At 36.5% G+C, this 72,089-nt stretch overlaps 2 protein-coding genes across 23 annotated transcripts; one reads left to right on the top strand and one right to left on the bottom strand.

The window, feature by feature from the left end:
- The first annotated feature begins 21,914 nt into the window (after positions 1-21,914).
- On the top strand, positions 21,915-30,189 carry LOC114256213 (azadirone synthase LFS-like). 5 transcript variants are annotated; one of them, XM_028195817.2, is made up of 11 exons: positions 21,915-22,045; positions 22,191-22,386; positions 23,394-23,492; positions 23,711-23,762; positions 24,742-24,863; positions 24,947-25,047; positions 25,130-25,188; positions 25,462-25,518; positions 25,793-25,838; positions 25,990-26,069; positions 29,873-30,189. In XM_028195817.2, exons 1-11 carry the CDS (start codon positions 21,926-21,928, stop codon positions 29,952-29,954), a joined length of 1,014 nt encoding a protein of 337 aa, XP_028051618.2. In that variant the 5' UTR covers positions 21,915-21,925; the 3' UTR covers positions 29,955-30,189. The 5 variants fall into 5 exon arrangements, with proteins under 5 accessions (XP_028051618.2, XP_028051616.2, XP_028051617.2 ...); XM_028195815.2 differs by having other exon boundaries at positions 21,917-22,045; positions 25,793-25,843; XM_028195816.2 differs by lacking the exon at positions 25,793-25,838 and having other exon boundaries at positions 21,917-22,045.
- Positions 30,190-32,569: 2,380 nt separating this feature from the next.
- LOC114256216 (NADP-dependent malic enzyme) lies at positions 32,570-42,868 on the bottom strand. 18 transcript variants are annotated; one of them, XR_014349305.1, is made up of 11 exons: positions 42,561-42,867; positions 41,515-41,605; positions 41,045-41,081; positions 40,853-40,924; positions 39,427-39,547; positions 39,075-39,274; positions 38,888-38,941; positions 37,304-37,394; positions 36,657-36,759; positions 33,155-33,283; positions 32,570-33,052 (listed from the first exon to the last, which is right to left on the bottom strand). XR_014349305.1 is itself a non-coding variant. In XM_082902990.1 (9 exons), exons 6-9 carry the CDS (start codon positions 39,223-39,225, stop codon positions 32,964-32,966), a joined length of 423 nt encoding a protein of 140 aa, XP_082759116.1. In that variant the 5' UTR covers positions 39,226-39,274; positions 39,427-39,547; positions 40,853-40,924; positions 41,045-41,081; positions 41,515-41,605; positions 42,561-42,866; the 3' UTR covers positions 32,570-32,963. The 18 variants fall into 18 exon arrangements, 8 of the variants coding, with proteins under 8 accessions (XP_082759116.1, XP_082759115.1, XP_082759113.1 ...); XR_014349306.1 differs by lacking the exon at positions 37,304-37,394 and having other exon boundaries at positions 33,155-33,280; XR_014349303.1 differs by lacking the exon at positions 37,304-37,394.
- Positions 42,869-72,089: the final 29,221 nt, after the last annotated feature.

The raw sequence follows: 72,089 nt of genomic DNA on the forward strand, positions 1-72,089 counted from the left end.
AAAACATAATTTATATATTAAAAAAAATTGAAAACAAATATAAATATCTATAATTATCCCGTGCATAGCACGGGTGATAGGCTAGTACTATATATTAAGTAAAATGAGATTTTTAACCCCAAGCCTTGTGGGAGTTCCAATCTCCTAATATAAATTTTCTAATTTTTTGATTTTTTTTAAAAAAACCCTTAGTATTTATTAACTTCTCTCAACCCCCAAGTCTTACCATCATAATAACACTTTAATGCATTAAGATCAAGCATAAAAAAAAATTCTTGAAAAGTCCAATACATATGATTATTATCAAAATATTAAACTTTAATATAATATAATGAAAAAAAAAGACATTTAATTCCTTGAAAGTCTAACACATATGATTATTATCAAAATATTAAAATTTAATATAATATAAAAAAAGAAAAAAAGAAGACATTTAAAAATAAAAAAAAGACATTTAAAAATCACAATTCACATATATAGATAATTGTAAACACAATTATCTAAGAAAAATGGGATTTTTAACCTACAAGCCTTGTGGGAGCTCCAATATCCTAATCCTAATTTTCTAATTTTTTGATTTAAAAAAAGAAAAACTCAGCATTTGTTAATTTCTCCCAATCCCCATGCCTTTTGGGAGATTTGGTCAAAACCCCTTCATAATTAAACTTTAATGCATTAAAGACCAACATAAACAAAATTCCTTGAAAATTTTAACACATCTATCTATCTATATTATATTATCTATATCTATATCTACATCTATCTATCTATATCTATATCTATCTATACTATATATTAAGCAAAAGAGGGTTTCTAACTCTCAAGGCCTGTGGGAGCTCCAATATGCCAATCATAATTTTCTAATTTTTTGTTTTTTTTAAAAAAAAAAAAATTAACCTCAGCATTTATTAACTTCTCTCAACTCACAAGACTTTTTGACTTCTCTCATAATTACTGCAGTACCTTTTCCAAAACAAATAATTTGTATATTAAATTTTTTTAAAAACAAATATAAATATAAATATCTATATCTATATCTATATCTATCTATTTATTTATATCTATCTCTAACTCACAAGGTTTGTGGGGGTTCCAATATCCCATCTAAATTTCTTGATTTAAAAAAAAAAAAAACCTTAGCATTTATTAATTTCTCACAACCCCCAAGCCTTACCCTTATAATAATACTTTAATGCATATAAAAAAATTCATTGAAAAGTCCAACATATATGAATTCCTTGAAAAGTCCCAACACATATGATTATTATCTCTCATAATAACACTTTAATGCATTAAGAACACGCATAAAAAAAATTCCTTGAAAAGTACAACACATATGATTATTATCAAAATATTAAACTTGTATATAATATAAAAAAAACAAGACATTTAATTCATTGAAAAGTTCAACACATGATTATTATCAAAATATTAAACTTTAATATAATATAAAAAAAGAAGACATTTAAAAATTACATTTCACATATATATCCCCTGATCAACATTTATTACTTTTTTTCAATCTACGTGTCTTTCCACATGCTTGTATTTATTGATTTGGTCAAAATTCTCTAATCAGCATTTAAAATCCTCTCATACAAATAATTATAGATACAACCCGTATATAGTTACTGCAGTACCCTTTTCAACTCTCTCCCATACACTATGGTTAGTGCTAAGATTGTTAAATTATTTTTATAAAAAATCTTAAAAAACATAATTTATATATTAAAATTTTTTTAACCCCCACAGCCTGTGGGAGCTTCAATGTAACAACCCACATTTTGACCTAGTCATACTTGCATACATTTATGGATAATCTTGTTTTAATATGTGCATTTGCAAATCTTGTCTCGTTTTGCTTGAATGATTGCTTGCACGCTTTGTTCTTGTCTGGTGTGTTGCCGAGGTCACCTTAAGCCTAGACATCTTCGAGGCCTTTGTCACTTAGAACTATCCTGGAACCCCGTTGGTTGACCTCCATCTTCACCCTGGCATATTGGTCGAGATGTCACCATTTAAGCCAAGGTGCGCGTCGCCTAGGCCGAGATGTGCATCATCTGGGCCGAGATGTTAATATTTAGGTGTTCTAGATCCTTGAACCTTGCATGAGTGATTTTGTTCCTGGAATGGTACGACCTAGACTGAGGTGTGGCACATCTAGGCCAAGGTGCGGCACAACTTAGTCAAGTGTTGTCCTTCCAAGCCGATGTCATTGTTACCCTACTTGCCAAAGCTTTGCCTTAGCCGAGATCCTCACTTGCCGGAATCTTGCTGTTAGCTGATGTCGTTACTTGCCGGTATGTTCTTGCCGCCTAGCTTGTTGAGTACACTTTGTCTTAGTCTTGTCTTGTCAAGTGAGTCACCTTTTTGGGTAGAGCCAATCAGCCGATGCCACGTGCCCCGGCAGAGGGATTAAGTCAGTGATTGTCATGAGAAACATATCATTTTGTATCAAATCTTGCCTTTTAGAGAGAGAAACTTAAGGAAGAAGAAGGAGAAGTTTAAGCTAGAGAGAGAGAACTTCCAAGCTTGATCGTTGGAGCTTGAACCGTTAGATTCGAGTTTTGAGGTTAGAATCGTAACCTACTCTTGTTGTTCTTATTGATCATCTAGCTGCATTGCACGATCAAACCTGTTTCGCATGCCATTCATCGATTTAAAGTTGGTTTTAGAAAGAGAAAACGGTTTTCATGTGTTTTTGAAGAAAAGCCTCATTTGATCCGAAAGTTTGCATTAAAGCTTATGTCTTTGTGTTTGTTTTGATAAGATCCTTGAGTGTGGGTACCCAGGTCCATGTTTTTGAATTCATAGCATGAAGTCTCAGCTGTTGTAATAGCAAGTTTTGATCTTTGCATTCATCTTCCTCATGTTCATGTTCTTCAAGTTCTTCATGCTCATGTTCTTTATGTTTATCAAAAGGGAAACTCAGATTTTTCCCGACTTCGCTTTTGAATGTGGCCATCGAGGCTACACCTCAGCTAGGAGGTGTGAGACCTCGGCCTAGACCTGGTAGTTGCCCAGCGTGTTTTTCCAAGGATAAGAAACTGCATTTCGATTTGATTGACTTAGTTTTTGAAGAATGCTGAGGTCATTTGCATGTAAGCTAGACATGTTTTGAGTAGTGCATTCAATAGACTTTGCCATGTGTTGTAGGACTTGGACTTGCCTTGACCCCGACGTTTGAAGAACTAGGTGAGTGGTATTTTTAATAGAGCTATGTTATATGTTTTGATAAAGACTTTGCTTTGCTTTGTTTTGAAAGTGTTTGTTGAGCATGAATAATTGTCCCTGTTTTGTATATCAAGTATGATCTTATCGTGATGGCATCTCGTTTGAAAGTCCCTCGTGCTGGAGGACTCTAAACTTTCGCAGCACATCTTGTTTTTGAAAGTCCCCCGTGCTGGAGGACTCTAAACTTTCGCAGCACTCTCGTGTTAAAAGGCTACGGGCCTTTGTAACATAGGTCCCTTGTGCTAGAGGACTCTAAACTTTTGTAGCACCCTTGCTTGAGATGCCTCTCTTGCTTTGTCCTGTTTTGCCACGGACGGTTTACCGCGTGGATACGTTTGCGAGAATGTTATTACTTGTAATATGTGATGCTAGTAAGTATCCCTTGAAGCTTGAAGATCTGTTAGATGGACGAGGCCCATTCCTTGTCATATATATAAAGTGTTGTCTTGTATTGTTTTGAAAGGACTTCGGCTATTATTCATGCAAACCCCTTTATTATTTACACCATTCACTGAGTATCCAAGCTCACCCTCTCTCTATATATGTAGGTGATGGACAAGAAGGCGGTGACGCCTAGATGTGATTCTGGAGCTTATTTTGGCTTTTGATTATGCCGGCTTAACCTGTGTTTACGTCGGCAGTCTTGAAAATTATGCTTCTCGATTTGTACTACTTGTATGTTGCATACGCCGGCTTGAGAAGCCTTTTGATCAAGATGTGTGTTTTGTATGATTGTTATGCCGACAAAAAAGATGTCGGCAACCTGGCAAACCGTGTTCTTAGACCTGTAATTTGTACATTTTGTTTATGTCAGCTTGTGGAGCCTTTTTGCTAATATGTAAAATGTAACTTGTACTTTGCTTTGTTGTAATTAAGTTATAACCCATATGTAATTAGTTGCTATTTCATTTGACTTACGCACAGCTCTTATGGACTAATCTGATTGTATGTATCCCTTCCGTACTTGTGAGCCCTCATATATTACACTCTGTTGTGTGTGAATTTTGTAAGTTGGCCTTCGGTAATCTTGGATTACTGGCCATCATGGCACCAAACTACTACGGGCGGTTTGGGGTCGTGACATTCAATATCCCAATCTGAATTTTCTAAATTTTTTATTAAAAAAAAAACTCAGCATTTATTGATTTGGTCAAAATCACTTAATTAGCATTTATTAACTTTTCTCAATCCACGTGTCTTTTTACATGCTTGCATTTATTGATACAATTCCCTGATCAGCATTTAAAATCCCATCATATAAATAATTGTAGACACAATCCGTATATAGTTATTGCAGTACCTTTTTCAACTTTTTCCATACACTATGGTTAGTGATAAGATTGTTAAATTAGTTTTATAAAAAATCTTAAAAAACATAATTTATATATTAAAAAAAATCTAAAACAAATATAAATATCTATAATTATCCCGTGCATAGCACGGGTGATAGGCTAGTAAATATATTAAGAAAAAAGGGGTTTCTAAACCCCAAGCCTTGTGGGAGCTCCAATATCTCAATCTTAATTTTCTAAATTTTTGATTTAAAAAAAAAAAACCTCAGCATTTATTGATTTGGTCAAAATTCTCTGATCAGCATTTATTAACTTTTTCCAATCCACATGCCTGCATTTATTGATTTGGTCAAAATCTCTGATTAGCATTTAAAATCCCCTCATACAAATAATTATAGATACAGCACGTGCAAAGTTACTGCAGTAGCCTTTTTAATTTCTCATGTACACTATGGTTAGTGATAAGATTGTTAAATTATTTTTATAAAAAATCTTAAAAAGCATAATTTATATATTAAAAAAAATTAAAACAAATATAAATATCTATAATTATTCCGTGCATAGCACAGGTGATAGGCTAGTATCTGTCTATACTATATATTAAGCAAAAGGGGGTTTTTAACCCCCAAAACCTGTGAGAGCTTCAATATCTTAATCTAAATTTTCTAAATTTTTATTAAAAAAAAAACTCAGCATTTATTGATTTTATAGCGATCCCGGTTGTCCCTTTACTGTTCTGTTGTATTCCGGACTCGGTTCTGTGGAGTTGGTAGTTGTATCTATCTTGTTGTCGTCCTTTAATTCCATTTGTTTGAGTTATAGGATGTGTTGGGCTTGTTTCGAACAGGTGGGTTGAACCTTGGTCTGAAATCTTGTTGCCAGGTTTTTGGTCGTTCCGCTCGAGCAGGCCTTGTTGCGCTCGAGTGGAGATTGCACACTCTCAGTTTTTTCGTGTCCTTGCAAAACTCTGCAGGTGTGATTTTTACGCTCGAGCGGGTTTCTTTACGCTCGAGCGGTAGCGCTCGAGCGGGTGCTGTGGCGCTCGAGCGGGTAGTACTTTTTGGTGTAAGTTCTGGGAGGGGGAAATCTACGCTCGAGCGGACTGGTTTTCGCGCTCGAGCGAATGTACTTTATTCTTGTGTCTTGGCGCTCAAGCGAGCCTTCTTGCGCTCGAGCGTACCCAGTTTTTTGTTCTTGACACTCGAGCGTTGTGTTCTCCGCTCGAGCGGGAATGTCGTTTATCAGTTGGCAGCTGGGCATTTTAAAATCACTTTTTACATTCTCTCTCTCTCTCTCTTACTTTCTAAAAAGCTATTTTGAGAGCTCCTCTCTCTAGAAACTTCCTTCTCTCTAGGGTTTGATCTAGTTAGAGTGTCTCTCTATCCTTCGGCCTTTGTAAAAAGTGTGTTGATCGTCAAGGGCTTCATGTTGATCCGAGAATCATAGTGTTTGGAGCATTTTCACTTTCTTCTCCTTCTCCGTTTGAGCTCTAACTTCGAGGTAGGGATAACCTACTCCTTCTCATGAGTTTTGTCTTTGAATTTTAGTATTTTGATGAGTTGGGGATTGTTGGGTAATTTTGAGAAAGTTTGGGCCTTTGTGTAAATTCTACAAAAGTTGGGGTTTTGTTTATATAAACTTACATGCATGTTTGGCATAGAGAAATGGGATCAATATTGGTTTATTGGTGAAAATGGAACCTTAGGGTTGTGATGTTAATTATGAGAAATGCTCTAATTACATTGATAAATTAATTGGTACAATTAATTTGAAGAAAAGAAGAATTAAATTGAGAACGTTAAAATGTTGATTACATATCCATTTGGTGCATTTATTTTCAGTATAGAAATAACTGCTTTGGGCTATCGGTGGAGGATAGCCTTGATTGTTGTAGACAATGCATGATGATTAGGCAAACTAAAACTAATCAATTGAGTAAGCCATTGAATATGGTAGTTGGTACAATACAGCACTCAAATGTGTATTGATTGATTTAATTTGTATATGATAATTGTTTATATATATTGTATTGTGTGGGAGGAGAAAGGGGCTGTACTCCACGGTTTATTGAAAGAAAGGGGCTGAACCTCTAAACCGAATCTTGGGACAGTGATACAGCACTACAATGTGTATCAGGCTGCGAATTTGAAGTGTTTGTTTTGATTTGATATAGCACTAAAATGTATATCGTTATCAATTGTGAAGTATAGAAGTGTTTCTATGTTATGTTGATACAGCACCAAAATGTGTATCGCTCATATAGTATGGAAGTGACTTATGTGTTATTGATACAGCATCAAAATGTGTATCCACCATGAATTTCGAAAATGTTTTAAGATGAGTCTTATTCTTACCAAGTTATTTGGCTAAGTTTTGAGCCTTGTTTTCAAACTCAAAGTTGAAAAAGAAACGAGAAATGAAATGTAACATGGACTTAGTGTCATGAAATCGAAATGTGATATATGTAGATGTATCTGTGTTGACCATCTATCAACTGCTAATCTTTTAGTCATTGTTCATGGCTGGTTTAGTGTTTTTCTACTAGGCTGTGGCTCACCCTTTATGGGACATCATTTTCAGGTACAGGTAGCATGCCACCTCCAAGGACATAGCTTGGGAGGCTAGAAGCAGACAGATTGTTTTGTTTATTTCCTTTTGGTGTATTACATGTAAATTCAAGCCAAGAGCTTAATATGTATTGAGTTAGCACTCTTCTTTTTGTAACCAAGTGTTAACTTGGAAAGCTGTAAGCCCGTAGGGCATTTGGTTTTGTTGTTAACATGTAATACTTTTGTAAGAACTGTTCTGATTTAATGGAAAGGTGGTTGGTTTCTTTGTATCAATGCATGTCTAATGAGATAAGTTTTATTTATTATTTTGAGGGCGTTACAACTTGGTATGAGAGCGTACCGGGTTCGAATACTTTGGGTACATGGGAAGTGATTAGTATCACAATGGGTTTGTCTCGCTTGTTAGAGACTTATGTGTGACATTATGTGTTTATTTGATAACATGTTTATGTGACTACTTGGGTATGGGATTTAGTTTCTAGGATGTTGATTGGATCCTTGTGTTTCTGTGAGTCTTGTTGGAAAAGCACTTGATCAATGCTGTTTCTAACCGGAACTCTAGTAACGCCTCGGGACTATCATCATCCGGAAATGAAATTCGTAAGTGCTTATGTGTTTATGTGCTTACGTGGAGTGAATTACAGTTGTCTATGTATTAGGACGCGAGTGTTTAGTTTTGGCACACTTATGAATGTGCTGACGTTCTTCGTTACCATTATTAGGATGTCAGGACAAGGACGTGGGAGACGTAGGAGACGTGGCAGACGTGGTAGGCAGGAGATGCCTTTATCGGGTGATATTCCGGCACAGCAGGAGGGGGTTGGCCAGGCCAATGTGGCCGAGCCAACAGGTCAGGAGGCTATGGGCGCTTTAGCCCGAGGGATAGCCGACGCTTTGAGGGAGTCTGTGGGTATTTTTCGAGCTGAGAATCCAGTTCAGGCCCAGGTTGTTGAGGCAGGGCCTTCCTTCTTGAAAAGGGAATTCTTCCGGTCTAACCCGGATGAGTTTATTGGGGATCCGAAGGAGCCATTGAAGGCTGATGAGTGGTTAGAGCAGATGAGTAAGACGTTCGAGATGCTTGGCATCGAGGACAGAGTGTTGAAAGTGACCTTGGCATCCTTCCAGCTTAAAGGGGTGCGGGTCAGTGGTGGAAATACATGAGGGGCCGTATTGCTGGCATGTGGGAGGCTTTTGTGGAGGCTTTTCAGGAGAAGTATTTATCTCCAACAGTTAGGGAGAAGCTGAGAGACCAGTTCTGTCAGCTTTTGCAGTTGAGTTCTTCAGTAGCCGAGTATGAGGCTGCTTTCACTAGCTTGTCCAGGTTCGCACCTGAACTTGTGGCGTCCGAGGAACGCCGCTGTATTGAGTTCGAGAAGAGGTTGAGGCGCAGCCACAAGATAAGGGTTGGAGGTTCGATGATCTGAGATTATGGGCACTTGGTTGATGCTACAGCCCATATGAAGATCATGATGTAGGAAGAGGAGGGACAAAGAGGCTCCAAGAGGAGCCAAGATGGTCAGGGTGATGGCAGGAGACAAAGGGGTGCTAACCCTCAGCAGTCTCAGGGTGGTGTTGCTAGATTGACCTTTCCGGTGCCTAGTGTAGGCTCGGGGAGAGGTAATCAGGGGGAGTTCACCTGTTACAAGTGTGGTCAGTTGGGCCACAAGGCTTCAGTTTGCCCACAGAGGGGAGGAGATCAGAGAGCTACTTCTTCTTCAGCTAGACCGCAGAGCCAGAGTCAGGGCAGGGGTCAGTCCTTGTCTTGTTATCAGTGTGGTCAGCCTGGGCACCTAAAGAGGTTTTTCCCACAGTTGAGTGCCACTTCGGGCGCGTCTGGTTCTAGGCAGACGCAGGGTTTTCAGCCAGCTCAGTCTGTGCAGGCCTCGAGGACCAATCAGGGGGCTTTATCGTCCCAGTCTGTGCAGCAGTCGTTTGCTCCGAGGGATGAGCAATTGGATCAGGGGCCTACAGGGCGCGCGTATGCTGTTACCGCGTAGGAACTAATGCCGACTCAATCAGTGGTGAGAGGTACCTTTCTGTTTTGCAACTCGGTTGCTTGTGTATTGATTGATACGGGTGCATCTCATTCTTTTGTATCTGCTGCATTTGCATTTGTTTTGGAATTGGAGTTGGCACAGTTAGCATCTCCTATATGTGTAGTATCGCCGATTGGTGGTGAGTTGATCTTGAAACAAGGTGTTAGGGGTTGTGATATAGAGGTCGTGATATAGAGGTCGCCAACCATAGGCTTCCTTTTCCTTTTGTTGTCATGCCCATGAAAGGTTTTGATGTTATTTTGGGTATGGACTGGCTATCGTCATACCGGGCTGTTATTGATTGCTACCGTCAGAGGGTCACAGTTTGTACCTTGAGCGGGGAGTGTTTCCATTTCTTGGGGAATCAGGTTGGTAGTGTGTTGCCACCGATGTATGATCCGCGAAGGCGGAATGAGCTTAGTGGTCTACTTGCTAGCGTTTTGAGTGGTGAGTGTGATGAGACCCAGGTTGTGTTGCCGAGGGTGGTTTGTGAGTATTCGGATGTTTTTCCCGAGGATCTCGTTAGTTTGCCACCTCACCGAGAGATAGAGTTCTCTATTGATTTAGTGCCCGGCACAGCGCCGATTTCTATGGCACCTTATCATTTTGCCCCAGCCGAGTTGAGTGAGTTGAAGATTCAGCTCCAGGAATTGCTAGATAAGGGTTTTGTTCGCCCTAGTGTTTCACTGTGGTGAGCATCGGCCCTCTTTGCTAAAAAGAAAGATGGTGCCTTAAGACTGTGTATAGACTACCGGAAGTTGAATCGGGCTACGGTCAAGAAAAAATACCCTATGCCCCGTATAGATGATCTGTTTGACCAGTTGAAGGGTTCCCGTTGTTTCTCTAAGATAGACTTGAGATCGGGTTACCACCAGTTGAGGGTCAGGGAGGAGGATATTCCGAAGACGGCATTCCGTACGCGGTATGGCCATTATGAGTTTCTGGTGATGCCATTCAGGCTTACCAATGCACCAGCAGTCTTTATGGGCTTGATGAACCGGATCTTCCTGGAATTCTTGGATCAGTTTGTAGTCGTTTTCGTAGACGACATTCTTATGTATTCACCTTCTGAGGAGGAGCACGAGGAACACTTGAGAGTGGTGCTTGAGTTGCTTAGAGCCCATAGACTGTATACCAAGTTTGGGAAGTGTGAGTTCTGGCTAGGAGAGGTCAAATTCTTTGGCCATGTGGTATCCGGGGAAGGGGTGTATGTTGATACATCCAAGGTAGAGACAGTGCAAGATAGGGCACAACCTAAGAGCGTTTTTGAGATCCGCAGTTTTCTGGGATTAGCTGGGTATTACAGCCGGTTTGTGAAGGATTTCTCCAGGTTAGCTTCGCCGTTGACTAGGTTGACTCGGAAGGGAGTCAAATTTGTATGGAGTGAGACTTGCGAAAAGTCATTCCAAGAGTTGAAAGTTAGATTGACCACCGCTCCGGTCTTGATTATTCCGGAGAGAGGGTTGGGTTATGCAGTTTATTGTGATGCCTCACGAGAGGGTTTGGGTTGTGTGTTGATGCAAGAGGGGAAAGTGGTAGCTTATGGCTCACGTCAGTTGAAAATACACGAGAAGAATTACCCTACACACGACCTAGAGTTAGCAGCAGTGATCTTTGCCTTGAAGATTTGGAGGCATTACCTTTATGGTGAGAGGTTCGAGGTGTTCTCGGACCATAAGAGTTTGAGATATCTGTTTACACAGAGGGACTTGAATTTGAGGCAGAGGAGATGGATGGAGTTCATGGAGGACTATGATTTTGAATTGCACTATCACCCGGGAAAGGCCAATGTTGTGGCCGATGCCCTTAGTAGGAAATCCATTAGTGAGGTAGCTTGTATAGCCATCCGGGAATGGGAGATGTTGGGTGCACTTGGCGAGTTTGATTTGCTACTGGGTAAATCTGTTGAGGCTGCGGCCTTGTTTTCCGTTGTTGCACAGCCTACACTTGTGACCTGAGTATTAGAGGCACGGAGAGGTGCCCTTGAGGTAGAGTCCTTCCGAGAGAAGATCTCCAGTGGGAAAGTTGAGAAGGGTTTGACGGTGTATCCCGACCAGAGTGTGAGATACTGAGACCGTTTGTTTGTGCCGGAGTCTTGCCGAGAGGAAGTACTCTGAGAGTTCCATCATTCACGCCTTGCGGTGTATTCGGGAGGCACTAAGATGTATCGGGATTTGGGTCGCCAGTTTTGGTGGCGGGGTATGAAGAAAGATGTGGCTGTTTTCGTATCGAAGTGCCTTACTTGTCAACAAGTGAAGGCCGAGCATCAGTGGCCAGCGGGTTTGTTGCAACCCTTGCCTATTGCCGAGTGGAAGTGGGAGCATGTCACTATGGACTTCGTTGTAGGTCTTCCGAGGATTCAGCGGGGTAGTGATGCCATTTGGGTGGTTGTAGACCGGTTGACTAAGTCGGCGCATTTCATTCCTATGTACGTGAGAGATTCAGTAGATCATCTTGCCGACTTGTATATTCGGGACATAGTGAGATTGCACGGGGTCCTAGTGATGATCGTCTCAGATAGAGATCCTCGTTTTACTGCTAGGTTGTGGCAGAGCTTGCAGAGTGCCTTAGGCACTAAGTTGACGTTCAGTACGGCTTATCATCCTCAGACTGACGGGCAGTCTGAGCGTACTATTCAGATCCTTGAGGATATGCTTCGAGGTTGTGTCCTTGACTTTAGTGGGACGTGGGAGAGGCATTTGCCCTTAGTGGAGTTTGCCTACAACAACAGTTTCCAGTCTAGCATCGGTATGGCACCGTTTGAGGCCTTGTATGGCCGACTGTGTAGGTCTCCAATGTGTTGGGCCGAGGTGGGTGATGCACCTTTGTTGGGTCCGGAGTTGGTTAGGGAGACGACGGAGAAAGTTGAATTTATCCGTAGGAGGCTTGTTACAGCCCAGAGCCGCTAAAAGAGTTATGTTGACCGTAGGAGGAGGCCTTTGGCGTTTGAGGTAGGTGATCATGTCTTCTTGAAAATATCACCTAGGCGAGGTTTGATGAGGTTTGGGAAGAGTGGGAAGTTATCCCCTTGGTTTATCGGTCCTTTTGAGATCCTTGAGAGGATTGGCGAGGTTGCCTATCATTTAGCTTTGCCGCCGCAGTTGTCCGGAGTGCATGACGTGTTTCATGTGAGTATGCTTCGGAAGTATGAGCCAGATCCATCGCATGTATTGGATTGGACCGACTTAGAGGTTGATGAGGATGCCTCGTATGAAGAGAGACCGGTTCGGGTCTTGAATAGGAGGGATCAAGTCTTGCGAGGCAAGACCATTCCCTTGGTAAAAGTCTTGTGGAAACATCATGGAGTGGAGGAAGCCACTTGGGAACGTGAGTTGGAAGTCCGTGAGAAATATCCAGACTTGTTTGTTGATGTGTAACCATGCTTTGGTAATTTTGTGATATTATTGAACCTTAAGAGTAGTGAATATATCTTAGGTTGTAAAACATGGTTTTATGTTTTGATTTAATGGAAGTATTTTGAAACTTGACTCAAAATGGAAGTTTAATGTAACATTGCAAATGTCGAATGTATTGTAGAAATGGAAATATATCATGAATACTGAATATGATATAGAATCGTGGAATGTAGTATTGAAATTTGTGGAATTTCAGGGAAAGCATAACTATAATGCATGTTATAGAAAATGTTGTAAACTGCCTCTTGAAAATAGATGAGATGACCGGTAATGGGTCGAGTTGTTAAAAATTCGCATTTTGATAATGTTGGGAATTGAGAAAATCTTGTTTTTGAAAAACTTGTATTTAATTTCGAGGACGAAATTCTTTAAGGGGGGGAGGTTATAGCAATCCCGGTTGTCCCTTTACTGTTCTGTTGTATTCCGAACTCAGTTCTGTGGAGTTGGTAGTTGTATCTATCTTGTTGTCGTCCTTTAATTCTATTTGTTTGAGTTATAGGATGTGTTGGGCTTGTTTCGAACAGGTGGGTTGAACCTTGGTCTGAAATCTTGTTGCTAGGTTTTTGGTCGTTGCGCTCGAGCGGGCCTTGTTGCGCTCGAGTGGAGATTGCACACTCCCAGTTTTTTCGTGTCCCTGCAAAACTTCTGCAGGTGTGATTTTTACGCTCGAGCGGGTTTCTTTACGCTCGAGTGGTAGCGCTCGAGCGGGTGCTGTGGCACTCGAGCGGGTAGTACTTTTTGGTGTAAGTTCTGAGAGGGGGAAATCTACGCTCGAGCGGACTGGTTTTCGCGCTCGAGCCAATGTGCTTTATTCTTGTGTCTTGGCGCTGTGAGCCTTCTTGCGCTCGAGCGTACCTAGTTTTTTGTTCTTGACGCTCGAGCGTTGTGTTCTCCGCTCGAGCGGGAATGTCGTATATCAGTTGGCAGCTGGGCATTTTAAAATCACTTTTTACATTCTCTCTCTCTCTCTCTCTCTCTCTTACTTTCTAAAAAGCTATTTTGAGAGCTCCTCTCTCTAGAAACTCCCTTCTCTCTAGGGTTTGATCTAGTTAGAGTGTCTCTCTATCCTCCAGCCTTTGTAAAAAGTGTGTTGATCGTCAAGGGCTTCGTGTTGATTCGAGAATCATAGTGTTTGGAGCATTTTCACTTTCTTCTCCTTCTCCGTTTGAGCTCTAACTTCGAGGTAGGGATATCCTACTCCTTCTCATGAGTTTTGTCTTTGAATTTTAGTATTTTGATGAGTTGGGGGTTGTTGGGTAATTTTGAGAAAGTTTGGGCCTTTGCGTAAATTCTACAAAAGTTGGGGTTTTGTTTATATAAACTTACATGCATGTTTGGCATAGAGAAATGGGATCAATATTGGTTTATTGGTGAAAATGGAACCTTAGGATTATGATGTTAATTATGAGAAATGTTCTAATTACATTGATAAATTAATTGGTACAATTAATTTGAAGAAAAGAAGAATTAAATTGAGAACGTTAAAATGTTGATTACATATCCATTTGGTGCATTTATTTTCAGTATAGAAATAACTGCTTTGGGCTATCGGTGGAGGATAGTCTTGATTGTTGTAGACAATGCATGATGATTAGGCAAACTAAAACTAATCAATTGAGTAAGCCATTGAATATGGTAGTTGGTACAATACAGCACTCAAATGTGTATTGATTGATTTAATTTGTATATGATAATTGTTTATATACATTGTATTGTGTGGGAGGAGAAAGGGGCTGTACTCCACGGTTTATTGGAAGAAAGGGGCTGAACCTCTAAATCGAATCTTGTGACAGTGATACAGCACTACAATGTGTATCAGGCTACGAATTTGAAGTGTTTGTTTTGATTTGATATAGCACTAAAATGTATATCGTTATCAATTGTGAAGTATAGAAGTGTTTCTATGTTATGTTGATATAGCACCAAAATGTGTATCGCTCGTATAGTATGGAAGTGACTTATGTGTTATTGATACAACATCAAAATGTGTATCCACCATGAATTTCGAAAATGTTTTAAGATGAGTCTTATTCTCACCAAGTTATTTGGCTAAGTTTTGAGCCTTGTTTTCAAACTCAAAGTTGAAAAAGAAACGAGAAATGAAATGTAACATGGACTTAATGTCATGAAATCGAAATGTGATATATGTAGATGTATCTGTGTTGACCATCTATCAACTGCTAATCTTTTAGTCATTGTTCATGGCTGGTTTAGTGTTTTTCTACTGGGCTGTGGCTCACCCTTTATGGAACATCATTTTCAGGTACAGGTAGCATGCCACCTCCAAGGACATAGCTTGGGAGGCTAGAGGCAGACAGATTGTTTTGTTTATTTCCTTTTGGTGTATTACATGTAAATTCAAGCCAAGGGCTTAATATGTATTGAGTTTGCACTCTTCTTTTTGTAACCAAGTGTTAACTTGGAAAGATGTAAGCCCGTAGGGTATTTGCTTTTGTTGTTAACATGTAATACTTTTGTAAGAACTGTTCTGATTTAATGGAAAGATGGTTGGTTTCTTTGTATCAATGCATGTCTAATGAGATGGGTTTTATTTATTATTTTGAGGGCGTTACAGATTTGGTCAAAACCCCCCTGATCAGCATTTATTAACTTTTTTCAATCCACATTTCTTTCCACATGTCTGCATTTATTGATTTGGTCAAAATCCTCGTATCAGCATTTAAAACCCCTCATAAAAATAATCATAAACTAGCATATCACCCGTGCTATGCACGGATTGTGTTTACAATCTATACTATATATTAAGCAAAATGGGGTTTTTAACCCCCAAGCCCTGTGAGAGTTTCAATATCCCAATCTAAATTTTCTAAATTTTTTATTTTTTATTTAAAAAAAATCTCAGCATTTATTGATTTGGTCAAAATCCCCTGATCAGTATTTATTAAATTTTTTCAATCCACATGTCTTTCCACATACTTACATTTATTGATTTAGTCAAAATCCCCTAATCAGCATTTAAAATCTCATCATACAAATAATTATAGATACAATCCATGTATAGTTACTGCAGTACCCTTTTCAGCTTCTCCCATACACTATGGTTAGTGATAAGATTGTTAAATTATTTTTATAAAAAATCTCAAACAACATAATTTATATATTAAAAAAAAGCTTAAAAAAATATAAAATATCTATAATTATCCCGTGCATAGCTATAATGAGGTTTCTAACCCATAAGTCTTGTGGGAGCTCCAATATCTTAATCATAATTTTCTAATTTTTTGACTTAAAAAAAAAAAAACTTAGCATTTATTGACTTCTTCTAATCCACAAGCCTTTTTTACTTCTCTCATAGTTACTGCAACATCCTTTTCAACTTTTCTCATACACTATGGTTACTGATGGGATTGCTAAATTATTTTTATAACAAATCTAAAAAAATAGTAATTAATCCATTTAAAAGGAAAGCTAATTAATCTATTTAAATATTTAAATTACTTTTATGCCTTGATTTACATATTTCAAAAGGAAAGTTAATTAATTCATTTAAAAATTTAAATATGAAAGGAAAGTTAATTATCTATTTAAAAATTTAAATAGCTTCTATGCCTTAATTTACACATTTTAAAAGGAAAGTTAATTAATTCATTTACAAATTTAAATTTAAAAAGAAAGTTAGTTAATCTATTTAAAATTTTAAATAACTTTTATGCCTTGATTTACACATTTCAAAAAGAAAGTTAATTAATTTATTTAAAAATTTAAGTTTAGAAATTGAGAAGGAAAGTTAACTAAAACATAAATTTGAATTTTTATACTACTAAAATATAGGAATTAATCTACAGCTTTCATAGTTTTTTTTTTTCTTCTTAATGTTTAATAATTTTATATGCATCGATATTCCAATCTATTTATCTATATTATAGCAAACAGACATTCCATTAAAAAAAAAAATCATTAAACCTCCAAAGATTAGTGAGGTAGATGGAATCAAACAAAATGTGTAGGTCTTAGAGTTTTAAAGTAAAAAATTTATGTTAGAATTTGTTCAAATGTAATTCTCTTAATATTTATAGATATTTTTTATTGATTGACAAAAAGCACCCTAAACATTAAGATTATTGTTTTTTTTTAAATTATTATATTGAGCTATTAAAATAAAATGTATTATATGCTTAAACCAAGAATTGTTAGAAGAAAAAAAAAACGACTCAAACTAAATTTTCTAGACTCATTTTTAATATTTAATCTAATATTGAAACTCTCAAACTAACTTATCTCGGTTAGAAACCGGTAAAGATAATTTTAAACAATCAAGACAATTTTTAATGACTAGGCAAATGTCACATTGGCATAAATATTCGGAAAATGCTATGGACCCCAAACAATTTACCAAATTTTCTACCAAACCTCCCACATGGGTGTGGGATCCACACAAATCAAATGTGTGTGGGTCCCACACCCATGTGAGAGATTTGGTAGAAAATTGATAATTTGTTTGGGGTCCCTAGCATAACTCTAAATATTCAATCAACTAGCTTTTAGGTCATTTATAATATTTAGCCCAACACCACAAGTCAATTTTAATCCATTTTCACATAAGAATTATAACAACAATTTTAAGTAAACAAATTTTTAGGTTTTACAAAATAAGAAGAAATTAGTATATTAAAAAATATAATTTATTACTAAAATTAAAATTATGAAACTTATAAAATGAAATGTATTTATATTTTATTATAAATAAATTTTTTGTAATTTATTATTTAAATTTTACCAATTAAATTATTACATGCAGATTTTTATTAGAAACTTAGGAAACACAATTAATAACATCAGAATAAAAATCTTCTCTTATTGTAACTCTAATAAAAATTAATAAAATTTAATTGATTATAAATCAATTTTACAACATATTTCAAATAAATTTTATATTATTATTTTAATTTAAAAACTAATTTTTAATTATTTATTTATACTTTTGCATAGCACGAGTAATATGCTAGTATTATATAAGAAAAATTAGATTTCTAACCCACAAGTCTTGTGGGAGCTCCAATATTCTAATCTTAATTTTCTAATTTTTTTATTTAAAAAAAAACTCAGCATTTATTGACTTTTTCTAATACACAAGCCTTTTTGACTTCTCTCATAGTTACTGAAATACCCTTTTCAACTTCTCCCATACACTATGGTTACTGATGGGATTGTTAAATTATTTTTATAACAAATCTAAAAAAAATAGTAATTAATCCGTTTAAAAGGAAAGCTAATTAATCTATTTAAGTATTTAGATTACTTTTATGCCTTGATTTACATATTTCAAAAGGAAAGTTAATTAATTCATTTAAAAATTTAAATATGAAAGGAAAGTTAATTATCTATTTAAAAATTTAAATAGCTTCTATGCCTTAATTTACACATTTTAAAAGGAAAGTTAATTAATTCATTTACAAATTTAAATTTAAAAAGAAAGTTAGTTAATCTATTTAAAATTTTAAATAACTTTCATGCCTTGATTTACATATTTCAAAAAGAAAGTTAATTAATTTATTTAAAAATTTAAATTTAGAAATTGAGAAGGAAAGTTAACTAAAATATAAATTTGAATTTTTATACTACTAAAATATAGGAATTAATCTACAGCTTTCATAGATTTTTTTTTCTTAATGTTTAATAATTTTATATGCGTCGATATTCCAATCTATATATCTATATTATAGCGAACAGACATTCCATTAAAAAAAAAAATCATTAAACCTCCAAAGATTAGTGATGCAGATGGAATCAAACAAAATGTGTAGGTCTTAGAGTTTTAAAGTAAAAAATTTATGTTAGAATTTGTTCAAATGTAATTCTCTTAATATTTATAAATATTTTTTATTGATTGACAAAAAGCACCCTAAACATTAAGATTATTGTTTTTTTTTAATTATTATATTGAGTTATTAAAATAAAATGCATTATATGCTTAAACCAAGAATTGTTGGGGAAAAAAAAAATCGACTCAAACTAAATTTTCTAGACTCATTTTTAATATTTCATCTAATATTGAAACTCTCAAACTAACTTATCTCGGTTGCAAACCGATAAAGATAATTTTAAACAATCAAGACAATTTTTAATGACTAGGCGATTGTCACATTGGCATAGATATTCGGAAAATGCTATGGACCCCAAACAAATTACCAAATTTTCTACCAAACCTCTCACATGGGTATGGGATCCACACAAATCAAATGTGTGTAGGTCCCACACCCATGTGAGAGATTTGGTAGAAAATTTTGTAATTTGTTTGGGGTCCCTAGCATAACTCTAAATATTCAGTCAATTAGCTTTTAGGTCATTTATAATATTTAGTCCAACACCACAAGTCAATTTTAATCCATTTTCACATAAGAGATATAACAACAATTTTAAGTAAACAAATTTTTAGGTTTTACAAAATAAGAAAAAATTAGTATATTAAAAAATATAATTTATTACTAAAATTAAAATTATGAAACTTATAAAATGAAATGTATTTATATTTTATTGTAAATAAAATTTTTGTAATTTATTATTTAAATTTTACCAATTAAATTATTACATGCAGATTTTTATTAGGAACTTAGGAAATACAATTAATAACATCAGAATAAAAATCTTCTCTTAGTGTAACTCTAATAAAAATTAATAAAATTTAATTGATTATAAATCACTTTTACAACATATTTCAAATAAATTTTATATTATTATTTTAATTTAAAAACTAATTTTTAATTATTTATTTATACTCGTGCATAGCACGAGTAATATGCTAGTCTATAGTATATATTAAGCAAAAGGGGGTTTTTAACCCCAAGCCTTGTGAGAGCTCCAATCTCCCAATTTAAATTTCTTGATTTTTTTATTTAAAAAAAAATCTTAGCATTTATTAACTTCTCTCAACTCTCAAGTCTTACCATCATAATAACACTTTAATGCATTAAGAACAAGCATAAAAAAAATTCTTTGAAATCTAACACATGAATTCCTTGAAAAGTCCCAACACATATAGTTATTAGCATTCATAATAACACTTTAATGTATTAAGAACAAACATAAAAAAAATTTCTTAAAAAGTCCAACACATATGATTATTATGAATTCCTTGAAAAGTCCTAACACATATGATCATTATCCCTCATAATAACATTTTAATGCATTAAGAACAAGCATAAAAAAAATTTCTTAAAAAGTCGAACACAAATGATTATTATCAAAATATTAAATTTTAATATAATATAATAAAAAAAAACATTTAATTCCTTGAAAAGTTCAACATATATGATTATTATCTAAATATTAAACTTTAATATAATATAAAAAAGGAAAAAAAGAAGACATTTAAAAAAAAATTAAAAATCACAATTCACATATATAGATAATTGTAAACACAATCCGTGCATAGCACGGGTGATATATTAGTACTATATATTAAGCAAAATGTAGTTTTTAACCCCAAGTCTTATGGGAGCTCCAATCTCTCAATCTAAATTTCTTGATTTTTTGATTTAAAAAAAAAAAAACCTTAGCATTTATTAACTTCTCCAACCTCCAAGCATAATAACACTTTAATGTATTAAGAACAAGCATAAAAAAAATTCTTTGAAATCCAACACACATGAATTCTTTGAAAAGTTCCAACACGTATGATTATTATCTCTCATAATAACACTTTAATGCATTAAGAACAAGCATAAAAAAAAATTCTTGAAAAGTCCAACACATATAATTATTATCAAAATATTAAACTTAATTCCTTGAAAAGTCTAACATATATGATTATTATCAAAATATTAAACTTTAATATAATATAAAAAAAGGACAAAAAGAAGGCATTTTACAACAACAACAAAAAAAAACATGTAAAAATCGCAATTCACATATATAGATAATTGTAAACATAATCTGTGCATAGCATGGGTGATATGCTATCTATACTATATATTAAGCAAAAGGGGATTTTTAACCCCCAAGCCTTGTGAGAGCTCCAATATCCCAATCTAAATTTCTTAATTTTTTGATTTAAAAAAAAAAAAAACCTTAGCATTTATTAACTTCTCTCAATCCCCAAGCATTACCCTGATAATAACATTTTAATGCATTAAGAACAAGCATAAAAAAAATTCCTTGAAAAGTCCAAAAGATATGAATTTTTTGAAAAGTTCCAACACATATGATTATTATCCTTAATAATAACACTTTAATGCATTAAGAACAAGTATAAAAAAAATTCCTAAATATCTATACTATATATTAAGCAAAAATGGGTTTTTTACCTCCAAGGCCTGTGTGACATTCAATATCCCAATATGAATTTTCTAAATTTTTTATTTTAAAAAAAAAACCTCAGCATTTATTGATTTGGTCAAAATTCTCTGATCAGCATTTATTAATTTTTTTAATTCACATGTCATTTCACATACCTGCATTTATTGATTTAGTCAAAATCCCCTGATCAGCATTTAAAATCCCCTCATACAAATAATTATAGATACAATCTGTGTATAGTTACTGCAGTACCTTTTTCAACTTCTCCCATACACTATGGTTAGTGATAAGATTGTTAAATTATTTTTATAAAAATCTTAAAAAACATAATTTATATATTAAAAAAATCTAAAACAAATATAAATATCTATAATTATCCCGTGCATAGCACGGGTGATAGGCTAGTATATATTTATGTAGAAATTGGGAATTTATATATCTATATATATATATTAAGGAAAAAGGATTTGTAATCCCCAAGTTTTGTGGAAGTTTTAATATTTTAATTTTAATTTTTAAAATTTTTAATTTAATTTTTTTTTAAAATTTATTGATTTGGTCAAAATTTTCTAATCAGCATTTATTAAATTTTTTCAATGCACATGTGTTTTCACATGCTTACATTTATCTATGTGTATGTGTATGTGTTTTATTTTGTTTTTTTTTCCAGCCACATCATTAGAGCATTAATTAGAACTTCAAAATTAAAGTTGTCTATCATTACTGTTTGTAAAAAATTTGATAAAAATTTTCAAGTCTCTAACATTACTCGTGTACTAAATTAATCAGGAGTGCGTGTGCATCTCAAGGGTAAAAATGATATATTTTGGTGTGTAAACTTTAAAATTGTTAAGGTGTCAATTAAATAACGGTGTTTCTTGAGATAATTAAGTGAAGTGAATGTGTAAATAGAAGTTCCCTTTTCCATTGAATTAACCGACTGACAGAAGACTGAATTGTTACATTATTTTCATATGTGTGAGTGTATTGGTATTTCAAAAATTAAAAGGGGGTGGCAGTGATATTTCAAGAAAAGAGAGGGGGTGTCTGTGTAATTTACCCTTAATTAATTGATTGATAATATATAGGCAAAGGAATATCGGAACGTCATCAGTTTAGAAATGGAGAATTTGACCAACGAAGCTCTTGAAGCTCCTCGAGATTCAAAAAACTTCTCTGTACTCAACTGTATCGATCTTTCAAGCCCTGACATTCTTAACTCTGTTTCTTTACTCAAACAGGTACTCTCTCTCTCTCTCTCTCTCTCTCTCTCTCTCTCTCTCTCTCATATATCTGGTTTTTTTGATTGATTGATTATATATGGATCGAAAAATTATTAATTGGTGTGTACCGTTTTTGTTGCTTTGCTTCCTCTCTTTTCTACAGGCATGTTTGGATTCTGGGTTTTTCTATGTGATCAATCATGGAATCAGCCAGGAATTTATGGATGAGGTTTTTTACCAAAGCAAAAGTTTTTTTGATCTACCAGTAAGTGAGAAAATGAAGGTTCTTAGGAACAAGAAACATCGAGGTTACACTCCCCCTTTCGATGAACATTTGGATCCTGTCAATCAAATACATGGTTTGTGCTGCTATCATTTTTCTAAAGTTACACAACTTTTTAGTAATAAGCACAAAAGTGAATATCAGATCAATATAATGCTTCTTCTAATACAAGTTGACATCTATTGTATAGCTAGGTATGTGCATGACATGTATATATATATATGTATATACTGTGCTTGTATGATCATGTGTGTCTAGAAGTGGCTTGAGTGCTAGGAAAATTAGACTTTCGCCTAACATCCCCACACAGTAAGAGGCCTCACTTTTATATAGTTTAATATGGTAAATATAAATTTGCAACCACACTAATTGTTAAAAAAAGTAGGGATAGTTGTCTTAAATTTGCATTTGGAATTTTTGTATAAGATGATATCGATGTTCAAATTTGTTTTGGGAATTGAAAGTCTTAAATTAAGTTTCGCAAGCTGAAGGGAGCACTTCAATTGATATATTGCATAATTAAAGAAAACTAAAATTTCCAACGTATCCATGATTATAAAATTTCCCCTCCCAAATGCACATTAATGTGTACTAATTGGATGTTGTTTTTTTTATCTATAACAATTGCATTGCCAAAAAAAAAAAAATTAAAATGGATAAAGTTTAACCTAAGATTGATTAAGTCATAAGAAACAATAAGTGAACTACCCGCAATAACAATTACAAATGATATGTTAGAAAACTTGAATGTAATTAGTAATTTTGCATTTGAACAGAAAAGAAAAATATATTTCAAATGAAAATCTTAAAAAGGCTTCATTTATGTTTTTTATGCCTTAGGCCTCAAACAAACTTGAGCCTATATGCATTCATATATGTGCTTGTTTACATAATTATGTTGTTGCCTTCCTACTTTGAGATGCCACCCACATTGTTTTGTTCTTTATATTCTCCCATTCTTTTCTTCTTCCAGTTGATCCATTTTTCTTGATTTATTTTTGTTTAAATTTAAACTAATTATAACAGAGAGATCCATGTTTCATAAAAAAGAAAAATATTGATCATCCTATTTTACGGATATAGGAGATTATAAGGAGGGATATTACATTGGAATAGAAGTACCTGAAAACGATCCTGACATAGGAAAGCTATTTTATGGACCAAATGTTTGGCCCCCTTCTGGTAAGTTACCAAATCCATTCAAGTCTTAAGAAAGTGCGAAGTATGTGAAATTCATGCCATGTCCCAATCATCTCTCTCTCTCTCTCTCACACACACACACACACACACACACACATCAGAGCTTAATTCAACTTGATGTGATTTAAGCATTTGATCATTCTACATGGTATTGGTTTGTAATCAGTATTAACCCGTTTGGTCTTTTGGCCGTTTGAAAGATATCTTGCCTAGATGGAGGGAAACTATGGAGAAATATCATAGAGAGGCACTGTAAGTTTTGTTCAAGCTTAATCTTTTTGTAACAAACTTCATATACTACTGGCAGATGTATTTGCTGCTTTGTATCAAGCATTATAACTCTTCATGTAGCAAATTGAATTATCTTGTCTTGTTTTGGTGTCTAAACAGAAATGCTGCATCATATTAATTTCTCATTGTTATCTAATATCAATACCCTATTGTCAATTTAAAAGTATTTCATTAGACTAATAAATCTTGGAAAATATCACATTATGGGAAGGATAACTTCATATAAAATATTGGAAGTTCTGTATATACTAAAGAAAGGCTTAGGGATGTGAGCTAAGAGCATAGACTGAAGAATTGCAGGAGAGAACTCATACCTTTATCCCATCTGGTCTTGACGGCATAGTCTGGTGGGTCCTGGGAAGCTTGGTTGACGAGTTTGTCTGTTGTAATTATACAAGCTCATCCCTTGCCATGAAAATTTTATGGTGATGGATGATAATAATATTCTAAGACCATGAAGATTCATATTTACATATATTTTCATTACGAAAACTTGGGGTGTATTGCTTTTTAATCTATATTGTCCAGACTTTTAACTTAAATTCTTACATGTTTTCCCAATCACTCTAAGATCTTTTATATTTTGTTACATTTTCGGTGATGCAAATTAGCATAAAATATGCTGCATAACTTGAGGAATAATAACAAAGAATTAGGTTGAGTGAATTGTTTTAGCCACGGAGGTATATTTCTAAACACCACTGTTAAATTGGGACATGTATAAAACCAATCCATATGGTTGTTCTATTGGGAGTTGTTCTCGTTTCCCACTAGAAATTCATTTGTAAAAAAATAGTAATTACCTATCATTCCATTTAAGCCTTGCGACTTGTTCCGCCATGATTTCATGCTTTTAGTTTTATATATATGGCATTGTTCATATGATTTTTTGATAGATTTTTGTCTCATTTTCCTCATGTATCTTTTATGTGCGTACTAGTGAGGTGGCAAGAGCAATTTCAAGGATCATAGCTCTTGCACTTAACCTCGAGGTTGACTTTTTTGATAGACAAGAAATGCTTGGGAAGCCTATTGCAAACTTGCGTCTGCTACACTATGAAGGTGAAAATTAAATTGAGGATCGTGGAATTCTAATGTAATTGATGTCACCTGTATCATGACATAAGTGTTTGGTTATTCTTCAGGTAGAGTTTCTAATCCCATGAAGGGAACATATGGAGCAGGTGCACATTCTGATTTTGGTTTGATAACACTCTTGGCAACTGATGACGTCTTTGGTCTCCAGGTACTGATATAGTTAAGAATTTGAATTGTATTTGTAATATATTTTGTAAAAAGGGGATTGTGATCTTTTCAATTTATTGCAGATTTGCAAGGATAAGGATGCTAAACCTCAGAAGTGGGAATTTGTAGCACCATTAAAAGGGTTAGTAAATAGAATCTTCAGAGACTTGATTGGTTCAAAGGGCACTACCTAGGATTAGTTTTCAATTATCAAAAAATGAAAGGAAGAAAACTTTATATATTCTGGACAATATTAGACACCTTTATTGGAGCTAGTCTAAGTTTTCTACATGCTTTTGTGATTATGAAAGAGACCATATATTACATTTAGCTGCTACAATTTGATGTAGAATGAATCTTTTACTATATTATCAGCATTTTCTTACTGTCTTGATGATTGAAATCTGGCTTTCAGAGCATTTATAGTGAATCTTGGTGACATGCTAGAGCGTTGGAGCAACTGTATTTTCAGGTAATGTGCATTTGCCAAAGTTCCTAAATGATGGTTTTGTAGCTTCATGACAATCAGTCGGATTGTTATTATTATTTATTTTTCAGTTGTTTATTGTGAGATAATATTGAGTACGATATGGGACATTGCCTTCTTTAGAGCAAAAATTCCGGAACAATAATTTCTCATTGCCACCACCTTGAATGCCAATTTTTCTAGTATGTGGTTTGAGTGTTGGGATTATAATTTTATGGTACTTGGGTATCTGTGTGTTCACTTGCTTAATTTTATCCAGGTCCACGTTGCATCGAGTGCTGGGTAATGGTCAGGAGAGATATTCTGTAAGGTCCCTTTAAAAGCTTTTGAATGTTCTCTAATTACATTTATGCAATATTATCGTCTAACATACACAATGGCTCTTTTTGCTTTTTGGTTTTCATTTTATTCGATTTATTTTCATTTATTTATTATTATTATTTTTTCATTGAGCAGATTGCGTACTTTGTGGAGCCTAATCATGATTGTCTTGTTGAATGCTTGCCCACATGCCAGTCGCAAGAGAACCCTCCCAAGTAAGTATCAATTGAACACGGATAAACTGTTCATACCTGCATTGATCTAAGTATGAACACATGTTAACCATTGATAACTGCAACTGATCTGAGTATGTATGATCACAAATGAACTATCACCCACACAATGACGTGAGGACCATTAACGTCATCATTATGTGCAACATATGTGGACAAGTGGGAACCTCTAATTGTAATCCAAAACAATGGTTGGATCACCCTTCCTTTGGACACCCCATTCTCAAATTTAAATTTTGTTGATTTTCTTTGAATACCCCAATTAATTCCCACCATACCTGCACCCCCACCCATCCAACCTATTGGCCAGCCACCCAACGCACCAGTGCCACCTCCACCACCCCTTCCTTTCCCTCCCCTTCTCTCCCCACCACCTGCTGCCTCCTCCCTGTGCTCCCCAATACCCCCCTCTCCTTTCTTCTTGACACCCCCCACCTCTCCGCAACACCCCACAGCCCTCCCCTGATCTTCTTCTCAAACCCTAATCCAAACCACATCACCACCATCGCTGTCACACCCCAAACCCGGGTATGACCGGCCGTGGCCCACAGGGCCTTAACCCAAGGCACACGTAAGTCTAAATACGAATCCATACACATTGAATAACTATAAAATAGTCCATTAATAAATAACCAAAACTCAATCCAGTGTCATGCCACAAATATAAACGGAAAAACCAACCGTAATCAATACCATCCAAACTTATGGAATATAAACAACCCACATATCAAAATAATCCTAAATGAACCTCAATAAAAATAAATATAAATATGAACAAACTTGGCATAACAATCTAAAACAAAATAAATGAATGTCCTAGAGGTCCATGCAATTGAGTCCCCGCTACGCCATGAGTCCACCCTAAGCCCTTCTAACACCTGGAAATGGTAAACAACTAAGTCAGCTGATAGCTTAGTGAGTAGCAACATGGATAGTATATACATTTTTGAAAACAGGGAGCAATTCCAAAATAAGACATATATCACAGAAACTAGATTAGCATACAGTTTGGTAAAGAGAATTTGTTTCAAAAAGAAGGTTTCGCAGTTCATTAGTTAAAATACTCATGACTCTCAAGAACATGATAAATGACATTTTCCACTTAAAACAGATTACAACATGAACACCAATAATTTTGTGGGTACCAAGAAACAACAAATGACATGCTACACAGTTCTCAAGGCTATAAGCCCCGTTGAATCCCATATCGAACTAAGAGTCATCCTTAGGGTGGCAACCCGGGCCTTTTCTCTAAAACGGTCCGATTGAAGGTCACCTAGCCTAACCTAGGCCTTTTCCTTACAATTGTTGAGCACTAGAGTCATCGCGGCCCAACCCAGATCTATTCCCTAGTGGCTAGAGTCACCACACACAGTGGAATAATTTTCCTGGACTAAAATATACAAATGGTCTCAACAATCAATACACATCAGTTTCGCAAAACATGGTAGTTCACCATTATAAACATGAGACCAAAACAAATAGTTTACAGTATGCCAAGCTCACACGTTTCAGAAATAATTTGATTCCATTGATAATATAATAATTTATCAAAATAGTTTAGTCCTGAAACAACAATTTAATTTTTCAACAGTTCAGGGTAGGGGAAGATTTATAAAAATATGTAGCATGCAACTACTCATCTGAAAACGAAATAATATAATTCTTGAATAGAGTATGAAAGTCCGACTAGTGCCCTGAACCAAGTATGAAAATTACACGTCACTACTAATTTAAAAATACTAAAGAATAAGAACTAAGTAAACCCAAACTAAAGCGCATTAACACGACTCAACCCAACTCGCCGTTACTCTTAAATACTACCTAGTTCATGTTCTTCAAGGTCTAAAATCACCCAACACATGGGTTCAAATCGAAACTTAATTAAAAGTAACTTTAAAGATAAAACAGAATTTTAAACTAGTTTTCCCAATCTATTCGCTAACTTTGAAAATTGAAAAACCCACTCCACGTTGTTCGAAAAATTCTAAAACCCTCCGAATATCAACTAATATATCCTAAGTTTCAAACCCAAATGGTTTCACTTGATTTGCTTGTCAAAATAATTATCTACAATTAATTATATCTAAACAGGTTGTTTTCTGGAGCACTTTAAAGAAATTAATGGTTCTCTTAGTATACATGAGCAATCAATGCAAGGCCAAAAACGTACGAAACTAGACTCGTAGCCGATTCTAATGACGCTGATTTGATAATTTTCGGATTTATACCCAAAGAGAACAACACTCCCGAACCTATTGTTTAAAACTAGTTTTCTGGACAGATTTGAACGCATCAGTTTATATGGATTTTGACTCCCAAAAATTATGAAAGAATTCAGATATGCAATTCAATATGTAATTAATCTATTATAAAAATTTCAGTTCAAAATTCATTCGTTTGATATGGTTTCTTGATTTTTAAAGTTTGTGATTTTGTACAGAATTTTTGGACTAAGAATTACACCATTGATTATACATGAATTTAACTCCTCAGATTTCTTAACAGTATATATATATACACAAATTACATACACCTACAACCTCTCCATCAATGAATTAAATCATAAAATAGAATAAGGATAAAGAACAAATATAAAATAAAGAAGAAAGTTAGAACCCTACCACACCAAAAGTTCTTTGATTGCAACTTTTTTTTTTTTTTTTTTTCCTTCTCTCAAAGTCTCTCCCGTGGCTGCTGTGTTGTTGCCCTATGTGGTGAACAAATAATAGAGTAGGGTTTGTATTTATTTTATTTTATACTAGTGGTTGGATACACCTAAAGCATGTGTAGGTCAAATATATAAATAAATATACAAAACATATATATAAGTTATATGCAACTCAAATTGTAAGAGTCTTACATATTAACCTTGTGGTTTAGAGTTCAAGTCACACCCTCTTCTCTAATTTTTTTTTTTAAGGTTTAAAATTAATTAAAAGATCATTCAATAATAATTAATATGCACTTTAGGATTCACCATCAAAATATTTGAGATTGTGAAATTATTATTATTTAAGTTTTTACTTGATTTGTATATTCGGGTTCTCACAATCGCCAAGGGAGAGATAGAGAAAATGGGCAGGAGGTGGGCAACAGAGGGAGGAGCCATGGGGGAGTTGCTCAAGTGGGGGAAGGAAAGAGGGGATGGAGTAGATGAGCCATCAAGGTGGTGCCGAGGGCGGGTAGGGGGCTGGGGGTGGTGGGAGGGTCTAGCCGACGTTGGTTTAGGGTTCTCTTTTTTTGTAATTTGACATAGAGGTAAAACGGTATTAAAAAAGGGGGGAAAATTCAATTTTACTCGTGGTTTGAGTTTGGGGCACTTTACCTGTCCGTGATTCAAATATAGATGGTTTAATTAATAAAATTTGTGATTAATTTAAAATGAAGTGAATAATATCAGAGATAAAGGGGATTAGGTTTTTTTTTTTTTTTTTTTTCATACAAGGGTAAAATAGTCTTTTGATGATTAATGTTAAGTGATGTTAGATTGCAATTTAGTCCAAAACTATAATGGGGCAAATATGCCTATATTTAAATCACATGTGGGTAACGTGATCCGGCCTCAAACTATAAGGGGATAAAGTGAAATTTGAAAAAAAAAATACTAAATTTGGGATGTCCAACAATATTTTTGGGATGCATTTAAAGGCTCCCTGGATAACTGAGCTGGCGTCTAATTAAAATTGAATACCTTTTTGCATTAATAAAAATGCATAAAGGATATGCTCGACTTCTTTGTTTTTGTGAAGCTTCTCTATTTTTTAATGCTTCTTTTCCACCAGGTTTCCTCCTATCAAATGTGAAACTTACATGCTCCAGCGGTACAAGGAAACTCGCGTTTTTCTCGAGTCATACGAAAAATGATACGCCAAACTCTGTTGTCAATATTATTGGGATTTTCGCTTCAAGTGTAGAACACAGAGGTTAGCTCCTTCCTGCCGTGGTTTGTATAGAAACAGGTTCACTTAGTTGAATATTGGAGAAATATCATGTAATCTTTTTTTGGCTGCAAATGTAATGTTGATATATATATATGTGAAGCATGTATGAGAATATGCGAAATATATTAAAATTTTATCTTTTTTTTTTTTTTGGATCACTAGCAGGATTTTATTTTGTATGCTACATTTACATTTGAAAGAGTTCACCAAGCAAATAATTAGGTTATGTTGTGTATTGTGGAGAAAATAAGTTTTCACTATGGAAATATATATTTGGTTAGTATATATGTTCCATTCATTTGACATTTGATTAATGGTTGCAATTGCCACAAGTAGCACTACTGTTTGATAATGTTTTTTATTTTTATTTTTATTTTCATTTTCTGGAAAATGCAAAATAAATATTTTTGCAAATTATTTATTGCTGGAAATGATTTTTGTGAAAATTTTCTGAAAACAATTCACTTTTAACACCCAAAAAAAAAAAAAATTGTTTTTAGATTTTTGGTAAGTCGGGTATTTGATTACCCAAAAAACAACCAAGCCCAATATGAAAAGGGCTACAACTCTAAATAGTAAAACCCTCTAGTTTCAAGAGGCAACAATTAAAACCCAGAATTTTATAAAAAGACAGTTCTCACAATCCAAAAGTTAGGCGAAAATGAAATATGAAAAAACAATTCACTAGTTGAGAGGCTACGCAAATTCTCTCCATTTTTTGTTTTTTAACCCTTGCTCTCAGATTTCAATTCGATTCAACAACACTAGCACATCCTAGTTTTTTTTTTCCCTTGCCATTTTGATGATAAAGAAAAGATCAAAATCACCTAACTTCGTGCAGCTTCAAATAATTTAAGGATATTTTTACTTGAACCATATGGGGTGTGACCACCTAATAACAATAGGGCACATATGATTATTTTTTCAAAAAATAAAAAATAAAGTGACTGTATCCCATCATGTGTTTTATAGGTTATTCTTATAATTTTTATTCGGATATGACTTGTCTTCATGTGAATTGGACCACATCGTTGTCCCATTTGCGCTCACCATATCGTTATTGTGTGTTTTGAATTTTTCCCACGGCTATTTCTCCTAGTCCAGTGGCTATATTTGCTCTCCAACGGTCAAATGAAGATGAGGGACTATAAATAGAAGATCTACATTCATCTATAAGTGAGAGAGGGGACAATCTCCAAAAGAGGAGAAAATACAATAATTTCATATTGTAACTTTCATATCATCTCTATGAACTTTAATTGTTTAAATCCAATTCTTTAGGAGTTTATTGTACAAAATGCTTTGCGCATTTTTTTCTACAAATCATCTGTGAAGGGTTGTTATACCCATGAGCTTCATTGTGAGTGTTTGAGAGAGACACCTGAGAGACATGGTAACACCAAGAGAGGGGCTGTTTTGGTGGGTTGGCTTTTTGGGATTTTTGGAACAAAATTTTTGTTGCAAAAGTCTTGCAAGTACCCGGTAAATTTGCTAGTGTAAATCTATTAGATAAATAGTGGAAATACTCGAGGGGGAGCTTTGAGGAATGGACGTAGGTTTGGGTTGAAACCGAACCACTATAAATCTTGTGTTTGCCTTCTCTCTCTCTCTCTCTCCCCCCTTTATATTTATACTTTCGTCTCTGTTTTGCTTTGACTTGATTTGCTCACACACATTATTGCTCATGTTTTATATATTCGTTCTTTTATTTTACTTGAGTTGAGCAAGTTAATTTTATTGAATTATTTCATTTTAAGTAATATTTATCAACTCGATTTCCCCCCTCTTGTGTTGTCTACATGGTGTAACACTATGAATAAAAAGTTCAACCTTGCTCAGTTTGTTAGGTATATAAGCAAGTTGAAATTAAATTTTTAGACTTGTTTAATAAACTCGGTAAGAGCTCAGCTCTACTAAGTTTGTTACATATATAAACAATGTCAAACCAATCTTTTGAGCTTGTTTAATAAGTGAGTTACAGTCAATTTTTTTTCTTCATTATTGAGTTTCAAACCAAACTTGAGCATAATTAGTATTTTTCTTCATTATTAAGTTTCAAACTGAACTCGTTCATTATTGAGTTTATCAAACTAGAGCATAATTAGTATTTTTCTTCATTATTAAATTTCAAACCAAACTTGAATATAATTAGTATTAAGAAACTGCGCTGAGCTCACACAATAATTAGCATAAATATTCAAGCTCAACTTAAACTTTTCTTTTTTGAGCTTGATAAACAAACGAGCACAGCTCGGCTCATTTGCTACACTGGCCACTAAGAACCAACAACTAAAGAAATAGATCAATGGGGAAGATAGAATTTAGCTTTTGGGCCAAAGAACACTTGGATTGATTTATTAAAAAACACTATATTCTATTACAATTACATAGCAGTTAGGTTGAAAATCTTTTGTCCAGCTCTGTCACTCTCTCATATCCTTCTGTTTCGAACTCTGTCGCTCTCTCATATCCTTCTGTTTCGAACTCTCTATATCATACGATTCAAGTGAAGCTTAGCATGAAAGTTAGTAATACATCTTGAGAATGACAAGCTCGGCATTCCAAATCCTTAATTGAGGCAAGTGGTTGATTCTACAAGTACCATCGCATCGGATGCTTCACAGGTCAGTCTGAATTTCTCCATATTTCCACAGCTTTTGTGACTTCACAGAGAGTACTAAACTGGTAGTGAGTAGCGAGTAGAGACTGAAGTTGATAATGTTTCAACTAAAACCAACCTTTCATCCAACCCGACTCTTACTGTCATGGTTCTAATATAAACTCTAAAGCTTACAACACCACAAAAGTTTCGAAACACCATGATTGGAATGTAGAGGGAAAAGGAGAGACACCAAACAAGAATATATAACAGACTCTGAAGAAGCACACTACATTAACTACTAGCCATAGTTTCTGCTCACAATTCAACAATTCATCGGAAGCTTCTGTAATTGGGAGTATACATGCAGCTTTCAGCGTACTTCACCAGATTATCACACCGAGGGAGACGCGTTGCCAAGCCTATGAAACATTGTGAAAGTCATAAAAATAAACATGCTTCAAGGGGCAATTACAGCGGTGGTAAGACACATGAAGCAACCAAAGGTACACTTACTAACTCACCAAGTTCATATGCTTTAGCAGCCACATTAGCAGCAATGTGGCCAGAGATCTTTCTGATATTAGAGAATGGTGGATAGATCAAACTCTTGTCCAAATTCTCTTTTGTTACTTGCTCAGCCAAAGCCTCTGCTGTTACAAAGGAAATTAGATGATTTAGATACAAGGGTGAACCATTCTATTTATTTGTCGTGCCTGTCGCCTAGAATTGCAATTTAATAGCATGGTTTTAAAAATCGGACTGGACCGGCCAGTTCAATCGGTTGAACCGCCGACCGGTCGAGATTCCGGTCCGGGTACACCCACTGAATCGGTCATAGTGGAAAACCAGCCTATTTTGAGAGAACTGGAAAAATCGGCGGTCGAACCGCCAAACCGGTTCCGGTTCACCGGGTTGATAAAACGATTTTTTTCTTTTTTTTATTCTTACTTTCTTTTCTTTCTTTCTTATTATATATATATATATATATTATATTATATATACATAATAAAAATTTAATTGGAAACTCTTTTTTAAGGGTCTCCTCTTGTGAGGAATCCCAGTGAGAGATTGAAATTATTGTGAAAGCCTCTATCTATTTATAAGAAAAAAATTCTTCAAAAAAACTCTAAGAAATCTATGTGGGATTCAATCAAATTTATTGGAAGGAAACTTAAAATTTTGATATCCCTCCAAAATTTTTGCTCTTCTTTCAATCAAATTATTTGAATTAAAATCATATGGAGGGAATATTGAATATTTGATTTCTTCTTCCAAAATTAAAATTAATAATATTTTTAAATATATTTTTATATTTTTTAATAAAAAAAGTATTAAGAAAAATATTTAAGATTATTAAAATTTTTAATTTATAATTTTATTACTTATATTTTTATTTAAATATAATTTTAATATATTTATGACGTCACGGTTCGATTCCGGTTCAACCCGACAGTTGAACCGGTGACCCGTCCACCCGATCATTTTTCCGGTTCACTCACCGGTCCGGTTTTTAAAACATTGTTTAATAGGCTTCGCCAAAAGTTTTCTGTAACGCCCTCAAAAAAAATAACATTAAACCCATCAAATAAGACATTCATTAACTTATGAAATAACCACATTCTTCTATTCATCAGAGTTTCATTACAAAAGTATCACATGTTAACAACAAAAGCAAAATGCCCTACGGGCTTACAGCTTTCCAAGTTAACACTTGGTTACAACAAAAGAGTACTAACTCATTTACACGTTAAGCCCTTGGCTTGAATTTACATGTAATACATCAAAAATAAAACGACAAGAGTATGTCCGCCTCTAGCCTCCCAAGCTATGTCCTTGGAGGTGGCATGCTACCTGTACCTGAAAATGATATTCCCATATAGGGTGAGCCACAGCCCAGTAGAAATACACTAAACCAACCATGAACAATGACTAAAAGATTAGCAATTGATAGATGGCCAACACTGATACATTCACATAAATTACACATTTATGTCATACGACTTATGAGTCCAAGTTACTTTTCATTTTTCCCTTTTTCAACAGATAAGCATGTTAGCTCTATCATGGTTTCAACAGATATGTATAAAAACTATATCCCATGTTCACAGATAAGCATATAAGCTATATCCACACTCTCAAAAATAAGCATATGAGCTCTATCTTCACTTCTCTAGACAAGCATATGAGCTGTATCTACGGAGTTCATCCCCTATCTTCTCCCAACACTATCCGGTTTAGAGGTACATCCCCTATCTTCCCCTAAACCGCGGAGTTCATCCCCCATCTCCTCCTCTACACATAACGTATACAAACACATTGGTTCTATATACAATCACTCAATACATGCAGTTAATGTATTCTATCAACCGTCAAATTCCATGACACATTCTATTGATTAGTTTCCGTTTGCCTAATCATCATGCATTGTCTACAACAATCACGATTATCCTCCATCGATAGCCCAAAACAATTATTTCTAAACAGAAAATAAATGCACAAATGGATATTCAATCAACATTTCATTCCGGTGAGTGATAGATAATTCAACTACACCCTTTAACCCTTTACATTCCCAATCTCAACAATTTCATTTCATTTCCTCATCTCTTACAATTAATTATCCCAATTAATCAATCAATGTAATTAGGTCATTTTCCATAATTAACATTACAACCCTTAGGTCCCATTTTCATCAATGATTCAACATTTATTCCATTTCTCTATGCCAAACATGCATCTAGGTTTATTATGAATAAAACCCCAACTTTTGTAAAATAACACAAAAGCCCCAAACTTTCACCAAATTACCAAACCAACCCCAACATCTCAAAATACTAAAATTTAAAGACAAAATCCATAGAGAGGAGTAGGATATCTCCACCTCAAATTCGGAGCTCCAAGGGAGAAGAAGACAAAACCCAACGTGCTCCAAATCTCGAAATTTTCAAATTAAAAAGTAGCCCTCAACGATCAACAACTTTTTTGTAAAGGCCAAAGATGAGCAAATCACTCCTACTAGATCAAAACCTAGAGAGAAGGTTGAGTTCTAGAGTGAGAAGCTCAACAATGGTGTTTTTGGAAAAGTAGGAGAGAGAAGAGAAAGTGAAAAAGTGATTTGAAAAGTCAAAACACGGAACTTAAACCCAGTCGACCCGCTCGAGCGTCAAACACCACGCTCGAGCGTCACTCACAGACTCACGCTCGAGCGCCAACAATCCCGCTCGAGCGGCGAATACACACTCCCAGAACTTCTATAGAACCAGGCCATCGCTCGAGCTTCCAACTCCCCGCTCGAGCGGAACTCACACAACCCCACTCGAGCGGCCAATACCACGCTCGAGCGTCCAACACTGCGCAGAAAATACAGGATGGGTGCAATTCCCGCTCGAGCGCCAAAACCCCCGCTCGAGCGGACAGGTCAAAATCTGGGCAACTAGTTTTGGTTTCTAAACTCAACCAACCTGTAACAAACCTGCCCAACACATCCCGTAACTCAAATACTAAGTAAAAAGGATGTAAACAAGATAATAAACAACTACCAACATCCACGGACACATGTCCGGATCACCGTATAACAAGGGTAAACCCGGGATCGCTATATTTTCCATAGTGCTTCACACATGATTATGGGCAACCCAATGTAAAAAACTTCTGTTAAAAGGATATCTAGAGAGAGCAAGATGTACAGATACTGTTTCAATGACTTGAACATGCGCCACCAGGGACGCTAATGGCAAATCGCCCTTACAGAACCAGATCACACATCAAGGGAATAAAACAAACAGAAGGTGTTTTTTGAGTTTACATTCTATTGGAATCTGAGTAAACATCTCAGAATTTTTTCTAAAGAGTCTATTCATTATTTATGACTTGCATAGATATGTGACCAGAGGAAAGGGAAAAAATAATAAAGCATAAGTAAAATGAAATAAAATAAAGGAATGAATTCATTGCTCTTCAATTAGCAAATAAATTGTATTCAACTTATAATGTATCTAATTATGTAATGTGTAGTGCACTTACAGGCTGCCAGAAGCATTTCATCGTGTACACGAATTGTACTAGAGATGACCAAACGCAAACCAAATCCAGGGAAAATATATGCATTATTTGCCTAAATTGATCACTAAAAACAAAAAAACAAAAGGTGCCATCAAAATCAGTTTTTAGTATCTATCTCAGATGTATTAAGTATATAACACCAAAACTGGAAGTGTAAAGTAACACTACTAGAAAAAGGAGCATTTGACACGGAACTATTTGCGACGGTTTAAGTGCCGTCGCAAAAAATGGGTTTTTGTGACGGCACTTAATGACGTCGCAAAATTATTTTTGTTGCGACGGGAAAACTAAACCTGTGGCAAAAAGTAAGGTTATATGCGACCGTACGTTAAACGTCGCAAAATTTTTCTGATTTAATTTTTTTTTTTTTGCGACGCTCTTTTGGCCATCCGTTGCAATTTTCTTTTTTTTTTTTTTTTCTCATTCACTCGCGACGGGCCTTAATATTGTTGCAAATAGTTATTCCTAAATTCGCGCCAAAATCCTCTCCCACTCTCCCTCTTTCCCGATATCTCCAAACTCTCTTTAATCTGTTGGGATAAAAAAAAACAAAAAACCCTTCCTCTATCTCACTGCTCTCTCCCATCGATACTCTACCCTAATCTCACCTAATCTCACTGCTCTCACCCTTCGGCATCCAGGTATAGCCTTCCTTTGCTTTCCTCTGCTCCCCCCTGGCCTTCTATTGTCTGTTTCTCCCTGCTCATCAATTCATTGAAACTCTTTTCATTAAGAATAAAACAGTTCAAGAATTTGTGTTGGTGTGTGTCTGATTTGTGTGAAAATTGATTTTGTGTTGATGTGTGTTTGATTTGTGCGAAAATTGGATGTGTGAATGTGAATAGATAAATTGGATGTGTGAATGAGAATAGATAGATAATTTACTCATTGACTTAGATTTATTTTCATTTTGGCATAGTTAATATATTGTTTTCTGTTTTGTGGTACAAGAAAAACTGCTGTTTGAATGAGAATAGATATATAATGCATATATAATGCACAATCCCAATATTTTCTTATGAATTTTCGAATAGGACATTATGCACAAGGGGCTTAAGTTTCATGATTGTGATGCATTGTGCCGGTTCATTATTTTGTGTCCTTAGTGAATGTTGCTTCACTTGTTTGGTTTTGTTTGATGTTTAATTTGTGATCACTATTTTTAATTTTTATAGTTGTGTTGTTGATTGGCTTGTTTTCTGTAATGCTCTTCATCTAATATTTGTGTGGTGAATGTTTCCCTGCAAGTCGTAACACTAAATTTGCTATAGGGCAGTGGAAAAGGGTTTTATTTACATCTGATTGTTTCTGAGGTTAAATAGTTGGTAAAAAATATGGCTTATTTTATGGTTTGTATTAGGTGATTAAAGGGTAGGGTTTTGGACTGTTCACTGCAGGAAATTTGCTTTTTAACGGCGTTCTTAAAACGCTGCGAAAATTCTTGAAAAACGCCGTTATATCTTATAGCAACGTTTAATATTTTCGTTGCGGATACGGCTGCCGCAATAGCTTTCCAACGTTTGAAAAACGTCGCTAAAAATGTTAGACGGCGTTTTTTAAAACGCCGCAAAATCTTTGACATCCGTCTCACCTTTTGTCAACGTGTGATGTCACAATGACATCATTTAGTGACGTTTTTCCAAAAAACGCCACTTTTTTTTTTTTATTTTTTGTCCTCCTGTTGCTGCAAACTGTTGCTGCAAGAAATTAATGTGTACAATGACGTCATTTAATGGCGTTTTTTCAAAAAACGCCACCTTTTCTTTTTTCTTTTTTTTTGGGCTCTGATATTTCTCTGCGCTGCTGCTGCTAGAAACTAGATTCACAATTTGGGATATCATGTTTTATGTTTGCTCTATGCAACCAAACTGCTAGATTTATCAGCAACTAGGACCCCAAATTTTCCATTTCTTTGCCTTTTTTTTCTGGTCATCTGCAATGACCAACCAGTTCAAAAAGTTGGGCTAAAATCCATCCATTGAAATTTGTGCTTAAGCAATGTATAAAGCTAGTGATCATGTGCCTCTTGGCACTTCTTCAATTAAATTATCAATACAAACATCTAGTAGGCAAACATCGAAAAAACCAGTCAATTCCACTGAAAAAAAATTTAAACTTTACGATGAAATTTTATAGCACTAATTATGTGAAAGAAAAGTAGTTCTTTATCCACATCTATTACTAATGCTTACATTGATATGAAATATCTGCCAATGATCTTCCAAGGCCTGATGAAGCCGACAGTACTGAAGCATAAAAGGATAGAGAAACAAGTAATTCCAGCAAAATTTGGAAATAATAATATGTAATACAATGGAAAAAGAAAAATAAATCAAGTTATCAATGTCTATATAAAGCAGATGATACAGAACAACAAACCAGATAAAGCTGGTGTAAGAATTCCATCACCAACTGTCATGAAAGAAGCAACGACCAACATCAAATAGTGACTACTTTTATGTTTTTCAATGGCCCTTCTAGCCCTTGATTCCACCTCGATATTGGAAGGGGTTTGCTCCTCAAAGCGCATAATGTCATTGGTATTTTTATCATTTGGAAGCAGACCCACTTTGGCATGCCTACATAGTAAGGAGTATAATGCAAAAACAGCAACTGCATTAATTCATTAAAGATAATAATGCTTCAAGATACCATTTGATTAACGAAATACTGTAGCTCACTTAGCAAAAAGAAAAATATAATATTTTAGTTCAAAAGGAAACATGATTACCCTCTCCAGCATAATCAGCCCTCAATACTATTAAGGCATACTTCAATAAAGGAATGATGGTCAGAGTCCAAAACACAAAAGGAAAAGAGCTCATGTATCCTGTCAACGGATTCGATAGTCTCTGTGCCAATGGTTCCAAATACAAATAAGGGAGCAATACTCAAACAACAAAAAACTACTCCAAGGCTTTGAAATGACAGAAGGGTTGTATGCTACCAAGTCTCCTGCACATCAGCAAGTCGGGAATGGAGTAAAAAATATCATGGTGATGGGATTTGAGAATACATAAAATGCCAACAGCTTCACTATGTTAAGACCTCTAACCAATGGTCTGAAAAAAAAAAATCAAATTATTAATATGAAACATCTATTTGCAAAGAAACCAGGGAGGAAAATTTCATTACTCCCAAGGTCAGATCTTGCTTCTAACCTTGTAGAAAACCTTTTTCTCTAATTTTTTAAAAATCTTCTGTATACTTTCCACCAGGGTTTTAAATATTAGCTGTTATGTATAGTGTTGATCGTTGGGTACCTAGGATTTTGGACTTTTGATACCATTATTCATCAATATATCAGTTGATAATGTCTGATATTGGCCGATACATGACTGCAACACCAATACCAATACATATCGCGACACTGTTATTTAAAACCTTGCTTTCCATTCTTTTATTGGTACAACATAATTAGTTATTGAGTATGGTATTTATAAGTATTGCATCTTGAAGCAGGTGTCCAACTGTGGCTGAAATTTCCCCTGCACCAAGGCTGTACATGTTTTGGTCCTGGGCGAGGGGGAAACAACATAAAACTCCTGAGCTGATTCAGAGCAAATCCTATTAGTTTAGAAAGAAATCTGGGTAATGAAAGGCAAGGCAACTAACTATTCTATACACAAAATATAATCACTAACCGCAAAAACCAAAGAAATCAAAGAGATTAAGCAGAAAAAGAAGGCACAAATCCAAATAACCATACATGTCAGATAAAATTACACAAATGTAATAATGACCCAAAAAAAGGTGTATTTGAGCTCAAGTTAACATATTACTGATTGCAAAAAAAAAGGAAAGAAAAAGAAAGAGCTGAGATCATGGTAGAAATGTAAATATTTGATTAGAGCACTGAAAAAGAAGCAAGAAATTACCTTGAGTTGTGGAGAGATGGAGCCAGGACTCAGTTGAAAATCCATAGATTAGATAACAAAGAAACACAGATTCACCGATTGAATTGGGTTGGAGTTAAAATGTATAGGAGAGAAAGACTGAGAGAGAACTGCTATTTTGTTTATTTATTTATTTCACTTACCATTAATTGTAATGGTGTCTTACCATTCACAGCCATTAAAATAATTGACTTGCAATAAAGCTCCAACATAATTGACTTGCAACCGAAAAGCTTAGGCATAATTTGGTCCAGAGAATACCTTCAAAAGTGCAACAAAATCAGAAGATCGATGGAATGCAGCAAGTATGAATTTTAAGAGCCTCTTTTGAACCTACATGCATAAATCACAATGTATTGTGAATGTTTCAAGTATAAAAATAATTTCAGCATTTAGATAACAACCAGCAGAGCTATGTGATGTAGAATCAAATAAAAAAGGGACAGTTCTAACCGGCATTTGTCCTGTTTCCTTTCTTTGATATGTGAACCTGCATTTGATAAGAAAAAATAACATGAATAAGATGAACAAAGTATGCTCAATCAGAATGATGAAATGGGGATGCCCAAATCTGCTCTTAAATATTCCATGATGAACAATGTTTCATGCTAATCCATCAAAGATGAAGATTCTCTAATGAAGATTCTATTGAAAATTATAAGCACAAAAAATATAGACCAAGCACACTTGCTAAACAGATAATTAATTGCAAACATCTAAATACTCTCATACATTGCCACTCTGAGATCATGAGACCATCTATAGTATGAGCTATCTAATCCCAAACTGTCTTGCAAATCAATTACCACCCACTCTCAAAAGTAATGAAAAACAAACAAATCTACAAAATCTTAAATTAGAGAGTTAATTGATTTGAAAAACAAACAAAACTACCAAAGAATTAATTGCTTTGAAAAATGTACCTGAGATGAAGAGCGAGAGAGATCGATCTTGTTCAACAATCTGATCTGATCTAATCTGAGCATGAAAAATTGCTTCTTTTTCACCTAAAACCTGTTACATAACACAATCATTAAAAATCATGCTTAGAGGATTGGTGAAGAAATTTTTTGGATAATTGATAATATGTGATCATCATCAGGACATCATTAGAAACATTAGACAACCAGAAACAAATGGCATATTAAAATCATTGCATAAACAGAAACAGTCAACAATTTAACTCTTAGATGGTGATCCACTAAAGAGGGAGAAAATGTAGTTTTCTTAGTAGGCTGAATGCCAACACATGGATGGATATTTTGAGTCATTAATAAGAGTCTAGAAAACCTATAGTACCACAATACCATCAACATTGTACTTGGTTACATAAAAAGATGCACCACATTTATTAATCATATACTTGGATTAAATAGATAAACAAGAATTTGGGCCATGGAATAACAATAAAAGCTTAGTCAAGAACTTTTATAGGAAATTATCTGTCAAAGCAGTATATCAATTATTGCACCTCAAATAGAATATTTTGTTATACAATAAATTAAATTAATTATGATCTAAAAGCAGAATATTACTGGATAAGATGTAATAAAACACCAAACTCGAACACAAAATTATAAGCACAAAGATGAAGATTCTCTAATGAACAATCTAATGAAAATTATAAGCACAAAAAATATAGACCAAGCACACTTGCCAAACAGATAATCAATTGCAAACATCCAAATACTCTCATACATTGTCATTCTGAGATCATGAGACCACCTATAGTATGAGCTATCTAATCCCAAACTGTCTTGCAAATTAGAGAGTTAATTGATTTGAAAAACAAAGAAAGTAATGAAAAACAAACAAAACTACTAGCAGATTTGATCGATCTGGTTCAACGATCTAATCTGAGAATGAAAAAATTAGAGAGTTAATCAGCAGATTTGACAATGAGAAAGTAGAGCAATAGAGATCGATCTGGTTCAAACTCGAACACCGATTAAGAGAATGAAAAATGTACCTGAGATAAGAGCAACAGAGATCGATCTAGTTCGAGAATGATATCGATTATCTGCGATTTGATGAAGAAAAGATCGAGTATGAGTTCGAGTTTGATGAAGAGACTGATCAAAGTCCTCCAGCGACAGATCGATGAAGAGCAACAGAGAGTTCGACGAATATACAATGCAAAATCTGCAATCGAGCGAGAGAGAGAGAGAGAGAGAGAGAGAGAGACTGTGTCTTTGATCTAGTTCGATGAAGATCAGTCGAGGGCTTTGGAAGAGAGAGAGAGAGAGACACACACACACACACACAGAGAAAGTGAGAGACAGAAAGTGAGACGGAGAATGGACGGTGTCAATATATACACCCAATACGACGCCGTTCAACTGAGATCAAAGACAAAGTTTTGAAAACATTGTCTTTAATTCATCTATAATGGCGTTTCCCAAAATGCCATAAAAAAAACGTCGCAGTAGGCCATTTTTCCTGTAGTGGTTATTGGGCAAGAATAGGAGAAGGTTAGAGGTTGTCTGGAGGCCGTGAGCAATACTGTGAACAGTAACTATGGGTTGGGTTTCTTGTGTTCAGTGTGTTATAGTTGGAGTGAAGGAAGAATGCATTAGCCTTGCTTAATGGAGTTTAATGGTGGTGAAATAGAGATTGTTCAGATCTGGGTTCTGGAACGGTTTAAAAAGCTCACAAATTTACAAGAGGATGAAGAAGAAGAAACTCTAAGCTTCAAACTTAGATTCTCATAGGCATTACACCTAGGTTAAGGTTGCATTACACAATCCACAGAACAAGTTTTTTAAAATTCTCTAAATTTGTTCTTCATTGAATTTGAAGAATTATGTAGCCTTATTTTGATTTGTGTGGATTCCTAATTCTAAAAGGGCTACAACTCCAAATTTAGAAGTTAAGAACTTTAACTTCTAAAACTAATATTACTAAACTAAGCCTTAAGTCCCATCATTTGTCTTGTTCAAAAATTTAAGTAAACATATTTGACTTGTTTGGACAGTAAAAAGAAATTTAATTCTAGTAGGATTGGTTGAAGATTTCATAAGGCCCTTATGTAAACTTGTCTTGACATTTAAAACCTCATTTTTCTCCATCAATCTGACATCCAATAGCATTTTTCTGGTTCAACTACAAAGTATACAGAGCTGCCTAGGTGCCTGACCATATTACAATGAAACGATTCTATTGGTTGATGACCTCCGAGTATTAGGTCACTGCATCTTTTAATGAGTTAACATGATCCAACAATTTCACGGCAAAACCCCCATTTACAGAACCGCCATGCTCAATGATGCCCTAAACCATGTTTAATCGTAATCAAAATCAAAGTTGGCTAAACAATCTCACAAGTTTTACATGGGCTAAGCTTGATACATTTTACAAGCCAAGCTCGAATGAGTCCAAACGTGTCGAACACGAGCTGCTCAAAAACAACTTAGTTCATTTGTCACCTGATGTCCTCTCACATAACTCCTGAGCATGACACTTTAACTGCTCAAAAGGTTTGAAATCTTGAGCCATTCAATTCTTTGATCTTGTCTACAGTACGGACTGCACATATCTGATGCAGTGTTGATCGAAACAATAGTAACAATCTTAAGATCCGTTGATTCACACAAGAATACCGAAAATAAGACTCCTCTTTAGACCCGTTGATTCCTCAAGAATACCGAGTTTAAAGGCTCAACCAAAGTTGATTCACACAGAATTAACCAAAGTTGGAACAAAGAGTAATAAAACTCAAAATATATTAATCATCAAAAAACTCTAGAGCCCTAAGGCTTTACACCCACTATTTATAAGAAAAACAGAGGCTAACTCCACAAAGCTAACTCCACGAAGTAACACACAGGTTTGGAAATAGACTAAGGCAACGAATAAAATATAATAAACTAAGGCAACAAGGAAAAGCAATATAATAAACTAAGGCAACAAGGAAAAGCTAACATAAGACAAATAATAAGGCAATTGCCAAAAGTGAACATAATAATAAAATAATGGCAACTAAAGCCATTGCTTGTTGTGCTGGTCACGAATTGCTTGCTGCTTGCTGCTTGCTGGGCTGGCGATGTGCTGGCTGCATCATTCCTTCCCTGGATGGAGAGAATTCACCATCGAATTCGCAGCCTCGTTGGTGGTGTGGTCACCGTGATAAGGAATGAGGTATCGAACGTTGAACACATCGGAAGTACGAATATGACTAGGCAACTGCAAACGGTAGGCATTTGAATTGATTTTCTCCAAAATTGCAAGAGGCCCAATTTTTCGTGCTGCCAACTTGTTATATTCACCGGCTGAAAACTTGTCTTTTGTAAGAACAGCCCATACTAAGTCGCCAACTTCAAATTCGACCAATCGACGTTTCTTGTCGGCTGTTAATTTATACTTGGCGACTGATTGTTGTAAGTTGGACTGGGTTAATTTGTGCACCTCCTGAAGGTTGTGAATCAACTCTTCTGCCTTCCCATTTATGTGCTTTAAGTCTGGCACAGGTACTAAATCCAGCGGGGCCCGAGGTTGGTAGCCATAATTGACATAGAAGGGACTAAAACCCGAACTTCGATTTATAGAGCGATTGTAAGCAAACTCTGCTTGGTGCAATTTGTGATCCCATGATTTCAAATGATCCGTTACTAAACATCGTAACATGTTGCCCAAAGAACGATTGACAACTTCGGTCTGTCCATCTGTTTGAGGGTGATAGGCGCTACTGAAATCAAGCTTTGTGTTAGCCAAGCGCCACAGACATCTCCAAAAATGACTAAGAAATCGGGTGTCCCTGTCAGATACAATGGACTGAGGGAGCCCATGCAAACGATAGATTTCTCGAAAATATAGTTGGGCCACATTTACAGCATCCGTCGTCTTTTTGCACGCAATGAAATGGGCCATTTTTTAAAACCTGTCTACGACTACGTAGATGGAGTCACAACCTCGCTGAGTGCGCGGGAGTCCCAAAACAAAGTCCATACTAACGTCAGTCCATGGCTGGTTGGGCACGGGTAACGGCATGTATAAGCCTGCATTGGTCGCGGATCCTTTGGATACTTGGCAGATGCGACACCCGTCCACAAGCTTGAAAATTTCTTTCCTCATAGAAGGCCAAAAGTAAGAACTAGTCACAAGCTGCAAAGTTTTGTCACGCCCAACATGGCCTTCTTCATGCAACTCCTTGATAATTCTCAATCGAAGACTTGATGCAGGCACACACAATTGGTTGCCTTTGAAGAGGAATCCGTCATGGAGAAGAAAGTCCGACCTCTGACCTGATTTAACTTCCGCCATAATACAAGAGAAATAGGGATCAACAGACAATAGTTCTTGAAAGGAATTGAATCCAAGTACCGTATTTCTCATAGTAGTAAGTAGAAAAGAACGGCGGCTAAGTGCATCAGCCACTTTGTTCAAGGCCCCTGATTTATGTTTAATCACAAAGGTGAATTGCTGTAGATATGCTGCCCAATTGGTGTGCCTTGAAGAAAGTTTGTCTTGGCTGTTGATGTGCTTCAACGCATCATGGTCAGAAAATAAAATGAATTCACTTTGGGACAGATAAGGATACCAATGTTTCAGGGATTGGACAATGGAATAAAATTCCACATCATAAGTGCTGTAGTTGCCTTTGGAACCGCTAAGCTTCTCACTGAAATATGCAATTGGACGACCCCCTTGGCTCAAAACAGCCCCAATGCCCACTTTAGATGCATCACAGTATAGCTCAAAGGTTTTAGCAAAATCTGGTAATATGAGGACTGGTGCTGAAGTCAATTTTTGTTTGAGTTGTTGGAATGCTTCTGTCGCTGCCTCTGTCCAAAAGAATTGGCCAGCTTTCATGCAGTCCGTAATTGGTGCCATAATGCTACTAAAATTGGGAATGAACCGCCGATAGAACGAAGCCAACCCATGAAAGCTTCGTACATCGTGAATGTTTTTTGGTACTGGCCAGTCACGAACTGCATTTACCTTGCTTTCATCCACAGAGAGGCCATCTTTAGATACGACATAACCGAGGAACACAACAATATCGGTTAAGAAGGAACACTTGTTGGTGCCAACATAAAATTTTGCTTCCTGCAGTACTGACAGAACCTAGCGCAAGTGCTGAAGGTGCAATTCATTATTAGCGCTATAAACCAAAATATCATCAAAATAAACAACAACAAACTTCCCGATAAAAGGCCGAAATAGTTGGTTCATCACACGCATAAAAGTACTGGGAGCGTTTGATAAACCAAATGGCATGACTAGCCACTCGCAAAGCCCCTCTCGAGTTTTGAAGGCTGTCTTCCATTCATCACCTTCCCGAATCCGAATCTGGTGGTAACCACTTTTCAGATCCAATTTGCTAAACACGGTTGCTCCACTTAACTGATCTAATAAGTCATCCAACCGAGGTATGGGGAACCTATAATGGATGGTGATCTTATTAATTACTCGACTATCGACGCACATGCGCCACGAGCCATCTTTCTTGGGGGTCAATAGTGCAGGTACGGCACATGGACTGAGGCTTTCTCGGATGTGTCCTTTGGCTAACAATTCCTCCACTTGTCGGCGAAGTTCCTCATGCTCTTTTGGACTTATGCGGTAGTGGGGTCTATTTGGCAAATTTGATCCTGGAAGTAAATCAATTTGATGTTGTATGTCTCGCATGGGTGGTAACATTGGGGGTAACTCCTTGGGAAATACATCATGGAACTCTGCAATTAGAGCCTTCACAGGCTCAGGGATCTTACTCTCTATAACACTGTCTTTTCCTACTAGTACGAACGCCATTCCCGTTTCAACCACCTCCTCCAAGAACCGGTGCATAGACAATAAGCTAGAACTCTTCTCAGTGGCTAGCTTTGGTGCTTCTTCTCTATGAGGTTCAAGAACAATGCGGATCTTGTTAAATACAAAGGAGTAAGTGTTCTTTCGTCCATCGTGCAATACGTCGCGGTCAAATTGCCAAGGCCTTCCTAATAAAATATGGCAAGCATCCATCTGAACCACATCACACCATACCTTGTCCCTGTAATTAGAACCAATAGATAAGGGGACTAAACAACGCTTGGAAACTGTTACCTCCTTGTCTTTCTGAAGCCATGACAGTTTGTAGGGGTTGGGATGTTGGCTTGTACTTATTCCCAACTTTGCTACAGCGTCCTCCGCAATGACATTCTCACAACTTCCGGAATCAATTACGAACTTGCACACCTTCCCACTAATGGTACACGTGGATTGGAAGATGTTGTTTCGTAACCACCCATTCCCTTCAACCTCTCGAGGTGTATAGCAAGCCTTGCGCACAACCAATAGAGGACCCTCATCGCCGGCAACTCGTTCTTCCTTGTCATAAATACTAACTTCGGAATCATTGGTAGTAATCATTGGTAGTATCTTGCAGAACTTCATTAGTCCCATCTTCGACAATCTCTTCGCTGTCTATGAATAGGCCCTTGACAATCCGATCACTTTTTCTGCAATCTGCAGCGCGATGACCAACTTCCCCGCACTTGAAGCAACGCATCCCACCACTAGTACCAGGGTTCCTGTTTGACTGTCCTCCTGGTGGTTTACCAGCCGTATCAACTTGGGGTGGTGCCCACCTTGCCCCTGGTAGATTCGTACTCGTATTTCGATTTGTTAGGGGCAGATTACGGTTGCCACTAGTGTTTCCACTTGGCCACCCCGTAACTCCTGAGCGACGCTTTGACCTTTTTTCTAATTGTATAGCTCTCTGGTGTGCTTCAAAAATAGAATAGGGATCAAATAAATTCAGGGTATCTTGATATTGTTCTTGCAATCCCCCGATGTACCTGGAAACAAGTTGGTCTTCGTTTTCAGCAAGGTCATTACGTGACACCAATTGATAGAATTCAGTGGTATATTCTTCGATCGTCTTCGTCCCTTGCCGTAAATTCTGCAATTGTTGGTACATCATGCGTGTATAGTTATGAGGAAGGAACGCCATACGCATATGTTTCTTCATCTTCTCCGAAGAAGCAATCTTACTCTTCCCCTGTCTGGTTCGAGTTAACTTTATTTGTTGCCACCAAGCTGCTGCTCTTCCCCTGAAGCGTGTGGCCACCAAGGAAACTCGTTTGTTCTCCGGAACCTCCTTGAAATCAAGAACCTCTTCAACAGCAAAAAGCCAATCCAAGAATTCTTCGGGTTGAACACTGCCGTGAAATTCAGGAATGTCAATTTTCAGGCCTGCTTCCCACCGCCGTGAATTTGCTTCCGTACCTTGTCGAACTCTTTCCCTTCGGAAATTTCCAGCAAAAGGGTTGTCGTCTATCTCCTCCATACTGTAGACGTCCCCGAACGCCCCGGGAGGATGAGTCCCGTTCTGTTCATTTGGGGTTACTACAGTTCGGACTCGACTTGTGTCACGGTTCTTAATCTGAACCAAAGAGTCCAAATCTGGCAAATCGTTTTGAGAAACAGATTTTTGAAAAAGTAGTGCCAAACATGGACTGCTTTGCCAGATACAGAGTCGCCACCTAAATATTTTTAAAATGGGGAAATTTAGGAAACCCTGACTCGGTGCTGAAGGCCACATGTCCGTCATCACCGGAGTTGTCTCGGCTCGGGAGCTTGGGTACGATCAAGGAAGGTCAGCTATGAGCACCCCCTTTCGCCCGGTTCGAAGACCGGCCTCTACTAACCGTGATATCCGTTTTTGAAAACGTTATGTATTCTTATTCCATTTATTAGCCTAGAATTACTATGTTATGCGCGCAGCAAACAAGTATAGACTAGATTGCCTAATTTGGAAAGAAACATTGCATATCCGTTTGTTTTGAAAATGCTTTGGATTTGCTACTCGCAAGTAGGCTAAAACACGGATTTCAATGAGTTCTTCCAACTCAAACAATCCAACCTTCACCTACAGGCATCCAAGCAGTTTATAACATATAAGCATCTAGCCACATGTTAAGCATGCTGACATGGCAACATTCACACTCATGCGATATGCTAAAGCGGAAATACTTACATCGTACTCCGTGCCAAAACAAAGAACTCGTTAGCAAACATGCATGATCCAAGTCCATGTTAAGTGCCTAATGCATCGCATACAAAGTGTTGCTAGAATAGGCTCGGCTATCCTAAACATGGTATGTGAGAAATGCACAACTATCACATATTCAGTTTAGAATTTGAAGTACAAATGCAGTTAGCATAATGTACCGAGCCTAATGTATGTAATACAAATGTACGGATGCACGCATGCGTAGCATAAGGTATGCTAATTTAAACGTGCCCTAATCTACCATCATAAGCAGGTAAATAAAAGGGAAGAAAGACGTGAGGTTGGAAGACATACACACACTCACGCACACTTATTACATCTTTACCCTCACTCGGAGGGATCAAATAAATATTACAGATTAATTAACTACGCAAGCTAATTAATATTACAAATTAATTAATTTAATTAACAAATTAAATAAACTAAGAAAAGCAGATAAATCGCCTCGGGAAACGCGCCGCCATGCGCAAGCTGCCTCTATTTTCTTTCCTCTGCTCCTCTGGAGGCTGTCAGAACCTCAGGATTACATCCCTGGACACTAGGGAGTACCACCGGCTGAGTGGAATTACCACCGGCAGTGGTACGTGGCCATCGGCACAAACTGAAGTTGTCGGCAGAGGAAAGATTGCCGGCCGGCACCTTACACTGCCGGTCGGCAAAGAAAGCCTGCAGAACCTGCAACTCACAGCAACAGAGGGCAAAACAAAGCATGGCAGCACAATTCAAGGCATGTATGCACCAACCATGTCCCTTATCATGATAATGACTCAAAGGGGCATGTGCCTCGATTTTTGGACCACCAATCACGCATTTCCATGCATGATGGCCCAAAGACCAAGTATGCAACTTTGATTTCAAATGTAATGCAAACCAATCAAACAAACAAGGCCCAATTCCTATCACTAGTCAAGGAACAAGGCATGCATGCAAGATGTAATGCAACCTAGGCATACAAGCTAAGGATGCAACATGGCATGGCAACAAACTTATGCAAGCATACAAGCATACATATGGCAATGCAAATAGATGGAAAGATGGACTTATACATGGATTAGGCAGCTCTAAAAAGGCCCAAAACAGTAGCCATAATGCCCAAAAACGAAGGCTAAACATACATGCACACATACACATGTTAAGGCCCAACACTTAGGCACAAAGCAAGCAACATTCAAGCACACTTGAAAGAGGCGATCATGAACAATTGGCATGCAATGCGAGCTCTAAAATCATGTTATTAAAAATGATGCCAAATCACATTAAACAAGACAAGCAAGTGCATGCAAGCATGGTCCAAGTACTTGAAGCAAGTCATGAGACTTTGAAGCATGTTTATCACAACAAACATGGCATGCATTAAACTACTAAAACAGATTTTTAGCATGTCAAAACAAGGCCAAAGGACCCCTTAGATGGCATCTAAGTGGCTCAAATACAAAGGCATACATAGACACCAAAACATGGAGCATTGCTACACAAGCTTCCAAAGCATTAAAGGGGCATGCAAGGCAATCAAACAAGCATGGAAATGGGACTGAAATAACATGTGGAGGGACCCCAAATCACCAATTCGATGCAAAGATGTCATGCTACACATGCACATACTCAAGGCCAACAAGCCCAAATACAAAAGAGCTATATCAAGCATGCCAAAATCGACCCAAACACTTATGGACAGACCTAAAACATGGCAAAATAAGCACATAACCTTCACAAGACTAAGCCTAAAACATACTCCCACAAAGGCTAACAACCTAAGGCATGTTAAGGCATAACAAGGCATTACAAGGCAACTATGCTAAGCATGCATGGAGTACCAAAACCAACTTAAAATCATGTTATATTATGGATATATAAGCATGAAAAACGGCCCAAACATGCTCAATACACACTCAAGCATAATGCTCTCTCAAGAGGCCAAAATATGCCCTTTTCAAGGACAACAAGGAGAGGGGGTGGCCCTCTCCTCCTTGGGACTTCAAAGCATCATCCTCACCACTAAAATCCCTCAAGATTTCAATGGTGAAGAGATCTCAACACCAAAATCCCGGAGCTAACACAAAATGGCTCAAAATGAGGCCTTTCAAGGCCTAAGGGTGGTCAACTACCCTCACACAACAAAACACTCTTAATAAACAACAAAGAGGGTCTAAAAACAGAACTTTTTTATGTTATACAATAAGCACAAAAACAGCTCTAAGATAGGTATAAAATCAATGCAAAAATGGGGGAAAATGGGACTAGATTCTCACCCTTGAAGCCTTCTTCACAAATGGTGCTCCAATGGCCTCCTTTAGCTTGGATCCTACACCAAAAACCTCAAAACCAGTCCTTTAGAACCTCAAGAGCCAAAGGAAGGTGAAACACTAGGTGTTTGTGTGCAATAGTAAGAACTAAACACTATTTTACACACACAAGAAGGAAAAGAGAGAGAGATAGGATGTGTATCTAATCCTAACCCTAAAACCAGAGCTTGGTCTGTATTTTTCTCTCCCTCCAATGTCCAAAATCTCCAACCCTTGCAACAAGAGAGAGAGCTCCTCTATATAGAAGCTTCTTGTCTTGTAAAGCTTACAAGACAAACTTCATAAGAGGGAGATCCCTCCATACACGTGTATGGAGGGATGCAAAAGTAAGACAGCTGTCTAAAAATGTCTGCAAAAGCAGATGAACAACAATCGGCCGGCCAAAAATGCCATCTTGGCCAAAAATAGTGCTGACCGGCAACAAAAAGTGCCGGCCGGCAATAAAAATTGCCGGTGGCAGCAAAACACCAGCCGGTGGCCTCTAGCCACTGCCGGTGGTGGGGTGGAGATGGTCTACAAGCCCCACCCTGCCTCTCAAGGGCAAGATGCAAGTGTTTGGTGCAAAAGCAGACACTAAACAGTCGAGTTCGGGGATCCTGAGGCAAGGTGCGCGAGCCGAGACCTCCGAGAACTCCAAACGAACACAAACATGGAAGATCACCGTGTGTTCAAACGGTGACGTCCAAGTCTTGAGGACGGTCAAAAATGGGGTGTCTACACATACTTTCTTCATCCTCCATAGACCGTGGGTTTGGATGTGGCTGGCGTTGCTGCTGTTGTTGCAACGCTGCAAGTTGCTCGGTCAGGGCATCAATTTGTTGTTGCATCCTCGCTGCGTCAGCTTCATAAATGTCGTCCATGGGCCGCCTCCTCGGTGCCATCGTCGCCTATGCTCTGATACCAACTGATGCAGTGTTGATCGAAACAATAGTAACAATATTAAGATCCGTTGATTCACACAAGAATACCGGAAATAAGACTCCTCTTTAGACCCGTTGATTCCTCAAGAATACCGAGTTTAAAGGCTCAACCAAAGTTGATTCACACAGAATTAACCAAAGTTGGAACAAAGAGTAATAAAACTCAAAATATATTAATCATCAAAAAACTCTAGAGCCCTAAGGCTTTACACCCACTATTTATAAGAAAAACAGAGGCTAACTCCACAAAGCTAACTCCACGAAGTAACACACAGGTTTGGAAATAGACTAAGGCAACGAATAAAATATAATAAACTAAGGCAACAAGGAAAAGCAATATAATAAACTAAGGCAACAAGGAAAAGCTAACATAAGACAAATAATAAGGCAATTGCCAAAAGTGAACATAATAATAAAATAATGGCAACTAAAGCCATTGCTTGTTGTGCTGGTCACGAATTGCTTGCTGCTTGCTGCTTGCTGCTTGCTGGGCTGGCGATGTGCTGGCTGCATCAATATCCTTCCTTTTTAGATTTTTAGTTAACTTTAGTCTTATATAAAAACGCAATCTCATATTGACTAACCTGGACCAGCAGTGTTTCTGCCGATTGCAGACATAACATGGCTGAAAAAGTTTGCCACGGACTGCATAAAAGGTAAATATTAACCAAGCTGAACACATTTTAAGCAATCACAAGGAACCCAAAAAACCAACAATCAAACAGGATCCATTCCTTATTTCCCACAGTTAAACAGTGAGTTCAATAAAAATTGAAAGCAATTTTTATTTCGCTATCCGTTTCGGCTAGTGTGAAATAGGGTAGCCAGTCGACATCTTAAGATATGGGCATATCAGGATATCCTCAATAAAAATATCTATTCTTTTTTCTTTTGCCATTTATTTCTTTGTATCCAAATCTCGAGTTTAAAGCATCGAACACCCCCTTCCCTCTATATCAGATTGAGCTTGCTTCACCTCCAGTTCTCAGGAAGATCCTTAATTGAAAGACATTCAAAAATCGAATCTAAAGTCTTGTACAACATAAAAACCTATCGGTTTGTCATTAATTGTTTTTCCCCTTAAAAACAGTGAAAATTAGAAATTAAAAAAGATTGGTTCCATACAGGTATTTATAAAAACTAGTGCTTGGTTTGTATAAATTACTTCAGTAAAAATGAACAATAAAAAAGACACCTAGAATTGACAATGTCAGTAATAGCACACTATGATATCTGGAATGTAAAACATAAGAGACATGGATAGTGCAACAGAGCTAATGGATAAAGAGACAAACCTATTCATTTGCAGTGGGGGAAAGCCCACCAACATACACACGTCGAGCATGTCTAGTAGCTTGCCATTATAATATTTAAAGCAAAATGTCAAGTATCAAAACAGATAATATTGCAGAATAAAATACAAAGAAACAAAAGAATTGGCAAGAACAAATGTCTTTATCCTGTCAACCTGCTGAGTCATTGCCTAGACTGGCATAACAGGAAGAGGTCCAAACTGCTACAAGGAGGGGGGGAATTTAGAAAGAGAGACGACGAAAAAAAATGAAAACAGATAAAAGTGAATGTGAATCAAAAGATGCACGGGTAATTATTCCACAGGATAGGAAAAAATTATGAAAACTTACGCTAATGGAAACATGTTAGGAAACATTCCAGGGATAGCTGGGGTGGTCCAAGGGATCTGACCTGCAAAGGCTAAAGGAATTACATAGCAGAACTAAAGCTGAATTATCCTCTTACTCTTGTAATATACTATGAGTAATACTAGTCAACACATTTCCCCTCACAGTTGTAAAGAAGTCGATTATTTAATAAATCCAAGGGCCTATAGTAAAATTTGTCAAAAGAGATGGAAGGAAAAATACAACTTATTCAAAACTGGAGGAAATATTGTAAAACTACCAAAACAGGCAATAGTTGCTGGACGAAGACGGACAACACCCATCAAACTGGTGCATTAGTTCCTCCTTGTATGCTAAAGCTATAGAAGTCGGCTCATGCCCATTGTCAGCACAGTGGGGCTAGTAGCTCGACATTGCCTTCTTACAACAAAAGATAAGACAGTTTTAAGCACTTATCCTACCCTTGGACAAACCAAATATCTGAAAGAGGAACAGATATCCTATTAACAATGCTCATAATCCACATTGTACTAATGTATAAAGAACAAAATATTTTACCTACCCTTATGCAACCAATCTGAAGAAGCACCACTTGGCACAGGGACTCCATAACAGAACTATTGACCTTTGGCAGCCGCAGCACACTTGTGTTAATACACATCCTTATCACAGTCCTACTTTGTACAATTGGAAGTAACCTTGGAAAGAAAATGTTGTGATGAAAACAGAAATGTGTTTATCTAATCTAACCATCTAATAATTAAGCCTACATGTCATAATTGAGCAAACGTGCTGAATACATGGGAAAGCACCATGGCCTCAAATGCTTTAGTGAATAGCATGACTTAGAAAGATGCAACATTAGTGGGGTCATAGTACGACTCAAATTTTTTGGTTTAGAACATTCAATTGAGGTTCACTATGGTGGTTATGTGCCTCAAAGGCACCTAACCAAGCATAAACCAGCCATTTTAGACTATCTAAGATGAAGTGTAATGTATTACTAATGGGGTAGTGTTCACTTGTTGCTGGATGAGGGTGGTTCTCCCTGCCAAGGAGAGCACACTGGTTTTCCAACCAGCTAGCTGTTTTTGCATCCTCTCCAGGATTGTTCTGAAGTGCCCTCTATTCACTCTTCCATGAATGAGAGGCACTCCTAGGTATTTCCCTAACTCAACAGTCAGGGGCATACCACACTTGGAGCTCACATGATTAAACAATTGTGTTATATTAATGAAAAAGACTAAACTGATGCCTGGGACATTTTTATGATATCATAAACTGTTAACTGAAAACTTGTTTGGGACTCAATTTTAGTTGATAAGGATACTGATATGTATGTAACATAAATACATGTATCTATACACAGATTAATGCAGTTAATTATATTTAGAACATGGTGTGATCGTGAAAGTGTTGGATTTTCAAGTTTTGCCTTTACAGTAAAACTAAAGGTTACTAGTATTTTGAATGTGACACAGCATTACGTAGTTTTACTTTGTGTTCACAACAATTGGGTGTTTCCTTAATAATATGGTATAGATAGTATAGATATAATTCAAGTCTGAGGTAATACTTTGACAATTATGTACTTGCATGTTCATAATTAAATTGAAAGATCTATCAGGAAGTATAGAAATAATTGTCTTGATAAATCATCATTACCAGCTGAACTTTTGAAGAAATGAATGAGTAAACCTTGACTTTGATTTTTAGCAATAATGTTCATTCTAAGTAGTACACAAACAGACGAACAAAGCTAAATGATACCTACTCAAAACAGGAAGGGCAGAAAAAGATTAACAGTATTGTAGCATTTCATATATTTTTAGATGATGCAAGAATGTTTTAACATGATAATTAGACTGAGTTATGGATTTTATTTTGTAACCAAAGATTTATATCAACACTTCATAGTTTCTCCAATTGAATGGCAATCCCATGCACTAATGAAGATAAATTGCTAGATTACAATGAGTGTGTCAAAAAGCCATTGTTTTATCCTTGACTGGCGTGTATAAATATGGTCTTTGTGACAACAGCATTGATATGGTTTTCTATGCTAACCAGAATATGAAATTTCTAATGGTTGTTTAAGGAAAGATGAGTTTCGGTGTTTGAATCATGGGAGACTGAATGATATTTGAAAAGATATGTCCACCTAATGTACAGTACGAAATATTTATTTTTGCTTCCAGTCAAAAAAAAGAGGAAGATATCTGTTGTTGTATCATTAACCAAATCCAAGTAGTTGTTATTTGGTTCAACCGGCGGGATCTAGCTTTTTTCATCTCTTATGGATGCTATGGAGAATTAAGATGATGTATATGACATAGTTATTTATTTATTTATTTATTTATTATATTTTGTTTTATTTATTTTCTTTGTCTTGCATAATGTGGCGCCCCTCACTACTGTTTTCTTTTTTTACAAATAAATGATTTTAAAGTTTTACTCATCAGTCTCACCTTTTGTTTGACCAGCCAAGTGAATGCTAATGAATGAACAACTTTCTTTGGTTACAAGTCATAAACACATGTCAAACTTTTTTTTTTTTCCCTTTTCAAAAATAGTGCACATCTAGGTCTAGCTACTTCGGTTGGACTTAGGCAAGTTCAAACCTGGCCAAAGTTCATAGTTCTTTATATTCAAATGTGAAGTCAAAATATGCATAAAGCTTGATTTACTTTTATTGATTCTGGTATTGAGGTTCACTATGGTGGTTATGTGCCTCAAAGGCACCTAACCAAGCATAAACCAGCCATTTTAGACTATCTAAGATGAAGTGTAATGTATTACTAATGGGGTAGTGTTCACTTGTTGCTGGATGAGGGTGGTTCTCCCTGCCAAGAAAAGCACACTGGTTTTCCAACCAGCTAGCTGTTTTTGCATCCTCTCCAGGATTGTTCTGAAGTGCCCTCTATTCACTCTTCCATGAATGAGAGGCACTCCTAGGTATTTCCCTAACTCAACAGTCAGGGGCATACCACACTTGGAGCTCAGATCTCTGGCATTTCTCTTATCATAATTAGGAGAGTCATACATCTTGGACTTATTGGCATTTATCTTCAAACCAGAAGTAATACAAAACTCGTTAGAGAGCATTAAATATGGCAGTTTGACCCTTGAGGAGTTGGCTAAAGAGTTGGGTTAAGAATACATAAAGTTTTAAATAAAAATTACATAAATGTGAGATAACAAATATTTAAATATGTAATTATGAATGAATCACATCTATATATTTTATATTGAGAACTTTCTTTGTTTTTGGACCCTTTGTGAAAGTGAGTTATAACTACCAACCAATGTGAATCACCATCTCTTTTCAAATAGAATTTTTTAAACGACCTTATTAATTAGTGTTCTTAACATTTAAAGTATAAAAAATATAATATTTGGAAGATATGATTTCAATAGTTTTTCATTGATTTCAAAAGTTGTTTGCATTTTTATTTATTTGTAAAATAATTTTTATCTAAATTCTAATATTAAATAATGTTCCAGACTTGTTAGGATTTAAGGTTTGTGACTTTTAATATTTGTACAATAGTAACCTAATCACCTTGAGATAAGGAATGTTGTTAATGTGAATCACCTTCTTCCATATAGGTTTGTGACTTTTAAGATTCTTTTTTGGTGAATGATGCATTGAATTGTTACTGATAACAAAGAACATCTATTTCATATATTTTTGAATAATCATTGAGTACAATATATATAACCTAAATGAAATAAACCCTAATAATCTAATAGACTAAACTACCCTAAATAACTAATAGAAAATACAATAATCTTCACACCCCCCCTCAAACTGAGGATGCGAGCGCAGAAAGTATCGAAAGTTTGCTAAGAAGAAAACGAAAACGAGCAACAGTATGAGTCTTTGTAAAAAAATCGGCCAACTGAAGAGAGGACGGAACAAAAGGAAGAGAAATAGTGCCAGCATGAAGATGCTGTCGGACAAAGTGACAATCGATTTCAACATGCTTGGTCCGCTCATGGAAGACTGAATTATGAGCAATCTGAACAGCACTCTGATTATCACAATACAACGAAGTCGGAGCAGAAAGAGAGATGCCCATATCAGAGAGAAGCCAGCGAAGCCAGACTATCTCAGAAGTAGCATGAGCCATGGCACGATACTCAGCCTCAGCAGTGGAACGAGCTACAACAGACTGTTTCTTACTTTTCCAAGATATGAGAGAATCACCAAGGAAAACACAAAAACCAGAAGTGGATTTGCGATCAGAGATGTCACCGGCCCAATCAGCGTCAGCATAGGCACGGAGAGTCAAGTCCGAAGAGGCAGATAATAGCAAACATTGCAACAAAGTGCCCTGAAGGTAGCGCAGAGTACGGAGTAAGGCAGCCCAGTACGTGGAGCGAGGAGCAGAAACAAATTGACTGAGAATGTGCACAGCATAGGAGATATCCGGATGAGTAACGGTGAGATAAACAAGGCACCCAACCAACTCACGATACAAAGTGGGATCCTCAAGAGGAATGCCATCAGAAGCAGAAACTTAGCATGCAACTCAAGAGGAGTGTCGACAATCTTATCATTAGTGAGATTGGCACGAGAAAGAATATCACGGGCATATTTAGTTTGAGAAAGAAGATACCCAGTAGGAGAAGTAGCAACCTCAATACCAAGAAAATATCGAAGAGACCCCAAATCTTTCATCTCGAACTCCTGAAACAACTGATGCTTAACCTCCTCAATAGTATTACAATCAGAGCCTGTGATGATCATATCATCTACATATAAGAGAAGAAGAACAAGGCCAACAGAAGTACGCCGAACAAATAGAGCACAATCATGATGACTAGGGCAAAACCCAAGCTGAAGTGCAACAGAGTGAAATCGCTCATACCAAGCACGAGGAGACTGCTTAAGACCATAGAGAGCACGGCGACGACGACAAACCACACCAGGAGGGTGTGAGAGACCTGGTGGAGGGCGTATACATACTTCCTCTGCAAGATGCCCATTCAGAAAGGCATTTTTGACATCAAGTTGAAACAAAGGCCAGTGATGGGCAGCAGCAACAGAGATAAGAGTGCGAACAGTAGTCATCTTGGCAACGGGGGCAAAAGTCTCATCGTAATCAATCCCATACTCCTGAGAAAAGCCCTGGGCAACCAAACGAGCCTTGTATCGTTCCAAAGAACCATCAGAAAGGGTTTTGACCTTATAGACCCATTTAGAGCCTACAATATTCTTGCCAGTAGGTAATGGAACCAAATCCCAAGTCTGAGTGTTAGCTAAAGCAGTTAACTCGTCATTCATGGCAGCAATCCAATTGGGATCATGACAAGCTTCCTTGTAGGACCTAGGCTCAAAATAAGTATGAAGACAAGAAAGAAAAGACTGATATGAAAGGGAAAAACATGTATTACCAAAACCATACCAGTTCGGAGCACGACGATCACACGTGGGAAAACGACGTACAGGAGGAGCGGGATCCAAAGAAACAGCTGGAGGGACAGTAGAGCTAGAGACAGGCGAACTCGGAAGTGCTTTGTGACGCTGATAAACAAGAAGAGGAGCAGGGGAAGCGGGAGCTGGAGAGGGAGGAGCTGCCGAGATATTAGAGGTACTAGGAGGAGGCAAGGTAGAGATCTCAAGATTAGAAACAAACTCATTAGAAGAAACATCAGAAGGAAATGGGTCAATGTGAACCAATCCCTCCTTGGTAATAGGGACAGGGGTGGAAGGTATAGTGTAGTAGGGTAGTTTTTCCAAAAAAGTGACATGCCTAGACACATAAAGCTTTTTGGTGGCAGGATCATAGCATCGATAACCTTTCTGATTAATGCCATACCCTAAAAAGACACATAGGACACAACGAGGACTAAGCTTAGAGCGCGCCCGTTTAGGAAGGAGCACAAAGCATGTAGAACCGAAAACACGAAGAAGAGAATAATTGGGAGTAACATCAAGAAGACGCTCATACGGAGATGAGCCGGAGAGAAGAGGAGTAGGCATCCGATTGAGAAGATATGCAGCAGTAAGCACAACTTCTCCCCAAAAGACAGAAAGGACAAAGGATGAGAGTAGCAAAGAACGAGCTGTATCAAGGAGATGGCGATGTTTGCGCTCAGCGCGACCATTTTGGGCAGGAGTGTCTGAACAAGAAGGCTGATGAATAGTACCATGAGTAGCTAAAAACTCCTCAAACTCAGACAAGTAATACTCACCCCCCAAATCAGAACGAAGAACTTTAATGGTGGTGGAAAATTGAGTGCAAATCATGGAGTGAAAATTGGAATATATTTTGTAAAAATCAGATTTTCGTGTCATCAAATAAACCCATGTAAACCGACTGTAATCATCCACAAAAGATACATAATAGTGCGAACCTCCCTTAGTAACTATAGGGGAAGGACCCCAAACATCAGTATGAACCAATTGAAAAGGAGAAGATGAAATAGAACTATTTTTATTAAATGGAAGAGCAGACATTTTAGCCAGTTTACAACCACGACACTCTGAAATATCAGCAATGGGAAAATGGCCTAAATGTCCAGACTGAACTAACATCCTCAAACGATCACTTGACAAATGACCTAACCTAGAATGCCAAATATAAAATAAAGAGGACTTATTGTTTAAACAAAAAGAAGACAATGCAGTAGAAGACACATCTAAAAGAACATGTAAGCTGTCCAAGATATATAGTTCTCCAACTCTACGCTTGGTCCCAATCTGCCTCTTGGAGACCTGATCCTGCACAACATAATGAGAGGAAGAGAAAACAACATCAAAACTGGAATCAGATAATTGACTAATAGAAATAAGACTAAATAAGAGATGAGGTACATAAAATACAGGAGAAAGAGACAAATGGGAAGAGAAAATAGAACCAATAGAGGAGACAGGCATAGATGAACCATTAGCAGTAGCAATAGTGATAAGAGAAAGAGGGGAGACACAATTACTAAGGAGAGATGCAACAGGGGTCATATGATGTGAACGACCAGAATCAAAGATCCACGAAGTGTGGATATTACCTGAGGATGATGAACTACACAAACCTAATTGAGTGGTAGTTTGTGTGACCTTGAGTATAGTTGGGTCAACCTCGAACTCGAACAGAGCCTCGGTCTGATAAACCGGGGCTTTGGAAGCTTGTGCCGGGATTGGCTCTGTTTGGATTGGAAAAACCGGATTACCCTGGTTTTGTGGATCTTGAGCATTGGCAATATTAGCAGTGGTACTGGGCACAGGAATAGCCGTGGTGGGTACATGAGATGCAGAGGCCGCAGCTGGCTATGGTTGCTGTTATTGTAACCTAATTATGACCTCGGCTTGACGGGCCGCATCATGCTGTAAGGTCTTAATTGTTTGTTGCAGATGGGGTAGCAGTTCCTCCATATTGGCTCGGGGATACTGTGCCATTAGAATAAGTGACTGGTTTTGAATCGGGCTGGAAGTGGATGACTGCTCTTGAACTGGACTAAACACAGGTGAACTAAGAGGTGATTGCTGTAAGGATTGGACTGGTGAACTCTGTCTAGTTCTCCTCCGTCTTGTAACCGGTGAGAGTGAGGTAAACATGGGTTGTCCCCAAACAAGATCCCCGGCCTTGCAAAGTCTTTCAACTCGGGTCCAGAGTACTGGGGGATATCCAAACTTTCTGAAGCTATAGTTTTTAACTACCTAGAAAAAGAAAATAAAGAAAAGAACAGTAATCAGAAACCGCACATCACCTCAACTAAGATGTTATTAACACAGACATGCTCAAAGCTGTAGAACTGTGCTCCACACTAAATCCTGCCCCAAAACAGATACAACCTGGCAACTAATATGCACATTCTTGTATAGTTTCACTGTAAAGCACATACTAGTTAAGAGAGAGCTAAAACACCCCTGTGAGGGGGTGTGGTTACCCTGTCCTAGTATTTGGCATGAACTAGGGTTTCACTATTTTAATCAAGCGGTTTCACGTAATCCTGCATGCAAGTGAGCCTCCTGTCCTAGTTTGGAACAGTCACTATGGCTTATTACATGCAACTAGGCCAAATGGACAAAAGGGGTACCTCAGCAAGACTACCTAATATACCTCTCACAACTAACACCAAGAAATGAAAGGAGGATTAAGCGGTACAGCCATCCAAGGGTTGTGTTCCCAACATGGTAGAGCCCACGACCGGTTAGCCTTTTGGCAAGCTTTTTGGGCGAGCCTTTGGCAAACCGTCCAAGAATAACAGATGACAAACACAATGACTTAAGCGCACCAATGCAAATGCAATGCAAAGAACATATAAGTGCAGATAAAATTTCAGATTATGAAGTTCAAGTCAAGTTCTCTAAATTCTCTAGTAGAGTCGCCAGAAATTGTAGTTTGCTTTTCGTGCTCCTTTCGGATACGACTAGCCCTATAGTTCAGACTCCTGTGGTTTTGAATCTAATTCCATAAGTGCAATGTGAAATAAATAAACACAAATGAGTCCAAAACCGGTAATTCTTTTGAAAAATTGATTTTGAATAAAAATGCCAAAAAATAGATTGCTTTGACAGATACAGAGTCGCCACCTAAATATTTTTGGAAAATTTAGGAAACCCGAGACTCGTGCCGAAGGCCACTTATCCGTCATCACCAAAGTGTCTTGGCTCGGGAACTTAGATACGAGAGGGGAAGGTCAAGAATTGAGCACCCTACTCACTCGATCAAAGATCAGCCTTTACTAATCATGATGTGATTTTTATTTACATTATATGCTCTTGTTCCAATTATTAGGCTAACTTTAATAGGTGATGCACGCAAGTATAGACTAATTTGCAAAAGTTGGGGTATTTGATTTCATGTTTTGTTTGGAAAAAGTGTTTTGAATACGCGTCACTTAAAAAAGTGAGTTTGTATGTACATTAATCAATTTATTCCAATTCAAGCAATTACCCTTCATCCACTAGCATTCAAACAGATATATCACTTAAGCATTTAGCCTCATGGAATCATGCTTTGATGACATGGCAACAATCACACGCATGCGATATGCTAAAGCAATAAAATGCTCACCTAGTACTTCGAGCCAAAACAAAGCAAAATAATTAGAAAGCATGCATGTCTCTAACTAATGCAAAATGACTAATGCGGCACATACAAGATGCAATTAATGGGCTCAGCTACTAACATGGTATTTGAATCAATTTGATAGCATGTGGTCTAAACACGTATTCAAATAATCTAAGCAATGATAGTGCTTTGTTAGAATGATGAACCAAGTTTTGATGCATGCAAGACAAATGGATACTTTGGACATGGAAAATGCTAATTAAAACATAATTCTCTATTCTACCATCAAAAGCAGAGAAATAAAAGGGAGAAAGAAATGGGGGTTGGAAGACATACACACTTATTACATTGTTTTCCCTCATGTAAGAGGGTCCGAATGAACGTCCAAGTGTCCGAAATAAACTAACTATTACAAAACCAAATGAAGGAATTAGGCTAATGAATACTAAATAACTAACTAACTATCTAATTTATTACAACAATGATGAACAATAAAACTAACTAGCTAGGTTAACTAACTATGACAATTATGAATAAACATTAATGATAATTATAACAATGCTAACTACAACGGTAATTAATTAATTGCAACAATAATGGGAACATTAATTTACAACATTGATAAATAAAGATGCACAAGGATTGCATGCACGTCACTATTTTTAGAAGCAACTTTGTCTGCCTTCCTTGGAATTTGCCCTGTTTCACCTTTAGCCACTACCCTCTGTTTCTGCAAAAACACACTGTTTACTAAACATTGGAGCCTAGCCGGCCCCCAACGAGGCCCGGCCTGGCCCAACTAAGACCGGTCGTGACCTGATTTCATGCAAAACCCTATTTTTGTTCTCTGAGGTGAAAACAGTGTAGACAGAGTTTTTTTGAGCTCTGTTTGTCCCTTCTGCTCTTCTCTGTCATGGAGAGGCTCAAGAGAAGAATAAAGTGGGTTGCAAAACCATCAATAAGCAAGTTGATCGCTTGACGATTTCGGAGACAATCAGACAAAAATCATTGAATACAATGAACAACCACTCCTCTCCCCTTTCATGAAGTCAGCTCAAAGAGGGAGATAGAGACGCTTCAAGTTTCATCAACACATCATGAATTGGTGCGTGACGACTCTTGACACTATGGATTCGGCATAATGTCTCGTCGAATCCAAGCAACCTTACTCTTTTTTCTTTACGTCGGTTTCATTGGTTTTAAGTCCATTTTATTAGTCCTTTCCATTCTTTAATCAATTTGCCCAAAGTGATGGTTGAGTCCACTACATGAGAAGAAATGTCAAACGAGATGTGATCTGAAGCATGAAAGAGGGACTACGCCTTCACAATGAACCTCCGAAGAAGTTAAGCCATTGAGCATAGGTCTCTTTCCCATGCCTTGAATAACCATCAATCTTTTGAGACAACTCTCAAACAAAAGAAAAGAAGAAAAGAGAGAGGTTGCAAACATGATTGAGAGATTGATTTTGAAGAATGAGACTCTTAATTTGAAAACCAAGCAAATAAAAGATATCAACTCAAATGGCTTAATGTCTAAGGCCTAAACAAGCAAAGCCATGAGGACTTACAACATAATAGGCAAAGTATTCAAAGCGTGAACCAGTTAAATGAATTAAAACAAGTCTAAACATCCATTAATATGTAAAAACTAGTGACTAAAATGATGTTTAAAGAGTACAAAAAAGATAGGAAATAGCAAAGAATCACAACGCTAGTGAATAAGAGCAAGGAGAGGTGGCTAGCCCCTCCATCTTAACGACCTCAAACCATGTTTTTTAGCATTTTTTGAACTTTGAAAATTAGTTTGAAGACTCAAAAAAAAAAAAAAAAAAAAGGAGTGTCAAGACAAGGGTGTGAGCTATGAAGTAAGGTGCAAGAAAGGGTATTAAACCCTTCTACCTGTGGTAGCTATTCAAACCCAAGTTCTAAACACTTGAAATGGATTCAAATAAATACAAAGATACAAGAAATTGATAGTAAGAGACAAAAGCAAAAGCAAGAGAAAAGATGGTAAGCTTATACCTCTTAAAGAGGACAAGTTTTTGTTGTGGATCAATCTTGGTTAAAACACACACTCAGGCTTGAATTGTGATTCTCAAGGCTCAACCAAGGCTCCAAGGTTAAGGTGTGAGGGTGTGTATGGTGTATAGATATAGTTTAAAGATGGCAAGCTTGCTCAAAGATGGCTTGCACAAGAAGAAGGAGCTCTCAAGTAAGTGTATAGGCTCTTTGGAAATTGTTCAACCCTTAAAATAGAGATATATGCTCGTATTTATAGAATTTGAGCAAAGTAGGTTGAAAATATATTCAAAACAGACAACTAATAGTGTTTATCGCCACCAAGGCATGACCGGCCCCAAATGGCCACGGCCGGCTCCCAATGAGGCACGGCCAGGCCCCAATGTGCTCCCTTGTTTCTCTGTTTCATGCTTAGTGTAGGGTGGCACAATGTTAAAAAAGGGACCTCTGAAGTATAGACAAGGTAAATAGGAAAGTGTTGGAACTGTTTCAAAGCTCGACCTTGGAGTCCTTCGTTGAGCATTCAGACCACACACAATGTAACTTTCATCATCAAGTGCACAAGACAAAGCGACCGAGTCTTACGGGCGGTCAAAAATGGGGTGTCTACACACATGATCAAGTTCAAAATACATATTTACATGGATGATCCTTACACAAATCTTTGCTGTATGAAAACCCTAGAGCTCATTTCATGAAGTATTTCTAAGATTGAACTCAAATCAAACAAAGTTGAAGAGATTAAGCCTTAATTTCTTGAATTTAGTTCAAACAATCACATAACCCAAAACCCTACCTCATATAGGTTACAAATCTTCAAATTCCTTCTTGATTCCAAACAAAAGATGAGTTATCACAATGATTCTAGAGGGATTTTCATACCTTAGCTCAAATCTTGAGTTTTTCCCTTGAATCTAGCAATCTCACTTGCTTCTCTTCTTCAACTCTAGGAGTTCTCTTCTTCTTCTCTCTCTAACCCTCTCTAGCAAGTGTTTTGTTGATAATAGATAAGCTCAAGACCTCCTTTTAAGTCTTAATGTTATATACATATATATAACTTAAGCTTATTAAACTTAAATTAGTTTACTCTAATTAAACTCAATTAATTCATTATGAATCGTAATTTTACAAAATTTCACAATAGGCTCTCAAAATCATACTAAACATAGATATAAAGTTGGTTTTGGTTTCTAGCGCCTCTAGGGCTTCAATTTTCAGTTCAAAGTTGTAATTGCAATAGATTTTCCTACAAGTAACAGATATAATTTCAAAATTGCATAAATCACATAATTACACATGCAAATTCATATCATACACATAATCACATGCATAATTAAGCATAATACGGGGTCAGGTTATCAAAGTCTTCCCCCTTTTAGGAAGTTTAGTCCTCCAAACTTGTTTACCGCAAGTTGAAAATAATTCTGGATATCGTTGCGTCATTTCTTTTTCTCGTTCCCAAGTGGCTTCCTTTATGTGATGTTATTTCCATTTGACTTTTACCATTGGGATAGTCTTGTTCCTTAATTGCTTGACTTACCAGTTAAGGATCTAGATAAGTTTCTTCTCATATATATTATCGTCATTATAAGCAATCTGATGATAGTCAATAACATGAGAAGGATCTCGAAGGTAGCCTCGCAACATTGATATGCTAAACACATTATGCACTTGGTCTATGCCCGGTGTTAAAGCAATTCGATAGGCAACCGGGCCCAATCTTTCTAAAATTTGGAATGGCCTTATGTACTAGGGTGACAATTTCCCCTTTTTCCCAAATCTTGTTTGCCCTTTCATCGGAGTGACTTTGATAAAAACATGATCCCCACCCTCAAATTCTAAGTCCCTCATTCTTTGGTTTGCATAGCTCTTTTGTCAGCTTTGAGTAGTTATCAATCTCTGTTGGATGATCTTGATCTTCTCAGTAGTAATTTGCAAAATTTTAGGCCCAGTCAATGCTCTATCCCAAACTTTGGTTTACAAACTGAAGATCGACATTTTCTCTCATATAAAGCTTCATATGGTGCCATTCCTATACTAGAGTAGAAACTGTTATTATACGCAAATTCTACCAAAGGTAGATAAGTTTCCCAACTCTCATGGAAATCTAAAACACACATTCGAAGCTTGTCCTCCAACGTTTTTATAGTCCTTTCAGACTCCCCATCAGTTTGTGGATGAAATGTGGTACTGAACCGCAATTCCATCCCCAATGCTTTCTGTAAGCTTTGCCAAAGTCTTGACACAAATTTTGAATCTCTATCCGACAAAGTGTAAATTGGAACACCTTGCAATTGAATAATCTCATTGATGTATACAGTAGCAAGTCTATCAGCATTATAAACAGTTTTCATAGGCAAAAAGTGAGCAGACTTGGTCAATCTACCCACGATAACCCATATAGAATCCATACCTTGAGGTGTTTGGGGTAAGCCAACAAAAAAATCCATAGTTATGTGCTCTCACTTCCATTCTGGAATAGGGAGAGAATGAAGTAAACTCGTTGGTCTTTGATGCTTCATTTTCACTTGCTGACATTGAAGATATTTTGAAATAAACTCTACAATTTCTCTCTTCATATTAGGCCACCAAAAGGCTTGCTTGAGGTCATGATACATTTTAGTATTTCCAGGATGCATAGCAAATTTGGATTTGTGAGCGTCTTCCAAAACTTTTCCTTTAATTTCTAGAACATTTGGAACACACAATCTTCCTTCAAACTTCAACACTTGAGCTTCCAAAGAAAATCCTAGTCTTGGCTTCGTTTCCATCTCATCACATACTTTCTTGAGAAATTCATCCTCCAATTACCTTTGTTTAATTTCTTCAATGATAGCCGGTTGTACTGACATTATGGCTAACATTCCACCCTGTTCATGTATCACAATTTCCACTTCCATTCTTTCCAAGTCAAATAATAATTCGTTCCACTCCGTAAGCAAGCATGCTAGATTTTCCATTGACTTCCTGCTAAGAGCATCCGCTACCATGTTGGCTTTGCCGAGATGGTAATGAATCTGCAAGTCATAATCTTTGATGAGTTCTAACCATCGTCTTTGTCACATATTGAGTTACTTCTGAGTAAAGAAATACTTGATGTAAGAACCCGAATATAAAAATTAAGTAAATAATTAAATAATAATATTACAATCTCAAATATTTTGGTGGTGAATCCTAAAGTGCAAATTAAATATTATTGGAGGATCTTTTAATTAATTTTAAACCTAAAATAAATTTATGGTGAAAGTCTTTAATTTAAAGGCAAGATTTATTATTAAAAAAAAAAGAAAAAAAATAATAGAGGGTGTGACTTGAACTCTAGACCACAAAATTATTAAATAAGGCTCTTACCATTTGAGTTTCATATAACTTATAATATATATATATATATTTGTATATTTATCTATTTATTTGACTTATGTGTACCCACCAGTAGTATAAAATAAAATAAACACAAACCCTAACAGCCGCAGCTTTGAGTTCGTATTCATAGCAGTCATAACCCTTAAGAGTGAGGCAAGAAGAGAGAGACGAAGAGAGAGAGAGAGGGAGCAGCCGCTTAACCTAGTCTAAGTGGACTAGCAAGTACTCAATCTTTGTTCATCGTACTTCCAGTAGCATGCTGAAACTTTATCTGTGTGGTTTAATTTGGAGATTTCATGGTTAGCGTGGTGGGTTTTTGGGTTTGGCTATGAGGTATTGTGTCAATGAATAAGTGGGTTTGGTTTTGATTAAGGATTTGTTTATATATTATTAAGAGTAGACTTACATAAGTCTATTATATTGAGTTAACATTGTTTCAATTATTGATATTTAAAAGTTATGATTAATATTCTATTTGAAGTTGATGTGGAATTAAATGGGTACATGGAGTTGAGGGTGTAATTTCTGAGTATGAAATTCTGTACGTAGCTATAAACTTTAAAAATCAAGAAATCATATCAAACGGATGAATTTTGAATTGAAATTTTTACAATAGATTAATTACATATTGAATTTCATATCTGAATTTTCTCATAAGTTTTGGGAGTCAAAATCCATATAAACTGATGCGTTCAAATCTGTCCAGAAACCTGATTTAAAGCAGTAAGTTCGGAAGCATCGTTCTCTTTGGGTATAGATCCGAAAATTATCAAATTAGTGTCATTAGAACTGGTTACGAGTCTAGTTTCGTACATTTTTGGCCATGCATTGATTGCTCATGTATACTAAGAGAACCATTAATTTTTTTTAAAGTGCTACAGAAAATAACCTGTTTAGATATAATTAATTGTAGATAATTATTTTGATAAGCAAATCAAGTGAAACCAATTGGGTTTGAAACTTAGGATATATTAGTTGATATCTGTACAGTTTTGGAATTTTTAGAATAGCGTGGAGTGGGTTTCTAATTTTCAAAGTTAGTGAATAGATTGGGAAAAACTTGTTTAAAACTCTGTTTTATCTTAAAGTCACTTTTAGTTAAGTTTCGATTGGAACCCATGTCTTGGGTGATTTTAGACCTTGAAGAACATGAACTTAGATAATATTTAAGAGTAACGGTGAGTTGGGTTGGGTTGAGTCGTGTTAGTGCGCTTTAATTTGAGATTACTTAGTTCCTATTCTTTAGTATTTTTGAATTAGTAGTGACGTGTAGTTTTTATACTTGGTTCAGGGCACTAGTTGGACTTTTATACTCTATTCGAGGATTACATTATTTCATTTTCAGGTGAGTAGTTTCATACTACATATTTTTATAAATGTTCCCCTACCCTGAACTGTTGGAAAATTAAATTGTTGTTTCATGACTAAACTATTTTGATAAATTATTATATTATCAATGGAATCAAATTATTTCTGAAACATGTGTGAACTTGGCATACTGTAAACTATTTTTTTTGGTCTCATGTTTATAATGGTGAAATTTCATGTTTTGCGAAACTGATGTGTATTGATTATTGGGATCATCTGTATATTTTAGTCTAGGGAAATATTCCACTGTGTGTGGTGACTCTGGCCACTAGGGAACAGATCCAAGTCGGGCCGTGATGACTGTAGTGCTCAACGATTGTAAGGAAAAAACCTAGGTTAGGCTAGGTGACCTTCAATCGGATCGTCTAAGAGAAAAGGCCCAGGTTGCCACCCTGAGGATGACTCTTAGTTCGGTATTGGATCCAACGGAGCTTATAGCCTTGAGAACTATGTAGCATGTTACTTGTTATTTCTTAGTACCCAGAAAATTATTGGTGTTCATGTTGTAACCAGTTTTAAGTGGAAAATGCCATTTATCATGTTCTTGAGAGACATATGTATTTTAACTGCTGAACTGTGGAACGTTTTTTTTGAAACAGATTGTCTTTACCACACTGTATGCCAATCTAGTTTCTGTGATATATATCTTATTTTGGAATTGAACCCTATTTTCCAAACTGTATTTACTATCCATGTTACTACTCACTGAGCTATCAGCTGACTTAGTTGTTTATCGTTTCCAGGTGTTAGAAGGACTTAGAGTGGACTCATGGCGTAGCAGGGACTTAATTGCATGGACCTCTAGGACATTCATTTATTTTGTTTTAGACTGTTATGTCAAGTTTGTGCATATTTATATTTATTTTTATTGAGGTTCATTTAGGATTATTTTGATATGTGGGTTGTTTATATCCCATAAGTTTGGATGGTATTGATCACGGTTGGTTTTTCCGTTTATACTTGTGGCATGTCACTGGATTGAGTTTTGGTTATTTATTAATGGACTATTTTATAGTTATTCAATGTGTATGGATTTGTATTTAGGCTTACGTATGCCTTGGGCTAAGGCCCTGTAGGCCACGGCCACTCATACTCGGGTTTGGGGTGTGACACTTGAGGCTCTTATGGTCGGTGTAAACTTCACATGTTGCACCGTACAAATAATGCCGCCATATTTTCAATGCGAAAACCACTGCGGCTAGTTCCAAGTCATGCGTAAGATAGTTCTTTTTCATACGGCTTTAGCTGTCAAGATGTATATGCAATTACTCTGCCATTCTGCATAAGTACACACCCCCAATCCCTTATAAGAAGCATCACTATAGATAACATACCCTTCTGTACCCGACAGTAGGACAAGGACCAGTGCTGTTGTGAGCCTTGTTTTCAATTCTTGGAAGGCAGACTCTCTCTATTCTGTCCACTCGAGTGGAGCACCCTTTTGAGCCAATTGGGTAAGCGACACTGCAATCTTGGAGAAATGTTTAACAAATCTTCGGTAATAACCTACTAAACCCATAAAACTGTGCACTTCTGTAACATTAGTAGGGGTAGGCCAGTTCACAATAGCTTCTATCTTTTGCAAATCAACTGACACACCATCCTTATTAATCACATGCCCCAAAAATACAATTTCATTCAACTAAAATTCACATTTCTTTAATTTAGCATACAATTTTGTGTCTCTAAGTGTTTGAAGAATTAATCTCAAGTTCTTTTCATGTTCCTTTCTACTTTTCGAATAAATAAGGATATCATCAATGAATACTACCACAAACTCATCCAAATACGGTTTGAAAATTCGATTCATTAAATCCATAAAAGTTGTTGGTGCATTCATAAACCCAAATGGCTTGACTAAAAATTCATAA

Source organism: Camellia sinensis, chromosome 13 (assembly GCF_055761805.1).
Source record: "Camellia sinensis isolate YWXY chromosome 13, ASM5576180v1, whole genome shotgun sequence".
Lineage (NCBI taxonomy): Eukaryota > Viridiplantae > Streptophyta > Magnoliopsida > Ericales > Theaceae > Camellia > Camellia sinensis.

What these genes read in the sequence shown, in the direction of transcription:
- LOC114256213 (XM_028195815.2), top strand. Translation starts at nt 21,926, where the DNA reads ATGGAGAATTTGACCAACGAAGCTCTTGAAGCTCCTCGAGATTCAAAA. An exon ending in AAATGTTTGGCCCCCTTCTG is followed by an intron (nt 23,493 to 23,710) that starts GTAAGTTACCAA and finishes GCCGTTTGAAAG; the next exon opens with ATATCTTGCCTAGATGGAGG. An exon ending in GCGTCTGCTACACTATGAAG is followed by an intron (nt 24,864 to 24,946) that starts GTGAAAATTAAA and finishes GTTATTCTTCAG; the next exon opens with GTAGAGTTTCTAATCCCATG.
- LOC114256216 (XM_082902991.1), bottom strand. Translation starts at nt 39,225, where the DNA reads ATGCGCTTTGAGGAGCAAACCCCTTCCAATATCGAGGTGGAATCAAGG. An exon ending in GGCAGATATTTCATATCAAT is followed by an intron (nt 33,284 to 38,887) that starts GTAAGCATTAGT and finishes CCTTTGTAACAG; the next exon opens with CAGAGGCTTTGGCTGAGCAA. An exon ending in TGCTAAAGCATATGAACTTG is followed by an intron (nt 33,053 to 33,154) that starts GTGAGTTAGTAA and finishes AATGTTTCATAG; the next exon opens with GCTTGGCAACGCGTCTCCCT.